This window comes from Punica granatum, chromosome 3 (genome assembly GCF_007655135.1).
Source record: "Punica granatum isolate Tunisia-2019 chromosome 3, ASM765513v2, whole genome shotgun sequence".
Taxonomy (NCBI): Eukaryota; Viridiplantae; Streptophyta; class Magnoliopsida; order Myrtales; family Lythraceae; genus Punica; species Punica granatum.
In genome coordinates this window covers 14,008,575-14,080,663 of record NC_045129.1, presented here as the reverse complement: position 1 = coordinate 14,080,663, position 72,089 = coordinate 14,008,575, and the positions used below count along the sequence as shown (strand labels likewise).

General features: G+C 39.0%; 4 protein-coding genes across 4 annotated transcripts in view; all 4 read right to left on the bottom strand.

Annotated features, from left to right (window-relative positions):
* Positions 1–23,535: 23,535 nt before the first annotated feature.
* Positions 23,536–30,219, bottom strand: LOC116199385 (ATP-dependent RNA helicase DEAH11, chloroplastic-like). Its single transcript, XM_031529717.1, has 3 exons — positions 29,234–30,219; positions 25,390–28,498; positions 23,536–25,201 (listed from the first exon to the last, which is right to left on the bottom strand). Exons 1-3 carry the CDS (start codon positions 30,119–30,121, stop codon positions 23,982–23,984), a joined length of 5,217 nt encoding a protein of 1,738 aa, XP_031385577.1. The 5' UTR covers positions 30,122–30,219; the 3' UTR covers positions 23,536–23,981.
* A 12,035-nt stretch (positions 30,220–42,254) lies between these two features.
* Positions 42,255–44,839, bottom strand: LOC116198604 (G-type lectin S-receptor-like serine/threonine-protein kinase SD2-5). The gene has a single exon (XM_031528787.1). It carries the CDS (start codon positions 44,709–44,711, stop codon positions 42,273–42,275), a length of 2,439 nt encoding a protein of 812 aa, XP_031384647.1. The 5' UTR covers positions 44,712–44,839; the 3' UTR covers positions 42,255–42,272.
* A 16,938-nt stretch (positions 44,840–61,777) lies between these two features.
* On the bottom strand, positions 61,778–64,436 carry LOC116201647 (G-type lectin S-receptor-like serine/threonine-protein kinase SD2-5). Its single transcript, XM_031532938.1, has one exon. The coding sequence runs from the start codon at positions 64,308–64,310 to the stop codon at positions 61,872–61,874; it is 2,439 nt and encodes an 812-aa protein (XP_031388798.1). The 5' UTR covers positions 64,311–64,436; the 3' UTR covers positions 61,778–61,871.
* Positions 64,437–69,445: 5,009 nt separating this feature from the next.
* LOC116200247 (G-type lectin S-receptor-like serine/threonine-protein kinase SD2-5) overlaps positions 69,446–72,089 on the bottom strand; it is a 3,320-nt gene continuing 676 nt past the window's right edge. The window contains exon 2 of the mRNA XM_031531059.1: positions 69,446–72,089. This exon is cut by the window's right edge and continues 405 nt beyond it. Coding sequence (XP_031386919.1) covers positions 69,832–72,089 — 2,258 coding nt within the window. The 3' untranslated portion in view covers positions 69,446–69,831.

Genomic DNA, 72,089 nt, shown 5'->3' with positions numbered 1-72,089 from the left:
GACGAGTTCTTCATCTCTCAGCGACCTCTCGGTGATCGAACCTAGTGTTGATGAGGTCGATCATGTTGTCCCGGAATATACCCCATTCGCGTTCTGTGGCGAGTCGGTGAGGTCCTCGTGTGATGGTGGACTTTGTCGAGGCGCGGACAGGAGGCCGAGCAAGGCGTCCCTTACCAAGACGATAGGAAAATCCGTTTAGGACTCGTCAACATGAATGACATCCTAATTTTTGAAAACCACATGATGCATGTGTACGAAGAGAGTAAATGCCCACGGCTTAATATAAATTACAAGGTACATGTACATCACTCTCGAAATAGAAGAGACTCAAAGTGGCACGCAGGCCGACCTGATGGACTATTTGTCGGAGTCGGGTTGAAGGCTTGCGTGGAGGCATAACACGATGCATGGTTTGGTGCTACAGGGACCGTGCTATCTATGGATGGGGGCTCCCGACTCAAGAGTGTGAATTCCTTGAAATCGAGCGAGGATCTTTGGGGGCCGGTTCGGTGGCATAGCCGATTCGATCCGTTCCCTTACTCGGAACCTCTGACTAACATAACTTCCTACTTTGGCGCCCGTGGGATTTCGGACGAGGTGCCTAAAGCTAGCATGATATGCAATGCATGCATGAAATAAATGTACGTAAGTAGATAAGCGGTAAACGACGGAAAGCAGTAAATAAACAAGCAAGCAAGCAAACGGGATTGAGCCCGAACCCTCTAGATGTCCCCAGTGGAGTCGCCAAGCTGTGCGCACCCGAATTTCATCTCGTCGGGGCACGCATGCGCGCGCCTAAGCAAACGCGGCTTGGGAGTGTCCACCTTCCCGGGGGGGACGCGTGACGGACACGCGTGAGAGAAGGAGTCGCCACTTATCATTTTACGACCCGAAGGTCGAGGGCGGATAAGTTACCCGGGTCTAGGGGTATGGAACACCTAGTTTGTTGTTAAGGCATTGATCTGTGCGGAATCGGAAAATCCGTGTTCGGGGGTTCATGTTACGTGCGGGCCTATATCCCGCACGCCCTTTCGGTACTCTGGTTTGCTGGGCTTGCATGTTTTATGATTTACCGCATGAATTAAGCTGTACTCGGCTCGCACGTTTTGACACTGGAAATTCGGTGAACCAAACGATATCGGTTGAGAAGCCGAGAGAGAAGTAAACCCGTATGTCGGGGAGTTGGTTCACAATCTTGCGTTACCGTTCATCGAACCATGGAGGTTGAATCCCTGCGTGAACCAGAACCTCGAGTTCTTGGATTTACTTGTATCTGGGCAAGCATTAGACCGATTCGATTAATTCGACTCTCGGACCGTTCGCTCACCGACTGGAATTCTTACATAATGAATGTACAAAATAAAATCCTTACAATGCTCTCGAAAACAATAAATATAAATTACAAAAGGGTCGAATTCCAGTCGTTTCGCGTTCGGTTATTATTCCACTCTAACTCACCGTGAGTTTAGGGAAAAGACCGAAGAACTGAAATTCAATGGACGCTCTCACTGAATAGACCGTTGGACCCTGTGAGTGATGATTAGGGTGTTGGACCCTGTGCTCGATGATTAGGGCGTTGAACCCTAATATTATTCGGCCTAAGGATCAGGTTCGACCCGCATGGCAAACAGGTGCAGAAAGATAACACGCAGCAGGTAGATAACAGACAAGGTGTTTGTTATTATCGAGTGTACGTGTTTTAACAAGTTGTTAATCCGGGGTATTTTGGCATGCAAATCCTACCCTAGACAAACAAGCACGTGCCGACGTTTTAGCATTCGGCTTTGTTTTGAGAACTTGACAAAGAGAGTCAAATCTTGTGTGTGTGGATTGCTTTTACAGTTGTTCTGTATTGTGACACTGAATTTCCACTGAATTAGCCAAACTCGTGTTTTGACTCTAGATTTGGAATCTAGAATTCCTCCTAACCATTATCTAGTGTTTGGTTAGGTCGAGTGAAAGGTTAATCAGCATTTTGTATGTTTTCTGACAGAGATAACCGTTCTAGTTACCCGAGTCTATGTTAGGATGACAGAAACTCATCAGTTAGATAAGAAAAGGCTATGCAGATGAACCTGCACCTGAACAGGTAGCCCGTTCTTATCCCGTACTGTAGTGTTTCTGTCATGCTAACCTTGAGAGTGTCGCTGAATTGTGAAAAGACGATTTTGCCCTTTATTTGAAAATTGTTTTCAGAAAAGGGGAAACATCGCAGTGCGGGCCACCTCGGCCTGTAGCCGGTGTCAACCAAATCCCTGGATCGTCCAGGGTTGTGCAAGAACCCCGAAAAAGCCAAAGAACCGGTCGATCTGCCCGGAAGTGATCTAGAAAGATCTTCTGTATCCTGACCTGAGCTACCTGGAATCAGGTAAACATTCAAGTTGAGACACAGAAACTCTTTTCAGACGTTCATGCTACATCGGACCGCGCGTTTCGGGTTTTGAAATTGATAAGTTTGAAAAGGGCACCAACGTCATTTGACAACTCATCGACCCGAGTTATCAGTTAATGGCCAATTCGTGTAAACTTTATCAGTGTGAAGTGGATTTAATCATGTGAGCGTCCCGATTAACCCGTTTGTGGAATTAATGCTTAAGGGTTGTGCCGAATGCATTAATTGTGAAAACGATTCGCGACTCGACGACCAAGACGATTCCATAAGGATCGAGGATAATTTGGTCCAATGACCGAAACTACCCTCGTAACCGAATGGACCCGAATGAGTTATCGATACCCGAATCCATGCATGCTTTGTTTTGAAAAGACATTTTCATGCGATATTACGACGATAATGTAAATTGCAAATTACACGAAAGCCGAAAACGGACTCAAAACGGGAAGAGGAAGCCTCATGCAACCCGTACGAGTCTAAGAGGCTCTCGGTTACTTCTCCTTGGAGATAGCCGAGAGGTCCCATGGCCCGAATGGGGTTCCACGAGGTTTTCCCGTCTCGTTTCGAATCATTTCTCGCATGCTTAAACGACAATCATTATAAATGACACGATTAAACGAAAGTCGGTATTGCCATGATTTGAATAACGCATTCGAACATGGAAACATGCACAAACAAGTTATTTAAGGAATCGATAAAACAATACCGACTTCATGCACATGAGAAAATACGATGAAACTCGGGAATCGAACTTGGATCGGGTCAAGAAGATCGTTCCTTGCCCGAAAGGAGCAAAGGGAGCATTTGGTCACCTCCCTTGGAGGGAAACCCGTGAGCTCTTTGCCTTTCCCGGGTCGGGATGTTCTTCTCGACTACGATCCAAATGTTTCCCGACATGCTAGCATATAAATCAAGGATAAATATGCATGATATAACATGGAAAGTGCATAAAGATTAAAACTTGGAAATAAAAAAATACATAAAACCCCTTATAACTCCATAAACGCAATGAGAATGTAAAAGTCCGAGCTCCTCTAAGTCGGGAATGGCCATACCTAGTCCCGAGATGCGTGATGGGACCTTCAAGAGTCGGGTTGGACCGTGGATGGGTCGGGTTTGGGCTGTTTTCCGTTGAACAGACCCGAATAGCATCAAACAGACCCGGCTGAAATACTGGACAGACCCGACTGGCACAAGTCGGATCAGACGTCGCTACGAAGGCTCCCGATGGAATTTTGAGGCAAGATCGGCGGCCTTGGGTAGCCAAGGGACCCCTCTAAGTGACCGTGGTGGTCGTTTGTTCCCAGAGTTGTCGGGTCGACCCGTACAGTCCTGCAAAAATCACCGAAAACAGAGCGCGTCTGGAAACTGGCCCGATTGGGCAGTTTTCGGGTCGGAATTCATAACGGTGGATTCCGATGGAATATTTGAGCAAGGTCGGTGGCTCCCGACTCCTAACTGACCCCTGGAGGTGGAAGAAGTGGTCGTTCGTCGAAAAGGGTCACGGATCGACCCGATCTGCAAGAAAACCGAACAGACAATCAGAAACGCCGGCCCAACTGAGCAGTTTTCGGGTCGGAATTCATAACGGTGGATTCCGATGGAATATTTGAGCAAGGTCGGTGGCTCCCGACTCCTAACGAACCCCCGGAGGTGTTTGATGGGTTTTGAAAGTTCAGACCGACTCGAAAAGGTGAGAAAACAGGGCTGGAAGTTTTGACCCGGCTGGGCCAAAACTGCGCTCGATTCTGTACTGAGCTGATTCTCTAACTTAGAGGTTTCAAAATTGAAATCTAAGCTCGGAAATGGATAGAGGGGGTCGAAAACATGTAGGATATGAAGTTTGGTGAAGTTTGGATTTAAGTCGGAATGGATTCCGACTTAAGTCTTGAGTGTTTTGCTTGGTTTTTGGGTGGTTCTTGCTTGCTGCGATTTTTGCTGAAGTTCTTGGGAGGTTGAGAGCATTTGTTTGAGTGAGAAATGCTAGAGAGAGAGTGCAAGAGGAGTTGTGATTAAGTTAATGACCAAATGGACTTATAAATGCAAGCTTAATGACAAGATTGAGTGAAGTTAAATGCAATTAAATGGTGCTTAGGGCATCCGAATTTCTTAAGAGGGATTAGGGAGGGGAAGTTGTCTTGAAAAGGTTGATGGGAAGTGATGGATGGAAGAGTGGAGTTGATGGATGGAAGAGTGGAGTTGATGGGTGTAAGAGATATTTGAAATGTGTGGTGGAGAGAGCTTCTTGAAGGATTGAGCCATCGAATTTGGGTTTTAGCCGCGGCTTGGAGTTTGAGCCGTGGCTTGGGGTTGAGCCGTGGCTTGGAGGCTTGGCTTGGCTAAGCTGTGGACCCCATTCGACTAAGAGAAAAGCCGGGAAAAGTTCGAGACTTGATTGAACGCGCGTCCGATCTCCGATGTCCAATTAATTTATGGATTTGGAATGCTTGAATGACGAGGATTTGAATGAGCCTAATATCGCCATGCGTCGTGTGGACGAACGTTCTGGCGACTCGGTGCCTCGAGAGTCGGTTTTGCCCTATATGGACGTTCGGAGCGGAGTTTAGTGTCCCCCGGTCCCCGATTGCTCTTTGTGCATCCTAACATTCGTTTCGGTGACCCTTTTACCCCGTAGGGATCGTCGGCTCGTCGTCCCCGGCCGAGGACCGTCAGCCCGGGGAGGCCTAGGGACTTGTGACCGGGATTTTCTCAGTGTTCCCTGAATGTCTTGAGGCGCTCGGGGATCGTCGTGGGGTGCTCGAAAATCGTTGTGATCTCTGTTTTCCGTGGAAATGCCCCGAAGGTTCGCCGGGAGACGTTCGTGCCCACTGAAACGTAGCTCGGGAGACCAAGTCGAGTTCCGGAAGGTTGTCTGAAGCTTGTTCCCCGGCCCTGGTGGTCCTTGGATGCCTGTAAGCCCGTTTTGAGGGGCCGTTTGCTTGTCAGTGGGGTGAACCCCGGGAGCTCTGTTAGAAAAGGCGTCCATGGGGGATTGGGGTGTCCCGGCTTAAGCAGGACGCCCCGGAAATGCGCCCGGACGTGTCATTGGTCACTTTGGCACTGAGAGGGATTTTTGGAGTCCCATATTTGGCACCTTTCGGTGCTTCGGTGACTCGGTGATGAATAGTGCCATAGTGTGAGCTCCGTCGTTTCGGGGATTCCTTGTTCGTTCGTTCTTCCGTTGGCTTTCCTCCGCTTTTCTCAGTAGACCGTGCTCTTCTCCTATTGCTCATGACCCCATGCTCGCCTATTTGTCTCTGATTGCCGGGTGATGAATAGTGTCCCGGGCCTCGGTCGGAAATTCTCGTGTGAGAAGCCGGTGGGCCAAAATGGGTGCTGACACTCCTGGTAAAAAACCTTAATCATAAGGTCATACTAGGAACCCCATTCATCCAGCTTTTAAAACCGTTTCTTGTCACTGCATCTGGCATTGAAACGCACAGGCTTGGAATCAAAATAAAATTCCATTTCATCTCCGATAAATGTGTTTACAAGATAGACTGATACATCTTATGCAGGAAATGGCCGTGGAATCTGCTCAAGAGTGGTTACACAATTGGCTATTTGAACTGTTGCAAGACGACAGTCTTGAGAAAATACAAAATGATATACAGGACGGGGAAACAGACTGTATGGATCGTATTTATACGTCATATATCCATAATATCTGTGCCCTCATCGATCATCTTGTATCCTCTGTGTTGTGTGCATATTTCGACAGGCATTGCAAGAGAGTTCCTCCTTGCGATAAAAAACCATGTTTTATGCATATAAACTCCACTTTAAAAACCCGGGGAGATTATGGGCTAGTCATTGGCCATTATCTCTACCAAGAACCAGTGATGGTCGATTTAAACATAAATTTGCCATAACCACTGTTTCATGTCTACATGCAGGAACATGGATTTCCCCTGGTTCGACCAGGTTGACAGTGGCTCCTCCTCCAGGAGCAAAAAACATAATCATCAGAATCTGCCTCCAAAAAAGCGATTCTGCATAAAGTCCAGCCTCATGGCTTGGCGGCCTGATCACAGGCAACAACTCATCTTGGACGATTTATGGGCTTCCATAAAGAATCCTCAAAAGGGTGAGGAATCCATGAATGCATTGGTCCTTCACATGGAGGAACAAGGCAACAGCAAAGCATCCTTGCAGCAGGAACTTTGCTTGAAAATCGATTCGCTGCAACAAGAGCTATCCCTCCAAAAAGCTCAGACTCAAGTTTTCCTCCAAGACAGGTTAGCTGAGTTCGATAATTTCACAGAGCACTTTGCAGAAATGCAGAGAGAAAATCATGCTCTATTGAAAAAATTGAAAAAGAGTGAAAAAAGGAGAGGTATTCTTGAAAAAGAAAATGAAGGCTTTAAAAAAGAAATCAAAAGCCTCTGTGCGGAAAGAATAGAAGTCTTAGAGTTTTCTGAGTCCTGCCTCAGAGAAAAAGACGCTCTTGATAATGAAAATAAAAAATTAAAGCAGGATTTGGAGTCCCTATCAACTCCATCGATAAATCAGTCGTCTATACTTCCCCTCATCGGAAGTATGACTGAAAAAATGTTTTCGAAAAAACCCATTGAGGTAACTCTCAGTGGCATTTTCCCTCGAGCAGGCGAGATCCTGTTCCTTTCAAAACTTCCTGATGATATTGTCTTAAAAATTTCTGAGACGAGTCTTCAGGAATTTACTACAACCATAATTTCCTTCTTTCAGAGACTCCTTCAGTTCTGTGCTTGCTCACAAAAAGGAATTGACGGATGGTTTTGGAATTGGGAAAGAAAAAACCATTTTCAAAATGATTTTCCACAACCCTGCAATCAACACAGTGAAGATGATGCTTTTGAAAGAGCTGACATCTTACTCATGGATGGTTGCAGACATGTCTTGGAATTCTCGATCCCCAGGATAAGTTTTTATGTTTTCCCTTTCAAAAATAAGTTTTTTAAACACCATTTCGATTTCTGTGATCTCCTGAAATACGGAGTTCTCAAATCCATAATTATGAGACCAGAGGATGAACATCGGCTAGAGTATCAGTCCCTTTTTAGGAACAAAGCTTGGGACCTCATCAAGCAAGTCCCTGCACCGTTCTTCTAGCCTCTTCATCAGCATTGAATCTTCTCCACCAGAGTGGATTTCCCCCATAAAAGTCCAGCCTGCTATACATTACATCTTTATCTCTCCGGTAAGTTCCAGAAGTGTTCTCACCCCAGAGGCGAAGTTTTGGCCAGCAGATGGACAAATTGTTACTCAAATCAGCAAGTGGCGAGCTTGGGTTCAGGTAAACGAATGGCACTGGCGTAAATACCCAGAGCATATTCTCCAGTTCTCAAGTACGTCCCAAAGGGTTTTCCTGCATATCTCCCTCATTGACATGCCGATCCAACCAAGGTTCAGCACTCGTCATGATTCGATTCTTGACAAGTTCAACGAGGAGTTTTTGTCGGATTCCCAAAGATACTATTGCTAGCCCCAGCAACCGAGAGCGTCCTCCTACTGTTTCAGACACGTGGATCATTACCGGACAAAAAACCTTTCTGCAAAAAAGGCTAAGCCCCGACATAATCAGCGCAATCTCCGGAAGCGTCCCACCACTACTCACAGTGGTATCATTACGGAGAATAGGTGGGGATAGGATGTCTATTCCGTTAATATCTTCCGATCCAGTAGAACTCGTAGGTCATATCATCTAGGACCGCCTTCATGGCTGGTAGAAACTCATGTAGTGTTCTTTCAATAGTGTATTCTTGCATATCCTATAAAATGAACTGAAGCTGGTAAACATAGTAATTAGGCAGCCATAGCGTAGGACTCTGTAGAAGTCTAGATCCAATATCACAATGAACTGATGCTAGCATAAGAAGTAATGCAATAGGCTCTAATGTCCATCCAGTCGCTCTAATGGACCCTACACATTCACCGTTCATAGGAACCCGGGGGGAAGTCCTAAGGTGTCCTCGTTTTGTAAGTCCCGACGGTTAGGGCAGTGTTCAGGGGAAAAATTGGATGCGATGGCCCGGTAGTGTTATGAACACCGTCTAAGTAGATGGAGGTTATCGGCTGGAGTAGAGTTATCCTTTGCATTATCGTTCGTCTAGGTACAGCAGTTGGGATAGGTGATAGATCGATAGAGAGTCTTGCTGAGTTTGTCTGTCTACTATTATTGTTAAAACCAGGTACAGCAGTTGGGCAAGGTATGTTTAAGGTATGCTGCAGGGAAACACTGTGTGAGGTGGGATTTCTTCCAATAAGGTACGTCTTAGATCCGATCTTGATCTTGAGAGAAGCTGGGTAGGAGTATCTGATACGATATAGCATCTTTGAACTACTTTCTAGGCTAATGGTTCTATAGATCTGTAGCGCTTTCGTCTAGGATAGGTATGGAATACCCTAAGGATAGGGAACTGATATGCAAAAGTATAGAAAGTCTTGATAAATGTTCGAAAGACTGGAAGGTTTATTGTTTTTGAAATATGGGTTTATTCAAAATGATTCCTCCATAAGCATGCGTAGGTTGCAACCATAAAATCGATAATAATTCTGTCTATAAAAGAGGATCTTTTCAGGATAGAATTAACCAAAAATTATCTGAATTAAATTCCCAGATAGCACTGTCTGTGTCGGTTGTCCCTAGGGTAGACACAGTAGTCGAGGAATTTAAAATAGATTACGATAAGCTAAGGAGTGACTTCCTAGCACTCCATAATGACCACAAAAGGAGATGGCTCCATGAGTCTTTCTCTGAAGAATATACCAAGTCTCATATTAGGGCAGATTGGACAGCATTCGTGCTAAAAAACTCCAATAATATCCTATTTTAGGAATGGTTTGAAAATCATTTCGCACCTAAAAGAATGGTATGTGTAACTCAGAAAACCATAAAATGGGATCTTGCGAACGCAGACCCGGTTGAGTCAACACACCCACCTTTAGGTACCATCCAAATAATCCATCAAAAAGCAGAGGTCAAGGCCTCTCCCTTCAAAGTAAAAGTGTACGATTCACTGGCCCCCAAAGATATTAAAAACATCTTTGAACAAAATAATTTCACAAACCAGTGTCTCCACACCATAGATTCCCAGTTGGATAGGATAGAACAAGAAGTCACCAAGCCTGTAGCCAACCAGGTAGGGACCTCTAGTCGTCCAAGCCAATCAAGACCTTCACCCACATTCTCATCCATAACTGATGCAACCAGAATCAATCCTAACCCTGAGATCTATGTGATTGAGAAATCATTTTCAATAGCCTCAGCCATCCTTAGGAATGAATTCTGCTCCAAAGAAAATGAAAAAAGGAAAAACTGGCTGCACGAAGTCTTTACCCAAAAATATGTAGAGACCATAATGCAAAACAGTTGGATCCATTGGATGAATGAAAATGAGAAAAACATCCTTTTCTGGGATTGGTTCTACCAATTTTTCATGGAAGAAAAGGCTCTCAAATTCACTGAAAATACCATAACTTGGAAACTACCCTTCAACAAAATAGTAGTCTCCTCAAAACCTCCTCCAAAACATGTTGAGCCAAAAGAACCTGAGCAAACCAAAAACCTTAGGTTACTCAACATGATGATCAGAAACACCCGCGCCATAGAGCATGAAAACCGGGAGAAAGAAAGAATGCAAACAGAGTTAAAACTTCGCCAAAAACTCAATGAGCTCCATAAAGAAGTGATAACTCTAAAAAACGATGAAAAGCTGGTTCAGACCTTGGACAATTCTGGACCCAAACCTGAGTGTAAAACCTTGGAATTCACCCATCAGAAATACCTCCTAAAACCTACAATCAAGGTGAACGACTTCCAAGTGGAAGTAACTGCCCTGTTGGATACAGGTACAGACGCCAATTGTGTGAGGGAGGGATTAATCCCTAAAAAATACTGCGAATTGACCCATGAATCTTTACGTTCTGCCAGCAATAATAAACTAAAAATCACTCATAAAATTGCAGAAGCAGAAGTTAAAAATGAAGATTCAACATACAAAACTGGTTTCCTAGTTGTCCAAGACTTAAAAAATGAAGTCATACTGGGAACCCCATTCATTCAGCTCATCAAACCCTTCCTTCTCACCAATTCTGGCATAAAAACGGTGTATTTAGGAAGCAAAACCCTTTTCCCTTTCATCACAAAACCTGTAACCAGTAATCTGGACATAATACAGGCAACTGAGAGGCAAATAGGTTGGGTAAAAGATGAGATCACTCACCATAATGTTGAAAATCTGCTCCAAAAACCAGATTGGAAACAAAAAATCGATAATCTCAACAGACTGATTCAGGAGTCAGTTTGCGGAGAAACCCCAAACGCTTTCTGGGATAGGAAGCAACACGTCATCGACCTACCTTATGAAAAGGATTTCGATGATAAAAATATCCCAACAAAAGCCAGACCCATTCAGATGAATCAAGAGTTGGAAAGACACTGCAAAGTAGAAATCCAAGACCTCTTAAACAAAAAATTGATTAGACCTAGTAAGTCTCCCTGGAGTTGTTCAGCCTTCTACGTGAACAAAAACGCTGAGCTTGAAAGAGGAGTCCCCAGGTTAGTAATCAATTACAAGCCCCTGAACCAAGCCTTAAGGTGGATTAGGTACCCAATACCTAACAAAAAAGATTTGCTCCAAAGACTTCATGATTCAAAAATATTTTCAAAATTCGACATGAAGTCGGGTTTTTGGCAAATTCAAATCACCGAAAAGGACAAATACAAAACCGCATTCACAGTTTCGTTTGGCCAATACGAGTGGAATGTGATGCCTTTTGGGCTCAAAAATGCCCCATCTGAATTTCAGAAAATCATGAATGACATCTTTGGTGAATACTCCGATTTCATAATTGTATACATCGATGATGTTCTCATATTTTCCAAAACCCCTGATTCTCATTTCAGACATCTGAAGCATTTTATGAGAGTCACCTCGATAAATGGTTTGACTGTGTCTCCGACCAAAGTCTGCCTCTTCCAAACCAAAATTCGATTTCTAGGGCACAACATCAGCAGGGGCACCATAATCCCCATTAACAGGTCCATCCAGTTTGCTGATAGGTTCCCTGATCAAATCCATGATAAAAAACAGCTACAAAGGTTCTTAGGAAGTTCAAACTACGTTGTAGATTTCTTCCCTGGCCTAAGTAAGCTCTGCAAACCCCTCCATAATAGGTTAAAGAATTCTCCTCCACCATGGACGGATGAACAAACCAACATTGTGAAGCAAATCAAGCTTCAAATCAAAACTCTGCCTTGTTTACACTTGGCAGACCCATCTGCAAAAAAGATTGTTGAAACAGACGCCTCTGATGAAGGATACGGAGGAATATTGAAACAATCCAAAAATGGACATGAACAGGTTGTTCAGTTCACATCAAAACATTGGAACCCTACCCAGAAGAATTACTCAACCATAAAAAAGGAAATTCTTTCTGTGGTCCTTTGCATTTCTAAATCTCAATCTGATCTTTTAAACCAAAGGTTTTTACTTCGGATTGATTGCAAATCTGCAAAAGATGTTCTTCAAAAGGATGTTCAAAACATTGCATCAAAACAGATTTTTGCCCGGTGGCAAGCTATCTTGAGTGTATTTGATTTTGACATCGAATTCATAAGGGGTGAGACTAACAGTCTCCCTGATTTCCTGACAAGAGAATTCCTGCAGGTACCACCATGAGCATGAGGACTCGTTCCTCGAAAAAAGAGGCTGCGACCTCAAAACAACTGGCTCCCAGCCAGTCGATAAAAAATGAGGAGCAATCCTCGCACCATAAGGCCTCTGGCCAACCCTCCATTGGGCAGATCACTGTTGATAGCCAGATAAAAACCTATCGACAGACTCTCCAACAGGAGATCGATAAGCAGAACTGCTTGCAGACTCTGCCAGGTAAAATTCCTAAACCCAAAAAGGAGAAACAAACTCTTGCAAAACAGAGTTCCTCTCCTCTTGATAATGATACCGTAGTCCAGCAATGGATTACAGTGTTAAAAGATAAACCAGAATTAGCACAAGTGCTATCTGGAATATCTCCTCCTCTGCTGGAGACTAGCAAGGGAGAGAGCTCTAGGCAAATCGCCAAAGGAGCAGAAAAAAGTCTCACAACATTTTCCGATAAGGAAACCAACTCTTCAAAAACAGCACCATGGTTTCCAAAATCATTATTTCAAACTGTTTTGATTATGGAAGAAGGTTTTTACCATGAAAACCCCTTCTTCGCTGCATCAAAATTGTTTCCCGAAAACTGGTATTTCCGGCCATTTGACATTTCAAAAACCCGGGAATATTATGAGAAAATTTTGAGTGATACAGGTTCAGTTGAGTTTAAACACCACCTTGTCCCTGGCTCCTCAAACACCATATCCCACTCTACAGCCAAAATACTGAGAGTGATCCACCCGAGAGAATGGAATGAGGGAAAATCATACCAAATCCATAAATTCCAAGCCCGGTTCTCGTCAGATCTCCCCCATAATGCTATGTATTCTTACTGGGATTACCAGCAAGCATGGTACAATGCATTTTTGTACCAAAACCATGAGTTCAGACACACTTGGCTGATCTTTTTCCATTCAAAAGATGTGGCCATATTTCCCTTTTGGTTCGCCCACTGGTGGTCTATCTGGGGTCCCATTCCATACATACTGCCTCCCATAATCCATGAAGCCTACACCATGTTCGCTTCCCGATTCAAACCTCAAGGGAATCAAACCATTTTCCCCGTGCTTCTCCAGTTCTACCAGATCTTTGGATTATCATGGGTTCATAATTGGTCTTTCGGATACAAGCCTGATCAACAGACAGGCCTGCAGACACTGGCCAGAATCTTCAAATGCAAATGGTGGGTTAAGCTGAAGGTAGATCATCTTGACTCCTAATTTGTTCTCAGTTGGTTCCGTAAAAATGCTCTTGTCTCAGACAAGGCACAAGTGGACCACCAAAGCTTTCTCCAGGTCAAAGCCCGCGCTTCGTCCTTCCTTTCAGCAGCAAAAACTGATGAGGATTACATAGGGCGACTCAGTCAGGTCCTCCTGGAGCTCAAAGAATTGAACACTGCTTCGTCTGCACCAGAGTCCCATAGGGAACAAGGCGACAGTGATTTCTCATCAGAATGATTGCTAGCCCCAGCAACCGAGAGCGTCCGCCCACTGTTTCAGACACGTGGATCATTACCGGACAAAAAACCTTTCGGCTCAAAAGGCTATGCCCCAACATAATCAGCGCAATCTCCGAAAGCGTCCCACCACTACTCACAGTGGTACCATAATGGACAAAAAACCTTTCGGCTAGAGTGCCCGACATAAAGCAGCCTCCTGTCACTATTTGCGACAAAAAAGGTCACTGTAGCTACAGTATATTCCCACTGGAGTCAACAGTAACCCCGCATGTGAGTGCACAGTGTAAAGCTGCACAGCGACAAGGCATCCACCACTGCCTATAAGAGGCCTCTTCCTTCAGCATCGAGGGGGGACTCACATCCGCAACACATAATTCCCTCTTCTTCTCTTCTTTCTTCTGATATGTAATCATCCGGCTCCCATAACCCGGATCCTCCAACCCCCTTTCTGTGTGTAAGTTTCAGTGTAAGTATGGATTGAGTCCTTTCAGACTCATTCCTTCTTTTCTTTTTCTTTTCATGTTTTCTTTTGTTTTCTTAAAACCGCATGTACTCCCTTCAGCCCATCATGGGCTAAGTGTTTGAATAAATCTTCCATGTTGATCTTATATTTATCTTGACAGTCTATGCATATCAGATCCTTGTTCTTCCTGTATTCCATGGTTATCCCCTACGTTGAGGTCTTGGGTGTAAATGGTATCAGAGCCAAGAATAGGTGGGGATAGGATGTCTATTCCGTTTAGATGGTATCAAATCCAGTAGAACTCGTAGGTCATATCATCTAGGACCGCCTTCATGGCTGGTAGAAACTCATGTAGTGTTCTTTCAATAGTGTATTCTTGTATATTCTATACAATGAACTGAAGCTGGTAAACATAGTAATTAGGCAGCCATAGCGTAGGACTCTGTAGAAGTCTAGATCCAATATCACAATGAACTGATGCTAGCATAAGAAGTAATGCAATAGGCTCTAATGTCCATCCAGTCGCTCTAATGGACCCTACACATTCACCGTTCATAGGAACCCGGGGGGAAGTCCTAAGGTGTCCCCGTTTTGTAAGTCCCGACGGTTAGGGCAGTGTTCAGGGGAAAAATTGGATGCGATGGCCCGGTAGTGTTATGAACACCGTCTAAGTAGATGGAGGTTATCGACTGGAGTAGAGTTATCCTTTGCATTATCGTTCGTCTAGGTACAGCAGTTGGGATAGGAGATAGATCGATAGAGAGTCTTGCTGAGTTTGTCTGTCTATTATTATTGTTAAAACCAGGTACAGCAGTTGGGCAAGGTATGTTTAAGGTATGCTGCAGGGAAACACTGTGTGAGGTGGGATTTCTGCCAATAAGGTACGTCTTAGATCTGATCTTGATCTTGAGAGAAGCTGGGTAGGAGTATCTGATACGGTATAGCATCTTTGAACTACTTTCTAGGCTATGGTTCTATAGATCTATAGAGCTTTCGTCTAGGATAGGTATGGAATACCCTAAGGATAGGGAACTGATATGCAAAAGTATAGAAAGTCTTGATAAATGTTCGAAAGACTGGAAGGTTTATTGTTTTTGAAATATGGGTTTATTCAAAATGACTCCTCCATATGCATGCGTAGGTTCCAACCATAAAATCGATAATAATTCTGTCTATAAAAGAGGATCTTTTCAGGATAGAATTAACCAAAAATTATCTGAATTAAATTCCCAGATAGCACTGTCTGTGTCGGTTGTCCCTAGGGTAGACACAGTAGTCGAGGAATTTAAGATAGATTACGATAAGCTAAGGAGTGACTTCCTAGCACCCCATAATGACCACAAAAGGAGATGGCTCCATGAGTCTTTCTCTAAAGAATATACCAAGTCTCATATTAGGGCAGATTGGACAACATTCATGCTAAAAAACTCCAATAATATCCTATTTGGGGAATGGTTTGAAAATCATTTCGCACCTAAAAGAATGGTATGTGTAACTCAGAAAACCATAAAATGGGATCTTGCGAACGCAGACCCGGTTGAGTCAACACACCCACCTTTAGGTACCATCCAAATAATCCATCAAAAAACAGAGGTCAAGGCCTCTCCCTTCAAAGTAAAAGTGGACGATTCACTGGCCCCCAAAGATATTAAAAACATCTTTGAACAAAATAATTTCACAAACCAGTGTCTCCACACCATAGGTTCCCAGTTGGATAGGATAGAACAAGAAGTCACCAAGCCTGCAGCCAACCAGGTAGGGACCTCTAGTCGTCCAAGCCAATCAAGACCTTCACCCATAGAGCCTCTCAGAAAACCTCCCTTTAAACCCCATGAGATCCCAATCTCTAGGAGACAAGAGTTTAATCAGGAGCTAGAGAGAAGAATAAAAAACATAAATCTCCATGAAAATTCCACATTCACAAGGTTGCCCAGAATGGTAATCCAGGACACTCCCCTTTCAGAGATAGAGCCAGGAACCCCATTAAGAGCAACAAAAATCAAGGCACAAGAGTCTCAGGGCTCGAATGTCAACACCATCGATAAAAATGGAGATTTAAATGCATTAGTGTGGAAGGAACCCCAAAAACCCTACTACACTACCATAAGTGCACCAGACCTAGTCTTGGAAGAAAAACCCAACATTGTCCAGAATAGGTACAGTGCCAATGCCATATATGAATGGAACATAGATGGGCAGTCTGAGTACAACATACTCAGCGTCTTGCAGCAAATGACAATGGTGTCAAATGCTTACAAAACCCAGACGCGACTGTCAGACCCAGCCATAGCACACATGCTTATAGCAGGGTTCACCGGCCAATTGAAGGGATGGTGGGATAACTACCTTTCTCTCTTCCAACAAAATGAAATCCTGACCAGCGTCAAGACAGATGAATCTGGTGAGATCATCTAGGATGCTAACAACGAAGACATCCCTGACGCCGTAGCAACTCTAGTCTTTGCCATCTCCCAACACTTCGTAGGAGACCCCTCTCACCTCAAAGACAAAAACCTAGAGCTACTGTCAAACCTAAAATGCAAAAGACTGTCTGATTTCAGACAGTACAAAGATACCTTCCTCACTAGGGTCATGTCTAGGGAGGATTGTAACCAGCCGTTTTGGAAAGAAAAATTCTTAGCAGGTCTGTCAACCTTGTTAGGAGAACAAGTCCGAAACGAAATCAAATCCATAAATCATGGCCAGATACCTTACAAAGAACTGAGTTATGGAGAGCTCATCAGCTTCATCCATAAAGAAGGTATCCGAATGTGTACTCAGCACAAACTCCAAAAACAATTGAAAATTGAAAAGGCCCAGACCAGGAAAGAGCTTGGCAGCTTTTGCCAGCAATTCGATCCCTCTTTTCAGGTCGACAAAAAGGTCGAAAAAACCATAACCTGCAGTGGGGACTGCAGCAGAAAACATAAGCCCAAACATTTCCATAAAAAGTCCAGAATTCCCTCAAAACCACAGACCACTGATAAGGATAAGGGAAAATCCAACTCCCCCTTTAAGTGTTTCAAGTGCGGGAAAACTGGCCATACCCAGAGGTATTGTTACCTCAACAAAAAGATTCATCAGCTCGGAATTGATGATGACATAAAAGGCCAAATCTGCAATCTGTTGATAGAGTCTTCTGACTCTGAGACGGACTTCTCAACTGCTAGCGAAGAAAGTCTGCAATTTGATGAACTAGATTGGTCGTCCGATGAAAAATCCATAAATGTCTTAACTAAGGATCAGGAATTACTGCTTGGAATAGCGGATGAAATCCAGAACCCTCTGTTGAGAAAATAATATCTTGAGAAGTTGCATCAGGGCAATCTCGAAAGCGAGACCAAAACCCCTAACTACAACCTCTCTGAAATCCTTAAAAGGCATGATCAAAAGCGAGCTCATAAAACCTCGTTTGATGCCCAAAAGGAAATCGATAATCTCAGGAGTGAGATTGTTTGCCTCAAGTTTGAGCAGCAGCGGCACTCCACCATAATTGGACGCTTGGAAGAGCTCTTTGCTGAAGCAGGAAGCTCTGGACAAGTCCTCATGGAACAGGATAAAAACCCAGAGGAGACTCTGGCCCTGGATCAGACAAAAAATGACCAGCAAAAAACCTTAACCATGATAGGGGAACTTTCTCCTAACAGATGGTTGATCAAAATCACGCTTGTCATAAACCATAATTTGTTTATTGATGCAACTGCTCTGTTTGACACAGGTGCAGATGAAAACTGCATTAATGAGCAACTCATTTCTGCCAGATTCTATGAAAGAACAACTGAATCACTTTCTTCGGTTAGTGGTACTAAGCTCGACATCCAGCATAAGTTGAGCGAGGTAGAAGTTGAACAAAATAGAGTCCGGTACAAAACATCATTCCTCCTGGTAAAAAACCTTAATCATAAGGTCATACTAGGAACCCCATTCATCCAGCTTTTAAAACCGTTTCTTGTCACTGCATCTGGCATTGAGACGCACAGGCTTGGAATCAAAATAAAATTCCATTTCATCTCCGATAAATGTGTTTACAAGATAGACTGATACATCTTATGCAAGAAATGGCCGTGGAATCTGCTCAAGAGTGGTTACACAATTGGCTATTTGAACTGTTGCAAGACGACAGTCTTGAGAAAATACAAAATGATATACAGGACGGGGAAACAGACTGTATGGATCGTATTTATACGTCATATATCCATAATATCTGTGCCCTCATCGATCATCATGTATCCTCTGTGTTGTGTGCATATTTCGACAGGCATTGCAAGAGAGTTCCTCCTTGCGATAAAAAACCATGTTTTATGCATATAAACTCCACTTTAAAAACCCGGGGAGATTATGGGCTAGTCATTGGCCATTATCTCTACCAAGAACCAGTGATGGTCGATTTAAACATAAATTTGCCATAACCACGGTTTCATGTCTACATACAGGAACATGGATTTCCCCTGGTTCGACCAGGTTGACAGTGGCTCCTCCTCCAGGAGCAAAAAACATAATCATCAGAATCTGCCTCCAAAAAAGCGATTCTGCATAAAGTCCAGCCTCACGGCTTGGCAGCCTGATCACAGGCAACAACTCATCTTGGACGATTTATGGGCTTCCATAAAGAATCCTCAAAAGGGTGAGGAATCCATGAATGCATTGGTCCTTCACATGGAGGAACAAGGCAAGAGCAAAGCATCCTTGCAGCAGGAACTTTGCCTGAAAATCGATTCGCTGCAACAAGAGCTATCCCTCCAAAAAGCTCAGACTCAAGTTTTCCTCCAAGACAGGTTAGCTGAGTTCGATAATTTCACAGAGCACTTTGCAGAAATGCAGAGAGAAAATCATGCTCTATTGAAAAAATTGAAAAAGAGTGAAAAAAGGAGAGGTATTCTTGAAAAAGAAAATGAAGGCTTTAAAAAAGAAATCAAAAGCCTCTGTGCGGAAAGAATAGAAGTCTTAGAGTTTTCTGAGTCCTGCCTCAGAGAAAAAGACGCTCTTGATAATGAAAATAAAAAATTAAAGCAGGATTTGGAGTCCCTATCAACTCCATCGATAAATCAGTCGTCTATACTTCCCCTCATCGGAAGTATGACTGAAAAAATGTTTTCGAAAAAACCCATTGAGGTAACTCTCAGTGGCATTTTCCCTCGAGCAGGAGAGATCCTGTTCCTTTCAAAACTTCCTGATGATATTGTCTTAAAAATTTCTGAGACGAGTCTTCAGGATTTTACTACAACCATAATTTCCTTCTTTCAAAGACTCCTTCAGTTCTGTGCTTGCTCACAAAAAGGAATTGACGGATGGTTTTGGAATTGGGAAAGAAAAAACCATTTTCAAAATGATTTTCCACAACCCTGCAATCAACCCAGTGAAGATGATGCTTTTGAAAGAGCTGACATCTTACTCATGGATGGTTGCAGACATGTCCTGGAATTCTCGATCCCCAGGATAAGTTTTTATGTTTTCCCTTTCAAAAATAAGTTTTTTAAACACCATTTCGATTTCTGTGATCTCCTGAAATACGGAGTTCTCAAATCCATAATTATGAGACCAGAGGATGAACATCGGCCAGAGTATCAGTCCCTTTTTGGGAACAAAGCTTGGGACCTCATCAAGCAAGTCCCTGCACCGATCTTCTAGCCTCTTCATCAGCATTGAATCTTCTCCACCAGAGTGGATTTCCCCCATAAAAGTCCAGCCTGCTATACATTACATCTTTATCTCTCCGGTAAGTTCCAGAAGTGTTCTCACCCCAGAGGCGAAGTTTTGGCCAGCAGATGGACAAATTGTTACTCAAATCAGCAAGTGGCGAGCTTGGGTTCAGGTAAACGAATGGCACTGGCGTAAATACCCAGAGCATATTCTCCAGTTCTCAGGTACGTCCCAAAGGGTTTTCCTGCATATCTCCCTCATTGACATGCCGATCCAACCAAGGTTCAGCACTCGTCATGATTCGATTCTTGACAAGTTCAACGAGGAGTTTTTGTCGGATTCCCAAAGATACTATTGTTAGCCCCAGCAACCGAGAGCGTCCGCCCACTGTTTCAGACACGTGGATCATTACCGGACAAAAAACCTTTCGGCAGAAAAGGCTAAGCCCCGACATAATCAGCGCAATCTCCGGAAGCTTCCCACCACTACTCACAGTGGTACCATAACGGACAAAAAACCTTTCGGCGAGCGTGCCCGACATAAAGCAGCCTCCTGTCACTATTTGCGACAAAAAAGGTCACTGTAGCTACAGTATATTCCCACTGGAGTCAACAGTAACCCCGCATGTGAGTGCACAGTGTAAAGCTGCACAGCGACAAGGCATCCACCACTGCCTATAAGAGGCCTCTTCCTCCAGCATCGAGGGGGGACTCACATCCGCAACACATAATTCTCTCTTCTTCTCTTCTTTCTTCTGATATGTAATCATCCGGCTCCCATAACCCGGATCCTCCAACCCCCTTTCTGTGTGTAAGTTTCAGTGTAAGCATGGATTGAGTCCTTTCAGACTCATTCCTTCTTTTCTTTTTCTTTTCATGTTTTCTTTTGTTTTCTTAAACCGCATGTACTCCCTTCAGCCCATCATGGGCTAAGTGTTTGAATAAATCTTCCATGTTGATCTTATATTTATCTTGACAGTCTATGCATATCAGATCCTTGTTCTTCCTGTATTCCATGGTTATCCCCTACGTTGAGGTCTTGGGTGTAAATGGTATCAAAGCATATTCCAAGACTAGGACTCACCTATATATATATAGAAAAAAGAAAAAGAATTTTTTTAAAAAAAATTACACACTTACCTAATGGTACATCATTTGTCTTTAATGTAACATCAATTAGATCCCGAAAGATTTTATGGCTATCTAACGCCGTTTCCCCTACGAACTGGCTCAATGTATGGGGACCCAACTGATGTAATCGAGGACCTAACTGATGTACTAAAGGACCTAATTGGTATAAAGGCATAATCTCGAGGACTAAATTGACGTATTCGACCCAACTGAGGGATCTAATTGATGTGTCAAGGAGCAAATTGATGTAACTTCCTAAATTAAGGGACTAAAATGATGCAAAAAAAACAGTCAAGGATCCAATTGATGTAGCACTCCAATATTTTTTTTTTAAAAGTAAATATGATCTCATGTTATATATATATATATAGATAATAGATCTATGGAAATACAAATATGAATTATATTACTTCAAAAATAAATGAAATTAGAAATTCGTTTTCGTAAAAAAACTCAAAAAATCTAGAAAATTTTAACTGATCCCACAAATCTATAGTTGTTTTTTTAAAATTAAATTTTTAAAATTATTTTTAAACAAAACCTTAAAAGATTGAGAAAATAATGAACAGACACACAATTATATATCTATATATTTTTAAAAAAAATAAAAAATGAGAAAAATGAGAAAATTTCATTAAGCAGTAGAGTGTTTTGAGGTCATTTGGCCGAGCCTACCATGTTTGTGCTTTCATATATGTATATATGCAAGTTATGGAGCTCGTACGTTGCACATAATAGACCCACCAATATGAAAAGAAATTATTGTGAACAAAAATTTAAAAATTCCGAGAGTGGCAAGATGAAAGTGAAAAAGTAATATAAGACTAAGGAACTATTAATCAACGGTTAGAAAAATAATTTGGGCAAGCAAAAACAAGGATATGATAAAGACTAATAATTTCCACAAAAACTCACGAATCAATGCAGAAGAAATGGAAAAAAAAAATTGAGATTGGTAGGTCTTAGTTTTCATATTGAGATTGAGAATCAAAAGTAAATGAAAATAAATAAATATATATATAGATATATATGCAACTCACCTTCACGTCTAAATAGGACGTTTTTTGTGTACCGATAACAATAATAATAATAATTAAATAACTGATCTTACATTTAGTGGTATACGTACTTTTTAGAAAGCTCTCATCTAGTGGTAGGTGTAGATTATTTGAGAGCTGAATATGCCACTGAATTATATGGGTGTTGATTCCTATTTATAACGTATTATATAATATCTAGAAAAAAAATATAATCTGATTTGTTTTTAAAAATAAAATATGATTTATATGTATCTATAAGATATACGATGTAATCTATTTTTTTAAAAAAGCAAATATCGTTTACTATGTAGACCGGGGATATATATTTATATAAAATAAAAATAATAGGTGAACGGACACCATGCACATGTACACGTAGATGTGAATATAAAATATATTTAAGGATAAAAAAAAGTAAATGCATAATACATATATTATATGGACATAATACAACATATATCTAATAGGTAAATGGGCGCCATGTACATGTGCATGTACACGCAGAAATATTATATATAAAAGGAGTTATTACCCAATATATCATATGATTTCACTGAATTCTCAAATCTATATACTTTAAAAATTACTAAAAGTATCTCATGATTTACATTTGGTTCCAAATATATCCCGCCATTATATCTTCCGTCAACATTTAACGGTGCTGTTGACGTGGAACGTAAATGGGCTCATTCTTGCTACTGTGACCCTTTATCCGTGATAAACTTGAGAAAAAAATTAAAATTATTGGATAGATTTGAGAAAAAATTTAAACCACGAGTTATATTAGAGAAAAAAATTAAAATTGTGGGATAAGTTCAGAGCTTACTTATGTTTCATTAACGGATAAATTGATGGCGTGATAGATTTAGAACCCAATATAAACCATGAGATATTTTGGATAATTTGTAAAGCATATGATGTATTTGAGAATCCGATGAAACCATAAGATATACGGGGTAATAATCTCTATATAAAATAGGGTAAGTACACTCCACTTTTTTAAGGTTATGCCTAATGATACTCCAACCCAGTCTTGATCAAAATAGACATTCTACCCACACCATTGTCCATGTTGACCTAATTGAAGAAAAATTTTTGGTTCTTAATTTTTACCTTATTTTTCAATTTTGTCCCAATTCATATTATTTTTCAAAATTGTTTCAAGATGATACAGTTAGTTCAAATTCGGGTCATATTATTTAAATCATCAGTAAATCTATTGACATGCAATTTTTTTTTTTGTAGAAACAAAGAAGTATTTTGACTATTGAACTTGTAAGAAGAGAATGAAAGCTATCCGGTTTTTATCAATTTCAGCTTCTTTCATTTTCGATTGTTCGGTTTCTTAGCACATATTATATGCTCAACGAAAATATATTCCATCAACTCACCAAACTCTTATGTTGACATGAGAAGAGAACTTGCAGATTTCTATCATCCCTCGCGTGCTATACAAATTCCGGAGAAAACTTTTGTGTCAAATGCTAACACAGTATTCCCCGATAACCTCAAGAAACAAAGGGAAGTATTCCATGGAAGTCCCACATGTGCTGCATAAATTTTGAAAGTCACTCCACTGAAATCGTGGCACTCCATAGCTCCTTCGCTAAACGCCCTGGCATCTCTATAACCCTGAAAAAATAAAGGAAAGAGTAATTCGGCAGGTTATCTATTTGACGAGTCAGTATCGCGTTTAAATGTCCTTCCATACGTGAATATCAACTCGGAGTATAAATACATCCCCTCGACTCAACCATGAGACACATAACGTTAGATCTTAATCGATCCAACAGTTGATTTTTCCCGATACTCATTATATCAAAGCATTCCTCATCTTGTAAACACTGCACACTCATAAACAAAAGCAGATATACATATATATCTTGAGCCTCGATAAGCATCGACTATATACAACTGCAGACTTCTGTACATGGCCAATAAAAGATCCAGCACTATTCGTTAGAACAATTCCTACTTCGGTGGCTAGAAATCAGGGGAGCTGCTTGCTTCTCGAAATCAGTTGATGGCGGCATGGACAGATCTCAAGTGCTCATAGCGGCATACACATAAGTAGATATATATCTTGAGCCTCTATAAGCATTAACTATATACAACTGTGGTCTTCTGTACGTGGCCAACAAAAGATCCAGCACTATTCGTTAAAACAATTCCTACTTCGGTGGTTAGAAATGAGGGGAGCTGCTTGCTTCTCGAACTCAGTTGATAGCGGCATGAACAGATCTCAAGTGCTCATAGCAGAGATCGCTGGTCGAGAAGAACTTCAAGCACACCCAACAGATGTGCCTTCCGCACCGGCATTCCATGTGATTGCAACCATCGACCTTCTCGATCGTGTACCCACAGACAGGACAGACCTTCACGTATTCCTTCCCCTGGCACCAGTCCTTCAGTGAAAGGTCCGGGTCTTCCTTGAACTGCTTGTACCTCTCACACGGCACGGATGGGTGGTACTCCAAATGGCAGCTCGTGCACGTCTCTACAAAGCATGCTCCGCAGATGAAGGGCTCGCGCAAGGTCCCTACCCGATAGATTGAGGGGCAGTCGGGGGAAGGGCAGAACCGCAAGAGGCCCCCACTTGTCGCGACGAATTTCCCAAGAGAAGCGCGGAAGAGCTCCTCCAGTCTCTCCGTTGGGAGTAGAGTTTTCAAGTCTGTGATGAGAACGGGCGCATTGCAGCCCTCGTGAGCACAGCATATTGGGAGGATATCAAGGTCCTTGATAGCAGACTCGCACTGCTCCACCAGACACGATCTGCAGAATAGGTGAGAGCAGCCCTCAAGGCGGTGACCATCTTCCACCGTACAAAGGCAGATAGGGCAGTCAGTGCTGGTCATAGAAGCTTCATTGTCCCTTCCCTTGAGGTCATCCTGCCTCCGTGCAACTATTTCAGAGATAATCTCCTCCACCTTCTGCTTTGCATCCTTCTCGCCCTGAATGGAGATGATGTGACGCCGGGCATTGAGGGTAAATTCTGCACCAGGGACCATCTCTTTTAGTCCACGGAGATCCGGCCCATACAAAGTCACCAGCTCCTTCATCAGATCAGAGGGCAGGAACCTCCTTCGGAGATGGATCTCAAGTTGCTTGCACTCGTGGAGCTCTAGCAAAGATCGGACAAGTCTCTCCTCAGCTTCTGCCACCTTATTAGAGGGGCCAAACATCTTTATGGTCCTCCTATATCGATCAAACAGGATATATGTTCTAGTATCCCTCTGTACCGATTTCATAAGGGCGACGCCTTCACGTGAGAAGAGGATCTGCAGAATTGACGGGGTGACGTCTGCATGATCTATAATCTTGCCTTGCATTAGAGCTTCGATTGGTCTTCTCAGTTCCGCCACAGTTCTCGTGGCATTCGCAGAGATCTTTACACGGAAGCCACCGGTATGAGTTCTCTCGTAACTATACGATGCACCTGCAAGGTAAGTTAACAATTGATGCAACGTCAGCACATGAGCAACACCTTATTGGTTTGCATGAAACTACGGATGTATCAATTTAATGCACCACTCAATGAGGAAACAAAATTACATTTCTTGCACATATGTATACATAAAAAAAAAAAAGGAAAAAGAATATTGGAAAAGACAAGAAGAGGATTACCTTTCCTATTATTGAAACTATATAATATCAAATCGAGCTCCTCCTTGATGACATAATACACATACGCAGGACAGGACAAGGTGCTGTGGAATTGCTGCTGGATTTGAATCTTCTGCCAGGGAAGAAACCCAGGCAGCACCTTCCCCCTAAGACTCTCCAGTGCTGCCGCAGCCTCCAAATGCAGTCTCGCATCGAAAGTAATGAAAGCCTTCATGTAGGCATCTTTGTCCTCAGGATCAATCACCTCGACAGAATTCAACCTTGGCATCAAGGGAGAGATCTCCCGTAATAGAGCCTCCTCGCACGCAGTGCAAGATGGGTTTCCAACCGGTTGCCCACGACGGAGGAAGCAATCAAGAATTCTTATATTTGTGGCATTAGCCAGCACATCGAGGATCTCAGGCTCTGAGAGCTCTTTCGGAATTGCCTTTATCGCAATGTTGAAATCTCGAAAGTTAATTGCATCACAATAGACACGTTGGCCTCCCATGACCAGATCCGAGAAGTGGCACAATACTGTAACAACATCAATGGGTTTGACCGCAACAAAAGCGACCCCTTTGCTCGGTCTCCGTGGCCAACAAATTTTTACTTTGACACCATGAGATGGAGCCTTGGTATCGCTCCCAAAAGCTGACCGGGAAGGCAGAAGCTTCAACTCTGCACCACTCAGCTTCACGTTGCTCAGTTCAACAGCTTGTCTGGCAGCTTCAGGGGTTGTAAAAGTTAACCTGCCCCAGCACTCCTTCCCTTCTTCGTCCAACCTGCTGCCTGAGAATTTATGGATTGAACAGATACTGCCACCCACAGATTCCTCAAGAAACATTAGCAGCTCCTTATCTTCAATTGAATTTGCAGCAGGATGATACACATCAACGGATAGGAAGTTCTTTTCAAGCTCGATATGCTTGATAACCGCACCAGCTCCAAGCAGAGCCACAGGTACAGACCCAGGCCCATGGTACAAGGGGTTCTCAATACATTCATTCTGAAGCAATTTCCTCTCATACTCAAGGCAATCATTCACAAGGGTGCATACCCTCTCCAAATCCTTTGAGGATGCGAAGAGCAAGACCTCATTTTGGTCCACGTCCACCTCTATGCTAGCCCGGTCATCAGAACATTCTGCACGAATGCGGGACACAAGAGAGTGCAGATTGCTGTTGAACTTTCCACAGAACTTTCTCAGGAGACAGCCACCAAAACCAGTGATCGACCTCCGTTGCAGCCTCCGGCACTCCATTTCTACAGAGTCAAATAGGGGGGGAGGGCAGAGCGTCGACAGACATTCAAAATCAAAGGCAGTAACACAGACCAAAAATGTACTGGAAACTGATAGGATTTCGCTGAAGACAACCCACGATGGTTTCTCACCAAACACAAGCAGCGAACATGAAGGATGAAGCTGAATTTGCTGACCAGTTATGGCCACTTCATAACCTAGCCTTTCATGTCCAGAGTACATCGCAACATTCTCTGCGAGGCATGAGAGTATCACCTTTTTTAGGTCTTTATCTGTCTGATTAGGTCTGTGAGGGTCCCACCTCCACAAAGATGGGATGTCTATGCCAAGCTCTCTCCAGAGGCAGTCCTTGAGTTCCTTGACCGTCTCATGGCACCTTCTCATAGTTTTCGCATTGATGCTATTCTCCCAGCACCAACTGTTCCGTTCCTTTCGAGCTGCCTCCCAATTTTTGTAGACTGAGAGCAGGGTGAAGAGATCGCCACTCTGATGGCAAAATTGAACCTTGAGAGAATCTGCTTTAAGCCTTTCAACATCGGATCCAACTCGACAAAAGATGCTGCTAGAGTTCGCCATCACCGCAGCGAGGACTACTCCCTCTATCCCCAAATTGTGATCTAAGCAGCTATATATCAGCTTTCCAAGCCGAGGTTCAATGCCAAGCTTAAGCAAGCACCTTCCATGACTAGTCAAATCATAAGAGTCATTATTTATGATGACAGCGCCTAATTGAACAAGATTCCGAATTGCCATATCAATGGCTCTGTCACTGGGAGCATCGATGAATTCAAACTCCTGCAATTTCTTAGTTCCAAAGGCGAGGATCCTCAGAACTGCAATACCAAGGTGCACTCTACGAATTTCGGGTTCTTGTGTGTTGTCCATAGACTCGAAGTCATGAGAAGAGTACAGCCTATAGCAGACCCCCGGTTCAGTTCTCCCAGCACGACCAGCTCTCTGATTGGCTGAGCTTTTGCTGATAGTGCAAACCCTGAGGATGTTCATTCCAGTCGTAGCTTCGAACTTGCTCTCCTTCACCATACCGGAGTCAATCGCGTACTTGACTCCTGGAATGGTCAGAGACGTCTCAGCAAGATTTGTGGCAAATATAACTTTCCTTATCCCAGAGAAGCTCTGGAACACTTTCTGCTGCTCTTCATGGGTGAGCTTTCCATGTAAGGGTAAAGCGACTGCAGAGGGAGCGAGGAAGTTCTTACAAGCCCATTCTACTTCAGCTTGGGAGGTCAAGAAGGCCAGAATAGTCCCCTCTCTATGCATCCTGTGGACCTCCTTTGCCATCCTTACTGCCTCTGAAACATACAAAGGCACAGTACTGGAAGGAGAACTTCCCTCTTGCAAGATCGGGGCATATCTAATCTCGACAGGGTAGTTTCTTCCCACCACATGCATAATTTTACACTCGTAGAAGTAGTCTGAGAGCTGTTTTGCATCAGCTGTAGCAGACATTATAATGAGCCTTAGGCAATCCCTCTCGGCAAGCAAAAACTTGAGCCGAGCCAAAAGCAGATCAGTGTTCAAGCTCCTCTCGTGGGCCTCATCAATGATAATACAAGAGATCCCTGACAACTTGTTGTCCGACATGTAGTGCTGCAACAGACAATGGTCGGTCATGTAGACAACGTTGGAGCAGAATGATTGGGAAGATGAGAATGTCGGATAACAGATGACAGAGTTGTCCTCGTAACAGCTACTGCTTTCCTCTCTGACACGTTGAGTCAGGGAGATTGCTGCAATCTTCCGAGGCTGAGTACACACTATGGATTTTTTTGCCATACCAGCATCAGCAATGAACTGCGCCAACTGTGTACTCTTGCCAGAACCGGTCTCTCCAATCAGAACCATTATCTGCACAGGCAATTTTCAGATCAATAAACTAGAGGCACTAAAAGAGCTATGAGTGACTTCATGTCAAAACAGCAGATGCTTTTACCGAATATGCTTGGAACAAAAGAAGTGAATGAAAAAGATCCAGATTTGATTAACCTCGATTACATTATAATTTTACTGTCCAATCCTTGAGCTCTCCAGTTTTCATCTCATCTAGGAATCAACATGTCACATTTCTCGATGTTTTTATACGACATTTATTCATTATATGAACTTTGATAGACCCAAGAATGTGAAGTGATAGCAGACACATAGGTACTTGAACGTGACATTACCTACTATAAAAATATCGACTGATCATTAAATGAGAATCGCTAACACAAGCAACTTAACCTAGAAACTTCCATTGACCATACAGGAGAACTTTTCGTTGAATGAATAATTACAAACAGAACATAGTAAAAACGACAATGACCATCAAGGAGAACAGGTAAAACAAAGAACCAGCAGCCTAACTCGATTTTACCCTCAACCGGAAAATGAAAAAGGAAAAACAAGAAAGAAAGAAAGCTTTCCCGATCAATAACGACAATCAACACCACGATAATGACGAATTCTTGGCTATCAAGAAAGCTAAATCTAGAGCACAAAACACAAAGGCTTCTTTGGCTAAGGAAATTAAAGAACCTTCTGATACTTCATCATCAAGACAAGAACTTGACACTGATCAAAGCAGAAGAGGAGACACCAAACCTGTTCAAGATATATGCTTTTAAGGATCTCCTGCCTGTGGGCATAAATCGGAAGCCCGTCATCCAGCCGCTTGCACTCCCTCAAGATCAAATGATGAATTCTGTTCCAAATGAAGTCCCCCGTCGCAAACTTAAACGTCGGAACGAAGGCCTCTGTAAGCTCCTCGGGTTTCCCCTCTAAGTGTGCCCTGATACAGTTCATAGCGGCCTTAAATTCCCGTATTCGCTTCGTGATCAGTTCACGCTCTGCCACCAGGCCCCTCTCCCTCTCGGAGAGCTCTGCCTGGGCCCCAAGACGATTGGGCCTTTTCAGCAACTTCCTCACTTTGGCGAGATCGTCCAGGACGCTGTCCAATTTCTTCTGCCAACCCCTCAGCTGCTCGCCCGCAAGCAAACCGTTGATTTTCTCGAGGAATAGGGCTTTCAAGGACTCATTTAGCTCCTGTTTGTCGGAGGGCAACAGCAGGGGAGAAACTAGCTCGAGCGACAGGGCGTGCTCACCGTTGAGGCGAGTGGACCAGAAGAGCAGCAGGGCGTCGCGCGCGTGGGTCCACTGCCTGTAGACCAGGGTGGCGATCGCCCTTCCCGGGCGGTACGGCAGGAATTCGACCGGCGGAGGGTCGCATTTATCAACAAGGGCCTGGATTTCGGAGCGGGGGTCGCGGTGGTCCCGGAGATGCGGCCACTGGCTGCTGGGACGGAGAAAGATGGAGAAGCTCGGCGGCGGGGGGCCGGAATTGGTGCCGGGTTGGAGGAATTGGTTGTGGGGGAAGGGGGAAGGGCCGTGGTAAGAGCGGGAGGTGCCCGAGGGGGGCATCGCGCGGCCGGGAGCCGGAGTGGTGCGGCGGCGGAAGCCGGGGCCGGGGAAAGGCGGGTGGAGGCCCGTCATGGCATCGGAAGTGGCGGAGAGAGCAGAGGTAGCGGTGGCAGAGTGAAAGCGTAGAGTGGGAGAGAGGGAAGGCTTTTGTGAGAAGAAACAAAAAGTTTCTGCCACCTCTTTATTCCTTTCTTTGATATAAAAAATAACATTTTTTTTTGTTGTCTTTGTTTTTTTTTCCAAATTCATTTATTTGTTTATATAATTCTTCGCTTTGTTTGTTACTGCTGTGTGGAAAATGTGTGACGACTGACGTGGATCCAGAATTAGGTTGCCCCTGAGAATTTACTTTGCCATCGATTCGATATTTATGTAAGATTATTTGATATTCTTTATTAAATATTTAAAATTTATATTTTTTTAACAGGAAACTGATTAGAAAAAACTTTGCAATTTCTTTAATTTGATAATTTGAAATAATACTTTTGTTTGGTTTTGAATTAAAATTTTGATTTACCCTTAACACTATTCTTTTCAAAATTCAACACTGTAATCATTATTATTTTACTTTTTTTTCATATAATAAGGATTTCTCACTTATATTTTTTTATAATTATTTTTATACTTAAATTTTTAATAATAAATTCATAATCTACTTTCTCATATATATATATATATATACAAATATATATATTCTCACATATTCATATATTCGTCAACATTTACCATAACTATTTTTTCGTCTTTTCTTATTTCCTAAAATAAAATTGAGTTGAATTGAATCATGATTCAAAAACCAATCCAAGCTTACAGATCATTAAAATAGATAGCACGTTCTTTAGTCGATTGGATTTTGAAAGGCATGATTGATCACATACTCGATGTAAAGCCCTTCTCTGAGTTTCAGTAACTTTTGCTCGGGCTCGACATCATGTAGTTTGAGATGTTAGGAGTTGGAAGGATAATTTGAATTTTTTTTTTTGTGGATAGGTAGGTTAAATGGACAGGTTTCCTTTCAAGGGCAAAGTCACTTAAAGCAGGTTTCACCTGAAGAAGGTTTGATCAATGTTCATTAGCATCTCGACTGGTTTTCACTATTTGTTTCAAGTGCATGGTGTGATGGGAATAAGCGACGCTATAGATTACACCAGCAATGATGGCATACATTTCGCTCGATATAAGTTATTGCATACATATATTTTTAAGTTTATATGAGAGTGAAACAAGAAATATAGAAGATCATAAAAGATGTATTTAATACTTTAATTAAACTAGATGAATACTTGCAAGTTGCACGAGAATTATTTAAATTTTTTAATAGTAAATAATATAAAATAATATATTTTATATAGAAACTGTTCACCAAAAAATGAAAAAGATTATGCTATATGATTATATTGATAGTAATCATATTGCATTGACATAATTTAGATTATGTTATTGTTATGGCGGTTTAGTGATTTCATTTAGCTAACGTAATAATAAATAAGTTAAATAGAGGTTGGTTGCCCTTCTAGAATCTCGTAATGAATTTAGAAAAGTAAGCAAGTGCAAAGTATATATATTTGAATTGAAAAAAATAATTTCGTAAAGGAAACACACAATCTAATATTAATTATCTTAAAAAATATAAAGCAACTGAAATATAGTTACTCAAGATAATTATCTTGGAAAAATTAGTTAATTTTTTAAAAAATAATATCATTAATAATTTATGATTAATATATATAGATACGGTTATAGATTATAAAAAAAAAAGAAATAGTATTTATATGTATTCATATATTTACTGAATAGTGCGGGTTAAGGCTTTATATATCATTAACTCCATTAGGTGGCGTTTGATGAATTAAGTGCTTAAAAATTAAATACTTAATTAGTTATGAAAAGAAATGTATAAGAAGTGGGGAATAATGATAATGATGAGAAGATATTTTGTTAGGGATTATGAATACCAATCAGTAGAAAATTGCCTATTTCATTAAATTAAATATTTTTCACTTACTCATTAAGTGATTTTTGGCTTAATGATTAAGTTAGCTTATACCATCAACTCTCATCTTTTTATTTTTCTCCTATTCATTTTTCCTTATAACTAACTTGTAACTAATTTTAACTACTTATTTGATTAAATTGAAACAAACACAAGTTATGTCTAGTGTAAAATAAAGTTCCAAAAGCCTAGACAATACAATACCTAGAATAGTTAATACCCTAAGTGATATCAACCTTTAAAATGAATATTATTTTAAACAAAATAAAAATTAAAATAAAATATTCAGACTCTCAATATCAAAGTAAATAATAATGCGACAATTCATCATAAAAGTAATTATTTTGGGTAAAATATAAAAGAATAATTAATACCCTAACAAACTCCAAACGAAAATTTAAACTAGCGACTCAAAACCCCTGATAAGTATATGATAGAAAAATTGAATCCTCTTTTATATAAGTTGTTCTTATGTAAAAAAAAACCATCTCATTATGAGGTAGCATCTATGGGTTGGCTCTTCTATCACTTAAATCTCAAGCAGGCGTTAGAGACCTTCGAATATAGTGGAGAGGATCCAATTGTGACATTCATCTAAAAAAGAATAAAAAAGGAGAATGGCTTTTATTTGAGAATTTATGGATCGTTGCTTATCATAGAATTCGAGCAACATTACACATATAGTCAACCAAAATGAGAGAATTCAAATTTAATAAGGGAAACATAATATTTAAAATTATATAGTAATATATACATAATAATGTAATAAAAATCCATCCATATACTATTATATATTTTGTTGTGATTTATTGCCTTTTATAAATGGACGACTTAAAGTATAAGATATATATACATATTTATATTATAGATATGTTAAACGACATATATATATATATATATTGATGAAAAAATAAAATTTCCTTAATAATTTTTTAAAATCAATGATTTTAAAATAATCATAAAATATATCAAATGTAAAAATTTACTATAATTAAGTCATATTGAAATAATATACATAATTTTGCTAGGCTATATATACATATAATTTATATATTCTACTACACGATTAAATAAGAAACTATTATGAATATATTCATTACAATTGCGACAATCTTTCTAAGTATATTTTGTTAATAAATATATAAAAATTTCCTCAATATAAATGACTGTGGCAATGAAAGAGAGCTCTGTTTATGTTTTGCAATATGTGGCGACATGAGAGTTCAATTTGGGCTATTCCTTTGTATAGAATCTATACATTGGGTCATGTACATATAGTCTATAGATTTTACAGCATATTCTTGCCCTGTGTATAATATATATATTCCATTGGGTTATATATTGATATAATCTATATATTCTACTATATATAAAATTAAATAAGAAAATATTATGAGTATATTCAATTAGGACAATCTATGTAAGAATATTTTCTTAAAAAAGAATATAAAAATTTCCTTATATTTTAGTGATGATGTGACAACGCGAAAAAAAACTCAATTTTATATTTTTAAGCACATGACGAGTGAGAATTCAACTCGGGACTTTGTTGTAAGAGAAAACTATCATTTGGGACCTTAATGTCTAACTCGGCCATCAACTGCATCCTTTAAGTTTCGAAGCCATCAATATCATCCTTAGAGATTGAATTTCCCCATCAATCTAGTCTCTCGTCTAAAAGGCTTAACAGCGTCCAAAAAAGGGTGTTAAATTTAAAAAAAAAAGAAAGGTGAACAAAAATATAACTAAAAAATTTGCTTTCTAGGTAATGGGGAGATGATGAGCTTAGTGGTGAGGGATTCAAGCCAGCCACCTCTCCCTCCAAGGCAAGGTCTAATGGAGGGTCTCGGTGCTTCATGTCTGGTCACAGGTAGGGTCCCAATCGATGGGCTTATGCTTCAAGGGTATGGTTCGGAATGGGATAGGGTGGTCATTGATGGCGGAGAGCTAGCGGGGTCAAGACGGTCAGGTAGTGGTCTACATCTATGTCGTGCCGATGATGGTGCTAAGATCTGAGGCGGCTGCCCCGTTGTCGTCATGATCGTCCATCTTCTCGGCCTGTTGTCGATCAAAACCTTGCAGAGGATCAGAGCTAGGGTTGAATAAAAGGGAGCTCTTCAACACTGTTAGAGATGCTTGAGCCCAAAAATTTACAAATTCGTTTCTTCTTTGGCCTCCGAGAAAATGAGCTAACAAAAATCGAAATACAAAGAAGAGAGAGAGAGGGGGGAGAGAAAGGAAAAGATATAACTTCAGATGAGGGAAGAGAAAGGCTGCTGCATACACACATATTGATGTTGGGGTTGGGGCTTGGTATATTTTGGATATGGGGGAAACAACGAGAGGGGAAAGGAAAGGGGAGGCAAGGGTTCGTAGGACTGTGACGGAGGGAGGTGGCCCGCTGGGACCCGCCACCACCACCGCTGTCGAACCCATCTGTAACTTCGTTCTCCTGTTACCAAGATACTTTGTTATTATTTTAGTTTTTTTAATTTAATTAAACATCATTTTTTGGACGTTGTTAAGTCTTTTTAAACGGTGGTTAGATGGAAGGAGTAGATTGATGGGAAAATTCAGTTTTTGAGGACGAAATTGATGGCTCTAAAACTTCAAGGATGAAGTTGATGGCTGGGTCAAACATTGGGGACCGAAATGATAGTTTACTCTTGTTATAATATAAATGTAGATGATTTAGATGTAAGAAAACTTGGGTCACATTACGCAAGGGCTAAAAGTGGTCGGATAAATGATATGATTGTTGATGAATGTTAAAATTGAAAATGTCGATTTTGGTCATCATTCATTAGCCTTTTTTTTTTTGTCATTTTCGTCCTAAATTTTAAATTAGGGTAAATTACACCATACATCATGATTTTTGAAATAATTTCACAACAGATCATATTTTTAAAAATTTTCACGACACATCATGAAATTTTTTAAATTTTTCACTGCACATCATATTGTTACTTTCCCGTCCAAAATTAGATTAAATGATAATGTTACGACATTTTCAGGGATCCCGCCACTGGGATTCCCCAAATTGGGGGGTCAAGGGTGCCCTCGCCGGCCGTTGACCCCTCAGTCGAGTTCGCCAACTTGATTTGAGCCGGCCGACGACCTCAATTAGGGGGTCGATTGCTGGCGGGGGTACCCCTGACCCCCACTCAATTTGGGAGATCCCGTTGTTGGGATCCCCAAAATTAGAGGGGTCGGGGGTGCCCTTGACGGCCGTCGACCCCTTAATCGAGATTGTTAGCTTGGTCTGAGCCGGCCGACGACCCCCATTGTGGGATCGACTGTCGGCGGGGGTGTTAGGTGGTTGGCGAGGTCCTCCAACCTCCCATCCTGATCAGCTCCTTCCTTTCCTTTTTTTTTTTAAAAAAATATTTTTCATTTTCCGTTTAAATCCCTCACATTTTCTTTTGTGCAAAATTGTCTCCAAAAATGTCATAATGTTACAATTCAATCCAATTTTGGACGGAAACGATATGACATGCGGTGAAAATTTTAAAAATTTTCATGATGTGTCGTGAAATTTTTTTAAAATATGATGTATAGTAAAATTATTTTAAAAATCATGATGTATGGTGTAATTTACTCTTTAAATTATATCTCGTCCTCGATCTCCTCCCGCAGTATCGAGTCTAGTCCTTCCATTAGTTTATCATAAAATCCGTTTATGTTTTTTGTTCGGTTTTAAATAAAAAATATTTTCAAAAACTAAAAATAGATAAATTTTAAAAAATGGAAACATAGTGCTATCGCCAGGGGTGCCCGCGATAAAATATGTGCAGGTAATCACATAGCCCCCCATGCCGGGGGGGCCTGCTCCTCCACCTGCAATCAACCCCACAGCGCCTGCCTGTCGGGGTCGCCTACGTCTGCCTTTCAGATGGCCTCATTCCCATCCAACCGTTTGTGCCCTTCCAATGAATCCTCCATTGTGCCCTTTCCCTTGCTGTTGCTGCTCCTAAATGATTTGTGCCTAAATGATTTTTGTTGTGTGCATACAGTCTTTATGTAATTTGTCCCCGCTTTTGATAATTTCTGTCCCATTATGTTTGTGCTATCTCCTTTGTGTTGTTGTTGTTGTTTTTTTTTTTTTGTGTCATTGTGCAATTATTCTTTCTTTAATGTGCTCTTTCCTCGAAATGGATTAATTGGAAAGTTTATGCCTTTTGGATCAAACGCACAATGCTCCACTTATGTAGTTCAAACGAATCATTTACTGATTCCTCCTATAATTTACATTTCTCACCAATTATCGTTTAGTTTGCTGAAGATTGGCGTCTGATTGTTCTTACTACATTGGTATCGAACTTAGCTTATTTTCATTTCACCTTTGCGCAAATTACTAGCTTATATAATACATTGAGAATCACAGACACCTGACTTTCAGAAACTTAATGTAAATGATATCTTTTAAATCTTATATTATATTGAAAGGAATCCTCGAACCTATTTTTGGCTTATATTTTATGAAGTAAATAGAGTTTATTCATGAAAAATATCATGATGATCCTTGTAAGTGTACGGGATTTTCCATTTTATTCATTTATATAATATTTTAAGCTACTCAAATCATTTTTTGCATCGAGATTTCTTGAAATCAGTACGAACCACAATCCTAGCACGTGCAACACACGTGTTGTTCCACTAGTAAATATAATAAGTTAAGATCAAAAGGGGTAGTCCATACACTCAATTCACGAGTGTTAATACACTTTGTTTAGTCAAGTAGAGGGGCCGACCAGAGAGCGAAATTCGACCAATTGCAGCCTACTCAAGGCTTGGTCTAGTATTCTCTTTATCCTTTTTTTTTTTTTGGCTTGGGACACCTTCTCAAACCTGGTTTGGGATTAGCCACCTCATAGATATGCTTGGCATGAGGACTTCCTACAACAAAGTCAACTCTCTAACCAACCTTCTACTACCACTTGTCACGGCCTTTCCGTTCTGCTGTCCAAGGAAACGAAAATGTTTGGGTTCCCACATGCAGATTGAAGAAGACTTCCACGCAAATTAGTTTAAATGATTTGATATTTATTATTTTTAATTAAAATTTTGATTTGAGTCTTATCTATGAAAGGATAAAATTCATGTCGGGTGAATATTATTTTCGAGGAGGCTAAAATTAAATTAGTTAAAATTTATTGAACTTTTGAATATCAAAGCGTACATCGAAAGAGAAGCTTAGGGGACGGGAACTCCAACCTCTTGATACCTCCGCTTTTGTTTGCGAGGTAAAGATCTTGTTTGTTTCCCATTCTTTCGGCGAAACTGGTCCTTAATTTATTATTATTATTTTTAATTTCATTGAGAATTTGAGAATTTTTTTGTTTTTTGTTTTTGGTTATTGCCGATGGTACGCCAAAGAATCAAAAAAGGGGTTTCATTTAGTACAAGGTCGCTCGCATTAGGACAGACCAGCACAAGTACGGTTTGATCGCACAAATACAGTGGCAGTATTTTCGAATAATAATATCTAAAACATGTATTTATATGACATAAATCTTTTCATCCACTTCTTCTTTTTTCTTTTTTCTTTTTTGTTAAGGCTTTTCGTCCGATTCTTAATATTTTTATCGGTGTGAACCCTACTATCCGCAAGTTTAATTGAATCCTAACTAATCCAATCGAACATGGTCGGCCCACTAAGGGATAAAGATCTCCCAATATGAATTTTCTGCATTCACAAGAATTTAAACTCGAGACCTTATTTAAGAGAAATAAGCGCCGAATCGCTTGAATCAATCCACGTTAGTATCCAATTCTTAATATTGTTAATGTAGGTAGGGCCTAACTTCCTAAAATAAGTGAACTCCACAGTTGTGTAGCTACGATAAGTTAGGCCATTAAAGAAAATTATACGCCGCATAAACAGAATCTACGCTAGATAAACTTACTGATTTTGAGATGACCCCTCAAAAGCTTTTATAAAATTTTGTCATATAAGGTTTCTAGAAAGATCTGAAACACCTCCAAACTCTATTCCCCTTCAAAAACCGTCAAACCCCTCAGTCCAAACATAATGTCATACTTTGAATATATGAGAATTTAGGTTTAGAAAGTACCAAAAAAGGGATCATCCTAGTGTTGTACTTATGGTGGTAACTTCATATCATTCAACCGAGATCCTTCATAATATCAGTAGTTTTCATACTCAATTTCGAGAAATTATTTTAGAAATCGTCTTAGTAGTTACCCAAATCAAATTTCGAACCGGAATTGAGTTGAACTGGATCTGAATGATGTTAGTATTTTTTAAATTAATTCTTGAACCGGCTCTGAATTTTTATCCAACAATGAATTGAAAGTTCAATTTTCATATTTTAAATTTCAAAATTTGAATAATATCATCATAGATATGATATTTATTAATTTGTATAAATAATTGGGTTTATCACTTCATTATAAATAAGATGGATTACCATTAGCTAGAGTTTTCTGGGTTGGAGATGGGCCAACCGCTTATAGAGCTAATGTAAATTTTACATGGTATCAGAGCAGGTTATGCTTCCGTATATCCGGTGAGCTCACACACTGCTAAGTCTATTATCTCCTTGTCGCCAAAGTATGCCCGTGTTAATCCGAGTGTGGAACTCAAGGCCTGCTTGTTTGGTTTAAGCTGAGTGTGGAACTTGCGGCCAATTTATCTTAAATCCAAGTGTGGAACTCGTGGTTAATCTGTCCCCCTCATTCATGGAAGAAAAATGTCCGGCTCATGGTCATTTCTTGAGAGTGATTTGTCCCACATCGAAGTATTGCATAGAAATCCAAGAGTTTGTAAGAGATTGGATACCATAACCTATCAGTTTGAACTTTTAGGTCGGAGATAGGCCCAATCATTATACACCCAACATGTAGGATTGCTATGGATGTGATTCTTCCCGTGGGATTGCTATGGATGTGACTCTTCCTAACAAAGAGGTAAAACATTCTCGAAATAATTTTTACTTTTTCTAATGAATAAATAAAATAAATCGTACTTTTACCTGGCGTATTACTATTATTATTTTTTAATTTAATGAACCAAAAGTATTCTTAAATTTTGATTTCTATAGAGCAATTCAATTATTGCAAATCTTATGAAAAAATTGACGTTTTAACAAGGATTATTTGTAAATTATCAATAAATCTCAAAGTTATGATTTTGTATATACATTTATAATTATTTAATATATTTCAAATTTTAAAATCCCTTCATTTTGAATAAATATTTCCTTAAGGAAATATGAATATTTACATGATATGTTTTTAATATTCCAACTTTTGCTGTTGTACATGTAGAGTTTCTCAAATTCATATAATATAATTTATTTTATAAGTTTGTCAATTTTTCCATCTAAATGTGTTTTGTTCTATTCGACACACCGACCAAGCTCTACGCCTAGTTATATTTATATTTCAGAGAAATTTATAGATGAACACTTGCTTAATTATTTGTTTAACAAGGTAAATTAAATTGATTTTGATAATATTGATGATAAGGTGTACCCTAAAAACTCAAAATATGAAATCTCAAATATCCATTTTCGGATATTTTATTTATTTTTTCATTTCAATATTACATTGAGATATTCAATTATTATTTTGATTTTTGATTTTTATATGTTAATGTGGAAGCATATAATATTTGATATCCGTTAGTAAGGTTGTACTAGAAGAGACTTCAGGTCCTAACTCCTAGATCTGCCCTCTCATTTTTATTTTTATTTTTGGAAAAAGTAGTGTTATTTCTCATCTCATTATTTAAAAAACATGTACAACAGTTTGGATAAACCACTAACCCGATGCCCAACGATGGGCGAAAACCATGGCAACAAAATATCAGAGCCCATCGAGCTAGCCTCAGTCCTAGACTTCCAGCGAGCTTCGAGTTCTGCAATTTGTATTGCACTCCTGACTGCTGAGATTGACAGAGTCTTCAACTTGACCGCAGCAACAATATGATGCACAATCTTAGAAACATGTTTAGTCCTCCCCTAAAATGTTCGACCATTCCTCTCCAACCAAACATAATAAATGTAATGACTCCAGTGAAGTTTTGTAATGATAACATCGAAGGATCTACCCTATAGAGAGACAACCGAAGTAGCTTCAGAACCAATCAATCACACATCTAGAAATCCTAGCTCTCCCAAGCACATTCAGCCATATGCACTTACTGATAGGAGGGGCAACGAAACTATGTTGCTTTGTCTCCTGCTGTTGTTTACAAAACTCACATTTATCGGATTGCAAGGTGATATCCCAATGCAGGACCCTATCCATGGCGGCAAGGTAATCTAGCCAAGCTAACCAACAAATAAAGGATAACTTGACCGGGAAACCACACATCTTCAGACCATTCTGCTTTGCACCCTCGACTTTTTATCTGCTCCCACGCACTCCTGGAAGAAAATGCACCTCTCTGATTAGGAACCCAGATTGCATAATGCTTCTCAGAAATGGGAAGAGCAAGCAGCCACATTTTTTAATCAAACGCACGTGCATATTGGAGCTTCTAGCTTCCTTTGATATCGAAGGAAAACAAGCTAGGCCTCTAGAGCAGAAAGAAATGAGTGGGCCTACTGTAAGCCTGGAATGGTACCAGAATGAAACGTTGCTTCCATTCCCAATCTTATGTCCGATTAGTAGCCTGAACATGCCCTGCAGCTCACATTTATCACATTTTCACTTTCTGGGGAATCTCTTTACTAACGTCAACCTCAATAGTAACTTTATCATAGTTGAGCCGCCTACATAGAGCTGCTGCTTTGTCCATGTATAGAGCTGTTGCCGTTGTTTAATATATTATAGATGTTTAAATTATATTTCACTATGTGTTTTTCCATTGCACGTAAACCAGAGTAATTCAAATTATGACGTAAGATAGTTAAGAAATGTTAGATCCTCCTATGGATATTCTTATAATCCTCAATCTTCACATGCAAGACATGAACTAGGGATCCTGGCAACCGACAACTTCTTTCATGTCAAACAGTTATCAATATCCCCATTGCCTCCATACATCGGGGCATAGCTAGAGTAATTGCTGTAAGATAATACAGGCCACAGGAGCCGGGAACTCCATCGACATTTCGCTCTAGGCTAGAACGATGGGATTAAACTTGAAAGGTTTCATGTATGGATTGATGTCGAGTCTAGATTCCAAACAACACTTGGGCTTGGGTGAGGCCAGGTATCCTGTACCTGGTCCAAGAGGACCAGGCAGAAAGAGTCTCCTAACCCGACAATAGGCTTTGGGAAGGAATCCGACTAATTTAACTCGTTGTTTCTGTTTGGTTATACCATCGTGTCCTTGGACCACAATAGATCATTCTCCAATTTCCGTAAGGGGACATTCATTATAAGCGCAATGCAGAGCTTATTGGTATTTGATCTTGGTCAGCAGCCGAAATGGTATATATGCAGATATTGGTGGGAACACCTGCGGCCTGCTAGCATAAAAAGCTTATGCACCGATAACTGGAACACTTATTCGAAATCAGGAATCTTTTACTATGGTTTGCCAAAACCCAACCAATAGGCCTCGTACCCAGAAGTGATTCACCAGATGAAGGAAGAGCTTTCAGCATGGATTCTGGACATTATGAGGAGCAATACTGATTCAATGGTAGTTCAGAAGTAGTTGAAACTGTACGAGAAAAATCCTCCCATAAAAAATAGATTTTCGTAGAAAAGTTGGCAGAAGTTGTCCAAATGACCTTGAATCTATGACGAAAATCATACCAGAGCATGAACAGTAAAAGCTGTTTGACCAAGTGAGGCAGTTAAAAGTTTCTTCGATATGCAAGCGCCTAGTTTTCAATACGTCCCAAATTTGGGACAAGGGGTTTTTAACGCGAGCAAGAGTCTCTAAGCTTACAAATACGTCCCAAATTTGGGACAAGGGGTTTTTAACACGAACAAGAGTCTCTAAGACAACTATATTTCTAGCAGCTGTGCCATAATTTATTACTGGTGACTCAGTTCGTCCCAGAACTTTCAAGTTCTTGCTAGAAAAACTCTGCATATTTAGTTAAGCTCAGAAAGAAAATTTAACAAGAAAAATTGTTGTTGTTATGCGATGAACCATTTCTCACTTCTTGCTTTTACCAACAAATTAATTCCTGAATGATGAAAGGATTTTAACTGTGCAAACATGGACTTAATTATCTTCGACTCAATTGTGGATATTTGGAAAGCGAAAGAGATCAAAGAGCAAGGTACAGAACAATTAATCAATTACCGAGGCCCCGAAAGATACACTGCCGACAAAAATGCAGTGCTATTTGTGTCAGAGTGTTCTACTAGAGTACATTCTCCACCACTCGATTTAGGACGAGAACTCGAAGGAATAGAGATCGGAGGCTCCGGGACGTCACAGAGCCCTTCCAGCATTTGCACTACTTTTGTCATGGAAGGTCTCAAGAACATCTCCTCTTGTATACACCATAGAGCGACTCTTATGGAAGTAATTACTCTCTTATCGTTCCCATCAAATTCCATGTCCGGGTCAACTATTTTGTTCGCTCTCCCTTGTTCCAGCATCTTGACGGCATAGGAAGCAAAATAGGCCTTCTCAGAACACTCCTCAGAGTCGTAATTCTTCCTTCCTCCAATGATCTCAAGCAGCACCATTCCATAGCTGTACACGTCACTCTTCTCTGATATTGGGTTATTCGTGATCCACTCAGGGGCCAAGTACCCTCTCGTACCCCTTAGGGTCGTGTATACAAGACTGTCTTGTCGGCTCATTAATTTTGCAAGGCCAAAATCACTTACTTTGGCCACGAAATTTTCATCTAGAAGGATATTTTGCGGCTTTATGTCGCAGTGCACGATCTTCCCTTCACACTCGTCGTGCAGATAAGCTAGTCCCTTTGCTATTCCCACTGCAATACTGAATCTCGTACTCCAATCCAGTACTGAAGTGCCTTCTCTGCCACCGTTTCTGAAGATCCATCGATCCAAAGACCCATTTGGCATGTATTCATATACAAGAAGTCGATGGGGCCCCTCAGCACAGAAGCCCTTCAGTTTCACCAGATGCAGGTGATGGATACTCCCTACTGTGCTGACTTCGACCCAGAATTCCTTCTTTCCCTGTCCGATTGATTCCAGCTTCTTAATAGCCAATACTATCCCGTTGGGCAGCATTCCAAGATAGACGGACCCAAATCCGCCCTGCCCAACCTTTGTCGAGAAGTTTTTAGTTACTTGGCAGATATCAACATATCTGAAACGCGTAAGCATGCCAGATAGATTCTCAAAGAAATCCTCGTCCTCCAAGTTCTCTTGAGAAGAGCTCTTCACTAATTTCTTCCTCTTATGGTGGCACCGAATTCCAATATATGTTAAAATCTCGAGGATTGCAATTGATGCAATAGTGATGGACACGGTCAGTACGGCCTCTTTCCTCTTTTTGCTGCCTCCTTTGCTTACAGATCCACTTACGATCTTTACATATGAAACAAATCCAGCAGACCCGGGAATAGGTGATCGGTAGCCACCTATCTCATCAAACAAAAAGCAGTTTCCAGAACTCCTCTCATAAAACAGAACATTGCAGGAGCAGTTGCTACGACAAGCTGCTGTACATACATTAAGATTCGACTTCAATGCGGGGGTGCTGTAAGGGAGCGCAAAATAATCAAGCTTCTCTCCAACAGATAATACGTCCACCCGATCATTGGACTGGCTGCACGACGACAGGGCAGGAGGTCTGCACGCTGGTTGAGAAATTAAAGTCTTGAGGCACTGGCAACGGCCCCCAAAATAGCACATACTATATGGGTTGCAGTGTTCGGGAACTTCGCAGGTGTGCTGCGGGATTCTCACACTATTAGCAGTTGACCCATTTACATGTAGATTATTGAATGTGATCGAACCGTCTTGGTCCAAAAAAGCGACCCACAAGTCACCAGGGCCAGAGCTTGCAGAAAAGATAAACTGCCATAGTAAGGACTCACTTTGATCGTAGAAGTTCCACGAATTGGACACTAAGGAAACGGAGTGAACCTGCCTGGTAGCTCTTGTGTTGGTCCTTCTGACATCGTTCTTGATGGACCAATAGGTTTGTGGTGTCTGAAAGCCCGCATACAGAACCAAATCCCCAGACTTGATCTCAAGATATAAGGACAGGTTATTGATGTTTGGGAAGCTCCTGAGCTTCATCCCTTCCTTGAACTCCTGACCTGGTAACAGGGTGTCGGTCGGGTGGCTAAAGCTCTGCCACAGAATTTTCTCCTCGTCCCCGATCAACACCAAATTCCCGGAATCCTGCAGCACCATCCGGGTCGCCTTCTTCCCTGTCGTGTTTGTGCACCACACCATGTTGCTGTTGTCTTCTAAGTACACATCACCGCTAGCATTGAAAACGAACTTGGCGGAATTTGAGATCAATCGGCCTCGGTTGGCAGTCCAAACTTTCGTGGAGCTATTGACATGGGTGACAATGAGTACAGAAGACGAGGGATCGATCTCAGCCATGTCAAATCCCAAAGCAAAACCCGAATTGTTCGATACCAAGAAACGGCCGCCTTGGTTGGCCCAGTCCATCTGAGAGGTCACAAACCCGGGACTGATGTGGCCCATGTATGGAGATCTCGCAGCACAAATTCCCAGCAAGGCGATGAGACAAAAACATTTGTCTCTGATGAAGATCATCACTGACCAGCTCATGATTCAAATCAAATCAATGGTTTCCACAGTGTACAAAAACTCTGATACAACTGTTGTATATGAAGAAGAGAAACAACAAGAATGTTCGTAGGATGAAACAGAAACACACATTGACGGAATAGTTCCCGCTATGTTCTTTTTTTAGGGGTAATAGATAGATTCCCCTTTCACCTAACAATCCTTGGACATTAGCAAAACGTGGGCTTTTTTCGGAATCAAACATTATTTAACTCTACTTATTTTTAACTAGCAAAAAACAAAATGGATTTGCTAATTTTTTTTCCAATATGAATTTGTGGGCTCCATATGTAGGAAAAAGTCATGGGCGACAACAAGGCTTCCTGATGCCTTTAATTAATTAATTTATTTTTCTCCATGCCTCCCTCAGTTCCTGCTCCCTTCCTGTTCCGCCACGGCACCTAAAGCTATTGTTGAAATTAAAGTATTTCCAGTATAACAGTTAAAAAATAAGTGTTAATTTTAGAATAAATAAAAATTATATCTATATATATAAATGAAAACAAAGAACAAATCAAATTTTCACCCATCACATCATCAAGAATAAAAACTGGAGCTTTCTCACATTGCCACGTTGTCGATTTACATTAAGAAAATTATTATATTCTTATAAAGGAAAGAAATAACTTATACTATGAAAATTTTTATATTCTTATTAAGGAAATTTAATAACTTAATTATGTAGTAAATATCTAAATTATATATATATATATTTATATATAAGGCACAACGAAATACATATAAGGGTTTAAAATATGACATAAGGCATAGGAAATATAAACAATGGAATAAAATATGCAATAGAATATATTTAGATTATATATATAAATCTCTCAATATTTGGATTATAATAGAATATAACTCAATAAGGGCATTACAATAATTTGCATTGCTATATATATAAAATATAATATAAAAGATATAGTTGCCGCAACAAAATATATATAGATGGCGTATATATATAGAGTTGCCGCTTCAATTAAATGTATATAGATCATAATGGTTAGTATATATAGATTAAAATATATTAAATATAGGAAAAAATACAAAAATTCCCTTGTGGTTTTAGCTTGAGAAAAATTGGATTCTATGTTTTTTCGAGGGACAAATAACACCTTGTGGTTTACAATGTGAAACATAATGAATCTCACCGTTAATTTTTTTTGTCACTTTGGTCCTTGATGTTTTCTTTTTGCCATTATTACCCTCAAAATTTTATTTTTTTCAATTTGGTCCTAAAATTAGAGAAAAAAAAGGAAAGGGACTAGGGCCGTCGATCAACGATCCTGATCCCATTATCGAGGTTGCATGCACCCACAGAGGATGCCTGCGACCATAGAGGTGGGGTTAGGGCCATAGATTGGCAGTCCATACTCCTGAGTCGATTGGGATCTTGAACTCGAGATCCTAGTTGATTTGGGGGCTAGAGCCACCAATCGGCGATTCTGACCCCACCCTCGAGGTTTCCGGCGTCCTCTATTGTGAGTGTCAGCAACTTCAATTGTGGGGTTGGGGTCGCCAACGGCAGCCCAAGCACCTTCCCCTTTTTCTCTAAATTTTAGGACCAAATTGCAAAAAAGTTGAAAGTTTAATCGTAATAATGACAAAAATAAAAGTTTGAGGACCAAAAGTGATAAAAAAAATTAACTGTGAGGTCCATTATATCTTACAAAGTGAACTACATGGTGTTATTTGTTCCTAAAAAAATCACATGGTCCAATTTGTCTCAAGCTCAAATCACATGGGGGATTTTTGTACTTTTCCCTTAAATATATAATTTTCGTTTTCTAACAATTCTACCTTTGTGTGTATGTAGTCCCCTGCCTAGCCGAGTATCGATTAAAGGAGAATAATATTCTATATATAATTTCAAATCTTTTTTTTTTACTTTTTTCTCCAAATTGTTCTTTTTTTTCATGGTTGAATTTTGATTCATAGATAGAATTTTTAATGCAAATTTCAAACTATTTGCTTTGATATTTTGATTGTTTTAATAATTTTCTCCAAAACTTTCTTTTTCTTGATTAAATTTTGATTTATTAAATGAACTTTATTGGAGATTGACTTTTCGATATTGATTGTTCTGACAAGATTTCTATTTGAGTTCCATTATGAACGTCGCTTCTGTAATGGTAAGAATTTTTTTATTTATATACCTTGCATATTTCTTTTTTATTCTTATTTCATGATTTAATAGCAATATTTTCTCATAAATTTTTAGTAGTTTTATTTATTCTTATTTTTTGGTTGAATTTTAATTTTTAGAATGAATTTTTTAAACTAATTTCTTTTTCAAACTAATTTTTACAATATTGATTTTTAATAAAACATTTATTCCAGTTTTAATTAACAATATGAATAAGTTTTGATATTTCAATAATTCTATAGTTAAATTCGTTAGTAATCGTTCGCGCAAGGCACAGATTTTTATCTAGTTAATACTTAAAATAAAGAATAAGTAGAATCAATTTTTATAAGCATATGTCAATGTATTGGAGAAAATCACGTTTCCAATCGCAAAAATTAGCCAAACTATAATTTTGAAAGAATTTACCAAATACTACTTGTGCTTAAAAATCAATAAAATAAACACTAATTTAGTCGATACTGTACTCCCAAACGAAGCCTTAACGTAATTTTCGATAAATTTTCTTGTTAAATAAACACGAAACTTGTAACTAAATACTTACTAAACAATAATAAACATAAGTTTTGATAAGGTGATGCATTACTTTGTAAAAAAATTGTTAATTTGATACAATGAAACTCTTAATACTTATTAAATGACAAATTTGCTCTCTCAACAAAATGTGCTCACTATAAGTATTTCTTAGTCAAGGTAATTCGCCCTCGAGCAAGGATTTCATGATTAATAAGAGGGAGACACCTTGTAATTTCTCATCATCAAAAGAAAAAGCTGAAAGAATGGGAAAATTTTATGGCATAATCAATAAACTTGATTGTACTATATTATCAAGTAAATTACTAAAATTTAAGTAAAAACTAAAAGTGTAAGTAAAAGGATAGTATAGTACAGTGGCCCATACTCTCTCCTAATAACCAAAATGTTCCAAGTTCGATATCTAGTGGGACTATTCGTACCCCATGATTAGCTATTAGTGCTTTTGTTTTATTGTACTAAGCTCACGAACCTCTCTTATAATCGAAAATATGTAAGTATAAGGGCAAATTACACAAAAAAACCTAAGTTTTGTAAAACGTCTCAGTTTTGTCCTAAATTTTATTTTATAAAAAAAACATGTTTTGAGAATCGTCTCAGATTTGACTTCTCGTTACCATTTTGTTAAGTTTGCCGTCTATTTGCCTACGCGGACTCCACGGAACCCACAAAGTTTATACATCATTTGATAAACCATATTGTTTTTTTTATTACATACTAAATTTATGATGAAATTGAGATTTTTTTGAAAATTTGAATTTTTTTATTTGACAAATCTTATTTGTTTATTAATTTGTATGTGAAATTAACAGTTCACGTATGCAAAATTGACAGAATTTATAACGAAGGTTATTTTTGAGATAATTTAGAAAACTTATGATTTGTTTTGTTACAAAACAATATTTAGGACAAAACTGAAACATTTTACAAAATTTAGGTTTTTTTTGTGTAATTTGCCCTATGTTTAAACTATTATTTTTTTTGGGTTGGATAAAAACTAAATATCTTACTAAAAGCTTCAGTAAAATTTTTCAAAACTTGTATATTTAATTTCAAAATTTGAATAATTTACTTTGATAATGTGTGCCATTTGCGTTGAAATTGTGCAACTTATTTTCTCTTTCTTTTTCGTGTTTTGGTGGAACTTGCTCTTCCTATTAGTAATATATGTTATTATATTATATAATTCAGACTACTCTAATGATAGTCTTCCATGTGAGAGAAGTTGTCACATAAGCCATTTCACGTGAGGATGAACTACCACGTAAACAACCTATCTCATTAATTTTATTCTCTCTTTTGTTAAGTCATCTTTGACTCTTTTCTTCCTTAGGCTCCTCTCCTGCTAATTCTTTCGATTCTGGAATATTCCTCTCCAATTTTTTCTCTTGCCATAAATTTATATGAGTTTTTAGCTTTTCTTATTATTCGAATAATTATCTTAAAAATCTAAATATATAATTTATTATATATAATGTGAATTTATCAATAAGTCCTTGCCAAAATAATATAAAATGAGCCGATGATATTTTAGTAAAATTGATGCTCGCACAACGCGTGGAATACGCGACTAGTTTATTAAAAAATTAAGTAATTTATCAGGAATTGTAATAATTTATTTTAATTGCATGATGCCATCAGCATAGACCTTCTCGAATGAAGGGGAAGTTAACCTTTCCCCTACCCTAAGTTCTGATTGGCTCGTCTTATTATAAACTGCTAATAAAGCGACATAAAGAGCGATCATGACAAGCCCAAATTAGTTAGCATTCAAACTTTGGGATTATGATGAGATAATTATATCTGAAGCCATCGTGGAAGACCTCACTCGCTGCTAAGTCTTCACGGAAGTTTTTAGGAACTTGCCTGGCAATTTCTTTTAAATGGTGTTCTTAAAATTACCCGGAAATTCTCAAATAATTTTTGAAAATCCTCTGGCAATCTTAAACGGTCATTTTTCATGGAAATATGATGATGATGAGCTAGTTTCTTCAAATTAGTTAAATTAAATGATAATCCGTGCTATGCACGGGATTTAAAAAAAATTCTAATATTTATTTTAAGAAATTGTATTTTTGAATTAGGTTGAGAAAATAATTCTTAAACAATGATAACAACAACAAAAACAATAATAATTAATATCGAGTAAATTATCTCATTATATTTAAAATTAAAACATGATATGTTAATCACCTAACAAAAGTTACAATAAAAGAAAGAATTTATACTAATAAAATAGTCATATAACTTATCTCCAGTAATGACTCTTTGAACACTAAATTGTTCCTCAAACAATATAAATCTAACCACACGAGTTTAGATTAAAAAATATATATCCAACTATTTTTTTTTGTAAACACGCAATTACTCATCAAAATAAAACGACAAATTGCGTGTATAAGCTTGACAATAATAGAGTATAAAGGGATAGAAGACCTAAAGAAAGATCTTGGAGGCAGAGTAAACAGAACGCGAAATTTATAATTATATATCGCACATTTAATAAGATTTTATCCTACAAGTTAAGAAAACGTAATAGGAATACCATATATGAATTATTTCATCCTTAACCTTAAATTAGTAAATAGTATTATATCGTGCATATTTCAAGATTTTCTTATAATATAATATTTTGGAGGTAAGATATATATGCAAATTACTTGCTTAAAAAAAAACTCCTTTCCTATTTATTAAAATGCTCTACTATACCTATATATACTGATATAACAAAACGACATCTATTTAAATAGAATGATATATTATATATTCCACTATACATACACTTCCATTAATATTATATAAGAGAATATTATGAATAAAAGACAATTTATATGAGAATATTTTCTTGATAAAAGAATAGAAAATTTTCCATAGTATAGACGATAATGACATAGTAACGCGAGAGAGCTCTGTTTTGTATTTTTAAAAATGAGAATTAATAAGAATATATATATATATATATGTGTGTGTGCGTGTGTGTGTGTGTATAGGGTCGTGGTTCACTTTCCATACTTTCATCAGCCTTTGGCTCCCTTTAACTTTATCGATGTTTCTAATATCAGATAAAGTTTTCCACCCAGAAAAGATCAGATAAAATCATCTATTATACGTGGGAAAGCATCAATAAGAATTGCACTAGCGGAGGGAACGGGGTTTATAAGAAAGTTTTGGACTGAAATGGTGAGATTCAGGTGAGCCACGACCTAACTTTAGAATCTTTTGACCTTTGTTGAACAGCAGGGCCATGCAAAAGTCGATGAAATTTCTAAAAGCAAGACGTGTGGAACATGAACTCGAACAGGACATCTGTGGTCCTAGATATACATTTTGACTGACCGATTCTTGCGTTGTCGGGGGAGAAATGATGCCAGTACGAACTTAAGTGCAACATATCACGTTGGGCTTCCCTGTACCCAAGAGAGTAATTAATATGCTGGTATGTCAATGTAAAATCTTCGTGCCGATCAATATTAGATATCATCGTCTTGCACTAGATATTAGGGCAAACATCTCCTAAGAACATATTTCAAATGCGACAAGACGCCAACTCTATTATGTAATTAACTCATTGGATTTACAGATCAAACTAGTCTCCGTATTATTAACTGCAATTTTGCTCTCTTGGCATGCTATGATGGACGCTGAATAAATAGTTAAATTTTTCGTTGCTGATGGGGTCATCCTGCTCGATTTTCTCTAGATTGGTTGCTGCTCTCATCTTACTGTCCCTTTTCCTTTTTCTCAGTAATTCTTTTGTTAAGTACACATTTGCTCCTTTGCTCTCTTCTGCGCGGAGTCACTAATTTCTTTTATATCACTATATAACTGTTTCTTTTGACAAAACATTTATTTGTGGCAAGAGATTTTGTCATAATAAATGAAATTTCTTGTAGTAAGACAAGTGATGGTATAAAACAGTACAGGAAATAAAAGAAACGGTTGAAAGCTTGCACATATCTTTGAATCTATTTCATCATCACACCTTATTCTCCGTATGAAGAACGGTTCCTTTCAATGAAACAACATATTTTTCAACAGAAATACCAGTATCTTCGTCTAGAATCTTCTGGAGTTTATATTTTATTATCAGTTCTGAAGTTACTTGAAATCTATGTTTGGAAACACATGCATCATTGAGAGATATCGATAGAATCATCAACATTTTCACTAATTGAAGGGCCTTTTAGTATAATCAAATGGTGTCCCCATTCTTGCACACTCAAACTGCTCCTTAAACAAATATGAATGTTTTTTTGTTGCAGCCCATGCTCAATTACGTAGTCACTGCGCAATAGGCTCAGTAGTGCATCATCTGACTTATGCCATCTGCGTTATCTCTTCCGATGCTGGATTCCAGTTTGCCCTTCTCTCCAGTTGTTCGTATAATAACTAGAGAATTCATTTTGGTTTTAGAACGCTTGTTTCATTTTTAGCATGGCTTGGAGCATGTGATCTCAAAAGCTCTTTCTTCTAAATCAACGCATTATAGAGAACTTACATCCTTTAGATCAGAAAAAGAACTAGAGGATTATACCCCCAATTCGTCCAAGTATCTGAATTTACTCAAAGAATAACCTAAGAACTCTATTCTCTCAGTGATCCCCCTTTTGATGTCTCCAGAGTAAATGATTTGTGCCTAAATGATTTTTGTTGTGTGCATACAGTCTTTATGTAATTCGTCCAAATATCTGAAAGATTATGATCCCATTCTTTGAGACGCAGACTGTTTGCACTTTGATTTTTAATTACACATTTGTCCCCGCTTTTGATAATTTCTGTCCCATTATGTTTGTGCCATCTCCTTTGAGTTGAACTGGATTTTAATGATCTTGGTATTTTTTTAAATTAATTCTTGAATCGGCTCTGAATTTTTACCCAACAACGAATTTAAAGTTCAATTTTCATATTTTAAATTTCAAAATTTGAATAATATTATCACAGATATGATATTTATTATTTTGTATAAATAATTGGGTTTATCACTTCATTATAACTAAGATGGATTACCACCTAATAGCGGGAAATTTTTGGGCTGGAGATGGGCCAACCGTTTATAGACTCAGTATAAATTTTGCATGGTGTCAAAGCAGGTTATGCTTCCACGTGTCCTCCGGTGAGCTCACACAGTGCCAAGTCTATTATCTCTTTGTCGAGGGCAGCCAAAGTGTGCCCGTGTTAACCAAAATATGGAACTTAGGGCCTGATTGTCTGGTTTAATCCCAAGTGTGGTACTCGTGGCCAATTTGTCTTAAACTAAAGTGTGGAACTCGTGGTTAGTCTGTCCCCCCTCATTCAAGCACAGAAGAAAAATGTCTGGCTCATAGTTAGTTCTTGAAAGTGAGTGTTCAAGTCCACATGACACATATAGTTGAAGTGTTAAAACTGCACATTGTTATGTACTAGCGGGTGTTGAGAATGATTTTGTCCCACATCGGAATATTGCATAGAAATCCAAGAATTTATAAGAGATTAAGTACCATAACCTATTAGCTTGAATTTTTGGATTGGAGATGGGCCCAATCTCTTATACAACCCAGCATGTGGGATTGCTATGGATGTGATTCCTCTCGTGGGATTGCTATGGATGTGACTCTTCCTAACAAAGAGGTAAAAAAATTCTCGAAATAACTTTTACTTTTTCTAATGAATAAATAAAATAAGTCGTACTTTTACCTTGCATATTACTATTATTTTTTTAATTTAATGAACCAAAAGTATTCTTAAATTTTGATTTATATAGACCAATTCAATTAATGCAAATGTTACTAAAAAATTGAAGTTTTAACACAGATTATTTGTTAATTATCAATAAATCTCAAATTTATGATTTTGTATATACATTTATAATTATTTAATAAATTTTAAATTTTAAAATACCTTCATTTTGAATAAATATTTTCTTAAGGAAATATGAATATTTACATGATATGTTTTTAATGTTCCAACTTTTGATGTTGTACATTTAGAGTTTGCCAAATTCAAAGAATATAATTTATTATATGAGTTTGTCAATTTTTCCATCTAAATGTATTTCGTTCTATTCCGCGCACCGACCACGCTCTATGCCTAGTTATATTTATATTTTAGAGAAATTTATTGATGAACAATTGCTTAATTATTTGTTTAACAAGGTAAATTAAATTGATTTTGATAATATTGACGATAATGTGTACACTAAAAACTCGAAATATGAAATCTTCAAAAGCCATTTTCAGATATTTTAATTATTTTTTCATTTCAATATTACATTGAGATATTCAATTATTATTTTGATTTTTATTATTTTTATATGTTAATGTGCAATCATATATTATTTGATATATGTTACTAAGGTTGTATTAGACAAGACTTTAGGTCCTATATCTGCCCTTTCTTTTTTCTTTTTCTTTTTGGGAAAAAGTAGTGTTATTTCTCATCTCATTATTTAAAAAATAGGGTAAATTATACTGATGGTCCAAAAAGTTTTACTAATGTATCAAGTTGGTCCAAAACGTTTTTTTTTTGCTATTTGATAGTACAAAATGTTTCAAAGTTGTAACATGATAGTACAAACCATCATTTAGCCATTGACGCCATCAAGCGACGCTGATGTGGCTCACCATGTGAGACGTGGCCGAAACAGTAGACTGATGTGGCTTGGGCGGGAAAACATGTGTAGCAAAGAGGACTAAAATTAAACAAAAAAATAAAAATAAAGGAGAACTTTAAATATCGAAGACGATAGAAGAGGAAGCAAAGAACTTACAGAGTCCTTTGCCCAGAAACCAGAAACCGTTCGTCTTTCTCACTATCTCTCACCAAGCTCTCTCTTTTACCGGTGAAAATCTGATTTTGAGTGCGAATCAAGCTCTTAGGGTGATCAAATACCAGTGTGAGGATCGTTTAAGTGAAATCGGTGAGTGTTGAGGGAGAACGAATAGAGAGCTGAGAATCGAGGTAGAGTATTGAGGGAGAAAGAAGAAAACCCATCGTCTCTCTGGCCAAGCTCTCTCTTTTGAGTGCAATCAGAGTTTGAGGGTGATCACAGACCATTGTGAGGGTTGTCAAGTGTAATGGCGTCCGTTCCCGAAGATGAAGGTCGATTTAGAAATGAACAGGATGCTGCTCCCTTGTATGGTAATTAATCTACTTTCGAGCTATGTGGATGATTTGTTATGTTTAAACTTTGGCTTTAGAAAGGACATGCAAAACCCTCGTCACATTTTTGAAGTGAAACTAAGAGTCTTACTTAATGTGGGGAAAAGTCCTGATCTTTTTTTTTTCCTACTAGTGTATATGAAAGGTAATGGTGACATTGTGCAGTATAATTGATTTGTTGCTTACTTGTTTTTGACAATTGAAGGTTCTCAATATTTTACAATCGAATATCATCATGGGGGCAAGTTTGAATGAGGCAGGATACATACTGTTTATGTTGGGGGTGAACTAGATTTTGTGGATTTTGTATATGTTGAATACATATCCCTGCTAGAGATTGATACTCATGTTAAGGAGTTAGGAGTAAGGGGATTTGCAAATTACTTTTGGATAACTGATGTAGAGAAGTTGGGTGATAGTCTAGAGAAGTTTCAAACTGATGATGATACATTGAAGATGGCAAACCAAGCTGTAAGGGAATGAAATTATGTGCATCTATACATTGTTACTAAATCAGTACAAGAGGTGCTAGAGGAGTATATGAAAGAGGAACAAGCAAGGAAAGTTCCCAGTAATGTTAGGATCGTGGAGTTGGAAGATGAAAACCCCTCATGCCAGTGCAAAGGCCTAAGGATATTAGAAGCAGAAGAAGATCCATTCTTATTGATTGGCATGCAGATGATGGGGGTTTGGTTGATGAAAATAGGGGTGAAGAGCATAGAATGGAAGCAAATAGAGATGCTGATGAGGCAGGTGATGCATCAGTTAGAGGTGGGAAAGATAGAGTGGAGTCATCAGGTGTTAATGTCACAATGAATGGTATTAACTTGGAATATATTGATTGGGATGATCTTAACTTGGAAGAGATTGATAAGTTTACATCTTCTGCAACAGTGATTGGCACTGTAACCTTTGCAACAGTCCATGCTATGGAAGGGCAAGAAAGAACTGGGAGAGAATCAATGGACGATATTGTTAGTGACTTCAATGATAGTGATTTTGATATTAATGATGATGTGGATCAAGTTGAAGCAAACGTTGCAATGGCAGAAGGAATTCAACATGAGGGAGAAAGAGAGGAAACAGATCATGAAGCACAAGGTGGAGAGGTACAACATGAAGAAGTAGAAGGTGGAGAGGCAGAACATGAAGAAACTGAAGGTACATGGGAGGCAGGTGACCATGGTGATGAATCTGATGGCTTCCAAAGCGTACATTCCGATGTTAAGGATGGGCCAGACAAAGGCTACCAAAATTTAGGCCAAAAATGGACATGGAAGATCCCAAATTTCAGAGAGGTATGTTATTTGCAACTACGAAAGTCCTTAAGCAAGCGGTGAGACATTATGCTATATTAAACAAGGTAAATGTGGTCTTTGATAAAAATCACAATGATAGAGTGAATGCGAAGTGCAAAAATTGTGAGTGGATTCTGAGGGCATCACTCAACAAAAAGCACCAGGTCATTCAAATAAAGAAGTTTCGGGGTGAGCATACATGTGGGAAGGAGGTGCCAACTCATTTTGTGTCATATAAGTGGATAAGTAAGCAATATTAGGACCACATTAGGGCTGACCCAACATGGTCACACAAGTCCTTTGCCCATCAGTTGGACCATGATTATAAGGTGAGATGCAACATAATGAAGTTGTGGAGGGCCAGAAAACATGCTCTAAACATATTAAGGACCTCAGATGTCAAACAATATGCTAAGTTGATGGACTATGCTGGAGAGCTTAGGAAGACCAATCTTGGAACCATTGTGAATATTGGGTGTGACTTGAATATTTTTCAGAACATGTATATGTCTTGATGCTTGCAAGAGGGGTTTCTTAAGTGGCTGCAGGCCATTAATTGGGTTGGATGGTTGTTGGTTGAAAGGCAGATATGGGGGGCAGCTTCTTGCAGCAGTTGGGATTGATGCAAACGATTGTATCTATCCTATAGCATATGGAGTGGTGGATATTTAATGCAGAGAAACATGGTCTTGGTTTTTAAGAAATCTAGCTTACGACTTGGAAATTCAGAATTCTAGACCTTGGACCTTCATGGGAGACGAGGAAAAGGTAAACTGTGAGTTCATTTATATGTAGATGAATACATAGTTATTATGCCAAATTGTTAGTTGCTTTAACTGATTTTTCTTCCTCTGTTATTTAGGGACTAGTACAATCCCTTGAGGAGTTGTTTCTTGAAGTTGAGAAAAGGTTTTGCATACGCCATTTATGGAAGAATTTATGCACCATATAAACTATCAAGAAGGGGAAAAAGCTTAAAGATCTTCTCTGGACAGCTGCTAGAGCTACTTACCAAGCTTAATTATTTAGAGCCATGGAAGTGCTCAAGAGAGAGGATGAAAAGGCTTAGCAGTGGCTCCAAGATAAGGACCCATCACAATGGTCTAATTCTCATTTTAGACCATACCCCAAGTGTGATGTCATGTTGAACAACCATTCTGAATGCTTCAACATGTAACAAATATAAGCATTTAAGTGAAAAAATATAACTTAAAAGTATGTGTTGATGCTTAATTCATTTCATTTCTTTTGTAGATGGATTTTAGAGGTAAGGGATAAGCCTATTCTTACCTTATTAGAAACTATCTGAACACAACTAATGAAGAGGATGGTCCTTAAAAGGAAAGTAGCTGAGAAGTGTACAGGTAAGTACTGTTCAAAGATCCTGAAAAAGCTTGAGAAATACAAGTCACTTGCTTCTTATTGTTGGGCAACAAAGTCTGAAGCTAAAAAGTATAGTGTATATGTTGGTGAGAAGCTGTATGTAGTAGATTTGGGAGAAAATTCTTGTAGTTATAGGAGGTGGCAGCTATCTAGTATCCCCTGTCAACGTGGCATTTCATGTATTTTGGAAGAAAGGAAAAGGCTTGAGGATTTCATTCACAACAGCTATACTGTTGATAAATTTAGATCATCATATGGGCCAATCATATATCCCTTAAGGGATATAGATGACTGTGACCCTACTTGTTTACGCCCCGTGAAACCTCCTCCCATTAATGCCAAAAGGGGTAGACCCAAGATTGTTAGGAAAAAGGGTGCTAATGAGTAGGCCATAAGAGTCGAGAAAAATGGTACTGAGATCGTCAAAAATAAAGGATGCATCATCAACAATTACAGTAACTGTGGTGGCCAGGTCACAACAAGCGAACTTGTAAGAAAAGAGGCAGTGCTACAAGTGCTGAAGCTGGTTCTTCTAGTAGAGTGAGTTTACGCTGTCCAATAGTTTGCGCTATACTGTTGGTGCTCCACATTTCTGTTAAACATTGAATTCTAAGTTGTAATTGCAAGCAAAGAGAATGAAAGCAACTGATAGTATTCCCTTACCCCCTGATAATAATGTACCCAGGCCAGGTGGTACTCCACCAGATACACAGGTATAGATATCAATATCAATTGCACATACTAAATTGAAGGATATTGTGTCGATCAATTGATGAGTTTTGTGGATATTAGGTTGCACCTGAAAGTTCTGCCCCAAATACAATGCCAGAATCAGAGTTCATCACAGGTTCTTAACCACTTGCTGCATCTGCTTCAACATCCATTGGAAGAGGCACGGGGACAGGGAGAAGGAGAGGAAAGGGAGGCACAATTGCTGCAGCTGCTCCAAGATCCATTGGGAGAACTATAAGATCTCTGAGCTAGCAGCCAACTACAAGAAGGAGATGGCGTTATTGAACATGGATCTGGGTCTAGATCTGGTCCTTCATTGGGTTGGACAGTTGGTTGGAACCAAATGTTTTCCTTTTGTTAGGTGGCCTGCCCTAAACACTATTGGCTGTTTATATATTCATTTTGGGTTGGGTTTGACCTCGAACATTGGATGTCACTAGCCTTATTGGCATGTTACCCTTTTTGCTCATAATGGATGTGTTCTTTATTAACCTCATTGGTTGTTGCCCTTTTTTGCTCGTATGTATTCATTTTGGGTTGTGAGCATACATACTGTTGTTTTTCCCTTTAATGGTTTACTGAAGCAATCAGCTCTCACAAATAGCGTTTAAGGGTTTACTGTGAACCCTTAAGTTATTTAAAAAAAAAACATTTTATACCATCATATAACTTATGAAAATATTTTGTGCTATTAAGTTACAATTTCAAAACATTTTGCACCTTTATGTATCTTACTTAAAACATTTTGTACTATTAAATTACAACTTTAAAACAGTTTGCACCGTCATGTAATGTCCCTCCATAACCGGTAACAGTCATCTTCTTCCCGTAACGTCTCTATGTATAAAGCTGTTCGTAACCATCAGTTTTCAGAGACCCAAATGGATGGACTCGAAGCCTGGCTTTCACAAAAAAAAACGACATTGCCATTTCCTTTATAAGATCTGTAAACACTTTCTCCAATACAACCATCTGAATTCATTTCCATTACAACACCTTCTCGATGATTTTCCCTCCTTCTTGGATCAATAGACGCGGAATTGTTGGCCTGAGTTTGCCTCCGTCCATGATGTCAGCAGGCGCCAACAATGCCATCTCCACGATTGCATACAAGCCGAAAGTTCTGTGATGTAAGCTCTGAGCTTGGATCTTGATTTCGCGGGTTTTGGGGTCCTTGAACGATTTCACGGGTTTTGGAGCCCTTGAACGATTTCAAGAGTATTCAAGCCACATCAGTCTACTGTTTCGGCCACGTGTCTACTGTTTCGGCCATGTCAGAAAAGGACCTGACACGTAGTAAGCCACGTCAACGTCGCTTGACGGCGTTAATGGCGAGATAACGGTTTGTACTATTATGTTATAACTTTGAAACATTTTGTACCATCAAGTAACAAAAAAAACTTTTTGGATCAACCTGATAAATTAGTAAAACTTTTTGGACTACCAGTGTAATTTACTCTAAAAAATATGTACAACTGTTTGGACACACCACTAATCCGATGCCCAACGATGGGCGAGAACCATATCAACAAAAGAATAGAACCTATCGAGCTAGCCTCAATCCCAGACTTCTAGCGAGCTTCGAGTTCTGCAATTTTTATTGCACTCCTGACTCCTCAGATTGACAAAGTCTTCAGCTTGAGCGCAGCAGCAATCTAATGCTCAGTCTCAGAAACATGTTTAGTCTTCCCTGAAATGTTCGACTATTCCTCTCCAACCAAACATAATAAATGTAATGACTCCAGAGAAGTTTTGTAATAACATCAAAGGATCTACCCTATAGAGAGACAACCGAAGTAGCTTCTGAACCAATCAATCACACATCTAGAAATCCCAGCTTTCCTAAGCACATTCATCTAAAACGCAGGCAACGAAACTGTGTTGCTCTGTCTCCTGCTATTGTTTACAAAACTCACATTTATTGGATTGCAAGGTGATTTTCCAATGCAGGACCCTATCCATAGCGGCAAGGTTATCTAGCCAAGCCAACCAACAAATAAAGGATAACATGACCAATAAACCCCACATCTTCAGACCATTCCGCTTTGCACCCTCGACTTCTTATCTGCTCCCACGCACTCCTGGAAGAAATGCACCTCTCTGATTAGGAATCCAGACTGCATAATCCTTCTCAGCAATGGGAAGAGCAAGCAACCATGTTTTTTAATCAAACGCACTTGCATAACGGAGCCTCTTGGCCAGTGCCATTGACCATCTTGCAGCATAGTTTTCACTTTAGCTTTCTTTGATATCGAAGGAAAACAAGCTAGGCCTCTAGAGCAGAAAAGAATGAGCGGGCCTACTGGAAACCAGTAATGGTACCAGAATGAAACGTTGCTTCCAGTCCCAATCTTATGTTTGATTAGTGGCCTAAACATGCCCAGCAGCTCACATTTATCACATTTTCACTATCTAAGGAATCTCTTTACTAACGTCAACCTCAACAATAACTTTATCATAGTCGAGCCGCGTGCATAGAGCTGCTGCTTTATCCATGTATAGAGCTGTTGCCGCAGTTTAATATATTATAGATATTTAAATTATATTTTACTAGGTGCATTTCCATTCCATGTATACCAGAGTAATACAAATTATGACATAAGATAGTTAAGAAATGTTAGATCCTCCTAAAGACATTCCTATAATTCTCAATTGAACAGTAAAACAGTTAGCAGTATCCCCATTGCCTCCATACAACAGGGCGTAGCTAGAGTAATTGCTATAAGATAATACAGGCCACAGGAGCCAGGAACTCCACCGACATTTCACTCTAGGCTAGAACAACGGGATTAAACTTGAAAGGTTTCATGTATGGATTCATGTCGAGTCTAGATTCCAAACAGGTCTTGGGCTTGGGTGAGGCCAGGTATCCTGTACCTGGTCCAAGAGGACCAGGAAGAAAGAGTCTCCCAACCCAACAATAGGCTTTGAGCAGGAATCCGACTGATTTAACTCGTTGTTTCTGTTTGGGTATACCATCGTGTCCTTGGACTACATTAGATCATTCTCCAATTTCCGTAAGGGGACATTCATTATAAACGCAATGCAGAGTTTAATGGTATTTGACCTTGGTCAGCAGCCCGAATGGTATATATACAGATATTGGTGGGAACACCTGCGGCCTGCTAGCATAAAAAGCTTATGCACCGATAACTGGAACAGTTATTCAAAATCAGGAATCTTTTACTATGGTTTGCCAAAACCCAACCAATAGGCCTCGTACCCAGAAGTGATTCACCAGATGAAGGAAGAGCTTTCAGCATGGATTCTGGACATTATGAGGAGCAATACTGATTCAATGGTAGTTCGGAAGTAGTTGAAACTGTACGAGAAAAATCCTCCCATAAAAAATAGATTTTCGTAGAAAAGTTGGCAGGAGTTGTCCAAATGACCTTGAATCTATGACGAAAATCATACCAGAGCATGAACAGAAAAAGCTGTTTGACCAAGTGAGGCAGTTAAAAGTTTCTTCGATATGCAAGCGCCTAGTTTTCAATACGTCCCAAATTTGGGACAAGGTGTTTTTAACCCGAACAAGAGTCTCTAAGCTTACAAATACGTCCCAAATTTGGGACAAGGGGTTTTTAACACGAACAAGTGTCTCTAAGACAACTATATTTCTAGCAGCTGTGCCATGATTTATTACTGGCGACTCAGTTCATCCCAGAACTTTCAAGTTCTTGCTAGAAAAACTCTGCATATTTAGTTAAGCTCAGAAAGAAAATTTAACAAGGAAAATTGTTGTTGTTATGCGATGAACCATTTCTCACTTCTTGCTTTCACCAACAAATTAATTCCTGAATGATGAAAGGATTTTAACTGTGCAAACATGGACTTAATTATCTTTGACTCAATTGTGGATATTTGGAAAGCGAAAGAGATCAAAGAGCAAGGTACAGAACAATTAATCAATTACCGAGGCCCCGAAAGATGCACTGCTGACAAAAATGCAGTGCTATTTGTGTCAGAGTGTTCTACTGGAGTACATTCTCCACCACTCGATTTAGGACGAGAACTGGAAGGAATAGAGATCGGAGGCTCCGGGACATCACAGAGCCCTTCCAGCATTTGCACTACTTTTATCATGGAAGGTCTCAAGAACATCTCCTCTTGTATACACCATATAGCGACTCCTATGGAAGTAATTACTCTCTTATCGTTCCCATCAAATTCCATGTCCGGGTCAACTATTTCGTTCGCTCTCCCTTGTTCCAGCATCTTGACGGCATAGGAAGCAAAATAGACTTTCTCTGAACACTCCTCCGAGTCATAATTCTTCCTTCCTCCAATGATCTCAAGCAGCACCATTCCATAGCTGTACACGTCGCTCTTCTCTGATATTGGGTTGTTCGTGATCCACTCAGGGGCCAAGTACCCTCGCGTACCCCTTAGGGTCGTGTATACAAGACTGTCTTTTCGGCTCATTAATTTTGCAAGGCCAAAATCACTTACTTTAGCCACGAAATTTTCATCTAGAAGGATATTTTGCGGCTTTATGTCGCAGTGCACGATCTTCCCTTCACACTCGTCATGCAGATAAGCTAGTCCCTTTGCTATTCCCACTGCAATACTGAATCTCGTATTCCAATCCAGCACTGAAGTGCCTTCTTTGCCACTGTTTCTGAAGATCCATCGATCCAAAGACCCATTTGGCAGGTATTCATATACAAGAAGTCGATGGGGACCCTCGGCGCAGAAGCCCTTCAGTTTCACCAGATGCACGTGATGGATACTCCCTATTGTGCTGACTTCGACCCAGAATTCCTTCTTCCCCTGTCCGATTGCCTCCAGCTTCTTAATAGCCAATACTGTCCCGTTGGGCAGCATTCCAAGATAGACAGACCCAAATCCACCCTGCCCAACCTTTGTCGAGAAGTTTTTAGTTACTTGGCAGAGATCAACATATCTGAAACGCGTAGGCAAGCCAGATAGATTCTCAAAGAAATCCTCGTCCTCCAAGTTCTCTTGAGAATAGCTCTTCACTAATTTCTTTCTCTTATGGTTGCACCGAATACCAATATATGTTAGAATCGCGAGGATTGCAATTGATGCAATAGTGATGGACACGGTCAGTACGGCCAGTTTCCTCTTTCTGCTGCCTCCTTTGCTTACAGATCCCCTTATGATCTTTACATATGAAACAAACCCAGCAGACCTGGGAATAGGTGATCGGTAGCCACCTATCTCATCAAACAAAAAGCAGTTTCCAGAACTCCTCTCATAAAACAGAACATTGCAGGAGCAGTTGCTACGACAAGCTGCTGTACACGCATTAAGATTCGACTTCAATGTGGGGGTGCTGTAAGGGAGCGCAAAATAATCGAGCTTCTCTCCAACAGATAATAGGTCCACGCGATCATTGGACTGGCTGCACGACGAGGGGGGAGGAGGTCTGCACCCTGGTTGAGAAATTAAAGTCGGAAGGCACTGGCACCGGCCCCCAAAATAGCACATACTATATGGGTTGCAGTATTCGGGAACTTCGCAGGTGTGCTGTGGAATTCTCACACTATTAGCAGGCGACCCATTCCCATGTAGATTATTGAATGTGATCGAACCGTCTTGGCCTAAAATAGCGGCCCAGAAGTCACCAGGGCTAGAGCTTGCAGAAAAGATAAACTGCCATAGTAAGGACTCACTTTGATCGTAAAAGTTCCACGAATTGGACAATAAGGAAACGGAGTGAACCTGCCCGGTAATGTTTTTGTTGGTCCTTCTGACATCGTTCTTGATGGACCAATAGGTTTGTGGTGTCTGAAAGCCCGCATATAGAACCAAGTCCCCAGATTTGATCTCAAGATATAAGGACAGGTTATTGCTGTTTGGGAAGCTCCTGAGCCTCATTCCTTCCTTGAACTCCTGACCTGGTAACAGGGTGTCGGTCGGGTGGCTAAAGCTCTGCCACAGAACTTTGTCCTCATCCCCGATCAACACCAAATTCCCGGAATCCTGCAGCATCATCCGGGTCGCCTTCTTCCCTTTCGTGTTCGTGCGCCACACCATGCTGCTCTTGTCTTCTAAGTACACATCGCCGCTAGCGTTGAAAACGAATTTGGCGGAATTTGAGATCAATCGGCCTCGGTTGGCAGTCCAAGCATTCGTGGAGCTATTGACATGGGTGACGATGAGTACAGAAGACGAGGCATCGACCTGAGCCGTGGCAAATCCCAAAGCAAAAGCCGAATTGTTCGATACCAAGAAACGGCCGCCTTGGTTGGCCCAGTCCATCTGAGAGGTCACAAACCCGGGACTGATGTGGCCGATGTAGGGAGGTCTCGCTGCACAAATTCCCAGCAAGGAGATGAGACAAAAACATTTGTCCCTGATGAAGATCATCACTGACCAGGTCATGATTCAAATCAAATCAATGGTTTCCACAGCGTACAAAAACTCTGATACAACTGCTGTATGAAGAAAAGAAACAAGAAGAATGTTCGTAGGACGAAAAAGAAACACACATTGACGGAATGGTTCCTGCTTTGTTCTTTTTGTAGGGGTAATAGATAGATTCCCCTTTCACCTAACAATCCGTGGAAATTAGCAAAACTTGGAATTTTCCTCTGTCTCTTTGTGTGTGGATTTAACTTTAGCTAGATAGCGAAGAAGGAAACGTCGTGCGAAATGCAAAGGCAACCGGAGCCGCCACGGCACTTAAAGCTATTGTTGAAATAAAATTACTTGAAAAGTATAACCATTGAAAAATAAGTGCTAATTTTAGAATAAGCAAAAATTATATTTACATCTATATATATATATATGAAAACAAAGCAAGAGTCAAATTTTCACGCCGCCATATTATCAAAAATAAAAACCAGAGCTCTCTCACGTTGTTACGTTATCGATTTACATTAAAGGAAGGAAATAATTCATATAAAGGAAATTATATATTCTTATTAAGGAAATTTAATAACTTAATTATGTGGTAAATATATAAATTTTATATATAAGGCACAATGAAATGCATATATGGGTTTAAAATATGACTTAAGGCATACGAAATATATACAACAGATTAAAATATGCAATAGAATATATAGATTATATATATAAATCTCTCAATGTTTAGATTATAATAGAATATAGCTCAATAAGGACATTACAATAATTTGTATCGTTATATATATATATATAATATAAAAGAAATAGTTGCCGCAACAAAATATATATAGATGGCATATATATAGTTGCCGCTTCAATTAAATATATATAGATTATAATGATTAGTATATATAGATTAAAATATATTAAATATATAATTGTCGTTTTCTGACAATTCAATCTCTGTGTCTATATGGTCCTCTACCTAGCCGAGTATCAATTAAAGGATAACAATAGTCCATATATAATTTCAAATCTCTTTTTTACTTTCTTCTCCAAATTGTTCTTTTTCATGGTTGAATTTTGATTCATAGATAAAAATTTTAATGCAAATTTAAACTATTTACTTTGATATTTTGATTGTTTTAATATTTTTCTCCAAAATTTCTTTTTCTTGATTGAATTTTGATTTATTGAATAAATTTTGATGTATTGAATGAACTTTATTCGAGATTGATTGTTTCGATATTGATTGTTCTGACATGATCTCTATTTGAGTTCCATTATGGACGTCGCTTTAGTAATGGTAAGATTTTTCTGATTTATATACCATGAATATTTCTTTGTTATTCTTATTTCACGGTTTAATAGAAATATTTTTTCATAAACTTTCAGTAGTTTATTTATTTATTCATATTCTTGGGTTCAATTTTAAATTTTAGAATGAACTTTTTAAACTAATTTCTTTTTCAAACTATTTTAACAATATTGATTTTTTAATAAAATATTTATTCCTACTTTAATTAACAATAAGAATAATTTTTTATATTTCAAGATTTCTATAGTTAAATTCCTTAGTACTCGTTCGCTCAACACACAGTTTTTTATCTAGTTAATACTTAAAATAGAGAATAAGTAGAAGCAGTTACAAGCATTTATTAATATATTGGAGAAAATTACGTTTCCAATTGCAAAAATTAGCCAAACTATTGTATGGAAAGAATTTACCAAACACTGCTTGTACTTAAAAATCAATAAAATAAGCACTTATCTAGTCGTTACTGTACTCTCAAAAGAAGCTTTAAAATAATTTTCGGTAAATTTTCTTGGTATATAAACAAGAAACTTGTAATTAAATACTTACTAAACAATAATAAACATAAGTTTTGATAAGATGATGCATTACTTTGTAAAAAAATTGTTAATTTGATACAAAGAAACTCTTATTAAATGAAAAATTTTCTCTCTCAACAAAATTTGCTTCGGTATTTCTTAGTCAACGTAATTCACACAGGAGCGAGGATTTCATGATTAATAAGCGGGAGACACCTTGTAATTTCCCATCGTCGAAAGAAAAAGCTAACAGAAGGGGAAAATTTTATGGCATAATCAATCAACTTGATTGTACTATATTATCAAGTAAATTACTAAAATTTAAGTAAAACTAAAAGGGTAATTACTAAAAATGTAAGTAAAAAGATGATGTAATACAATGGCCCACGCTCTCGCCTGATAATTAAAAGGTTCCCGGTTCGATACCTAATGAGATTACTCGTACCCCTTGATTAGCTATTAGTGTTTATGTTTTATTATACTAGACTCATCAACCTCTCTTATAATCAAAAACATGTAAGTTTAAACTTTTTTTTTTTGGGTTGGATAAAATCTAAATATCTTACGAAAAGATTAGTTAAAATTCTTCAAAAATTGTATATTTTATTTCAAAATTTGAATAATTAACTTTAATAATGTGTGCAATTTGCTTTGAAATTGTGCAACTTATTTTCTCTTTTTTTCTTGTTTTGGTGGAGCTTAATCTTCCTATTAGTAATCTATATTATTATATTATATAATTCGGACTACTCTAATGATAGTCTTCTGTGCGAGAAAAGCTGTCACATAAGTTGTTTCGCGTGAGGAGAAACTGCCACGTAAACAACCCATTCTATTAAATTTATTCTCTTTTCCATTAAGTATCTTTGACTCTTTTCTTCCTCAGGCTCCTCCCCCACTAATTCTTTCGATTCCAAAATATTCCTCTCCAATTTTTTCTCCCCTCATAAATTTATATGAGTTTTTAGCTTTTTTTATTATTCGAATAATTATCGTAAAAAATCTAAATATATAATTTATTATGTATATAAGGTGAATTTCATCGATAGACTCTTGCCAAAATTATATAAAACGAGCTGATGATATTTTAGTAAAATTGACGCTCGCATTACGCATGGGATACGAGACTAGTTTACTAAAAAATGAAGTAATATATCAGAAATTATAATAATCTATTTTGATTGTATGATGCAATCAGCATAGACCTTCTCGAATGAAGGGAAAGTTAGCCTCTCACCAACCCCAAGTTCTGATTGGCTCATCTTATTATAAACCTGCTAATAAAGCGACATAGAGAGGGATCATGTAGGACAAGCCCAAATTAGTTAGCTTTCAAACTTTGGGATTGTGATGAGATAATTATATCTGAAGCCGTCGTGGAAGACCTCACTCGCTGCTAAGACTTGACGGAATTTTTTACGAACTTGCATGGCAATTTCTTTTAAATGGTATTCTTGAAATTACCGGGAAATTCTCAAATAATTTTTGAAAATCCTCTGACAATCTTAAACGGTCATTCTTCATGGAAATATGGTGATGATGAGCAAGTTTTCAAATTGGATAAATTAAATGATAATCCGCGCGATGCATGGGATTTTAAAAAATAAAAATATTCTCGTATGTATTTTAAAAAAATTTTATTTTTGAATTAGGTTGAGAAAATAATTCTTAAACAATGATAAGAAGAAGAACAACAACAATAATAATTAATAACAAGTAAATTATCTCCTTATATTTAAAATTAAAAACATGATATAGTAATCACCTGACAAAAGTCACAATAAAAAAATAGAATTTATACTAATAAAAACAGTTGTATAACTTATCTCCGATATTGACTCTTCGAACACTGAATTGTTCCTCAAACAATATAAATCTGACCACACGAATTTAGATAAAAATAATAATAAAACTATCCAACTATTTTTTCTGTAAATGTGAGATTACTCGTCTAAATAAAATGATAAATTGCGTGTATAGGCTTGACAATAATAAAGTATAAAGGCAGAGAAGACCTAAAGAGAGATCTTGGAGGCAAAAGAAACAAAATACGAAATTTATAATTATATATCACACAATTAATAAGATTTTATCCTACAAGTTAAGAAAACATAATAGAAAAATACCATATATGAATTATTTCGTTCTTAACCTTAAATTAGTAAATAGTATTATATCGTGCATATTTCAAGATTTTCTTATAATCTAATATTTTCAATGTAAGATATATATGCAAATATTTCCTTAAAAAAAACTCCTTTCCTATTTATTAAAATGCTCTACTATATCTATATATACAGATATAACAAAGCGACATCTATTTAAATAGAATGATATATTGTATATTCCACTATAAATACACTTTCATTAATAGTATATAAGAGAATATTATGAATAAAGGACAATTTATATGAGAGTATTTTCTTGATAAAAGAATAGAAAATTTTCCTTAGTATGGATGATAATGACATGACAACGCGAGAGAGTTTTGTTTTGTATTTTTAAACACTTAACGGCTTGAGAATTAATAAGAATATATGTGTGTATATATATATATATGTATGTATATATATAGAGTCGTGGTTCACTTTCCATACTTTCATCAGCCTATGGCTCCCTTTAACATTATCGATGTTTCTAAGATCAGATACAATTTTCCACCCAGAAAAGATCAGATAAAATCATCTATTATACGTAGGAAAGCATTAATAAGAATTGCACGAGAGGAGGGAACGGGGTTCATAAGAAAGTTTTGGACTGAAATGGTGAGATTCACGTGAGCAACGACCTAACTTTAGATGAAGATAACAGAAGTCATAAGTATGGAGAGAATAAGAATCTTTTGACCTTTGTTGAACATCAGGGCCATGTAAAAGTCGATGAAATTTCTAAAAGCAAGATATACATTGGATCTACAGATGGAACAGATGGAACATGAACTCAAACAGGACATCTCTAGTCCTAGATATACATTTTGACTGACCGATTCTTGCGTTGTTGGGGGAGAAACGATGCTAGTATGAACTTAAGTGCAACATATCACGTTGGGCTTCCCCGTCTCCAGGAGAGTAATTAATATGCTGGTACGTCAATGGAAAATCTTCGTGCCGATGAATATTAGGTATCATCGTCTTGCACTAGATATTAGGGCGAACATCTCGTAAGAACATTTTTCAAATGCGACAAGACACTGACTCTATTACATAATTAACTCATTGGATCTACAGATCAAACTAGTCTCTGTATTATTAACTGCAATTTTGTTCTCTTGGCATGCTGTGATGGACTCTGAATAAATAGTAAAATTTTTCAGTAATCTGGACAACCAAGAGATGAAATCTACAGTAAAACAGTAACTTGGATCCCGTAAACATCTATTTAGGGGATCAATCGAATCGAAGATTTACATAAGAATATTTCCATTCACAAAACAAAATACACTTCATGGAAACAAAACAGTTCTACAGTGTACTATTGAAGAACCTCAAGTGTCCTGTCAAAAAACAAAACAAAATTCAATCAAAGGAATCATGCCATCAGAAGAATATGGTACTCCTCCACACAAAGACAAGCGAAAACCCAGGATTCCGAAACCACGACAGAGGAATGACATTGAGTCAGTCTTAAAGTACATAGACATTCTTTTCTCCAGGTTTGTACATGTTCAAGAACAAATCGATCTTCTCTCGGCTCATAACTTGTAACGAAGCTGTACATTTTATTACCTAGGCCCCGAGAGACGGACTCCAGACAAGAGAGCAGTGCTGCTCCAATCTATTAACGAGCTTGAAGTTCTGCTGCTCCACTTGATGGAGTTTGTCTGAGATCCCAGATGGGCAGACACCGGAGGCTGAGGCACATCACAGAGCCCTTCAAGCATCTGAACCACTCTAGTCATTGGCGGCCTCAGATACATCTCGTCCTGTATGCACCACAATGCAACCTTTATTGAAGCGATGACTCTCTCATCGCTCTCAGCAACTTCCATCCTTGGGTCTACTATTTCCGTTGCTTTCCCTTCTTCCAACATCTTGAAGGCATATGAAGGGAAATGGGCCTTTTCTGGGCTTTCCTTGGGATCGTAGTTCTTCCTCCCTCCGATGATCTCGAGAAGCACCATGCCATAGCTGTAAACATCACTCTTTTCTGATATGGGGTTGTTCGTGATCCATTCTGGGGCCAGGTAGCCCCTCGTCCCTCTTAGGGTCGTGTACACGAGGCTCTCTTCCCGGCTCATTAACTTTGCAAGGCCAAAGTCAGAGACTTTTGCCACAAAATTATCGTCGAGAAGGACATTCTCAGGTTTTATATCGCAATGCACAATCTTCCCCTCACACTCTTCATGGAGATACGCAAGCCCCTTTGCTGTGCCTAACGCAATACCGTACCTTGTGTCCCAATCCAAGGGAGCACCCTGTTCGTTGTTCTTGAAGATCCACCTATCCAAAGATCCATTTGACATGAACTCATAGACAAGAAGCCTGTGGGCCCTCTCGGCGCAGAAGCCCTTCAGCTTCACCAAATGCACATGATGAGTACTCCCGATGGTGCTAACTTCAGCTCTGAATTCTTTCTTCCCTTGGCCGATTCCCTCCAGCTTTTTGACAGCCAAACGAGTTCCATCAGGTAGGACGCCTTGGTAGACTGACCCAAACCCTCCTTGCCCAACCTTTGTCGAGAAATTCCTTGTGGCCTGGGAGAGATCACTGTAGCTGAAACGAACAGGCATACCTGAGAGACTGTCCAAGAAATTGTCGTCTTCCAAGTTTTCCGGAGAGTAATCCTCTAATTTCTGCTGTTTGCGGCGGTACCAGAATCCAATATAAACCAGGATAGCTATGCCTGCAATTGTTGCAAAAGTAAGGAGCACAATCAATAAGGCCTCCTTCTTCCTACTCCCACCTCCTTTGATCGAAATCTTCATGTACGACACATAACCGTTGGTTCCTGGATCGGACCTTAGATAATTGCCAATATCCTCAAACATAAAACACTTTCCCGTACTGTTATCAAAGAACAGAATATTGCAAGAGCAGTTGCCACGGCAAGCTTCCTTACAGACATCCAGATTGGTCTTCAAAACAGGAGCAACATACGGGATTGCAAAATAATCAAGCTTCTCTCCAACATAGAAAAGATCCACTTTGTCGGACTCACTGCATGCTGATAAAGTCTGGGGCTTACATCTGAATCGAGAGCTCAAAGGTGGAGGACACTGACACCGGTTATCGAAATAGCAGATGTTGTAAGGTTCACAATACTCGGGAACACTGCACGAGTTTTGTGGGATCTTGGTGGACTCAGCAGTTACCAGCTTTCCCCGACGAAGATTATTGAATGTTATCGACCCATCGGAGCCCAAAATCGCGGCCCAGAAATCATCTGGGTTTGAGCTTTCGGAAAAAATGAACTGCCAAAGAAAGGCCTTGTTTTGATCATAAAAGTTCCACGAATTAGATAACAAGGAAACAGAGTGAACCTTCCCTGAGACGCTCGCATTTGTCCTGCGGGAATCATTCCTGATTGACCAATAGATCTGCGGGGTCTTGTATCCACCATAGAGAACCAAATCCCCTGATTTAATCTCAAGATATACGGACAGGTCATTGGGATTCGGGAAGCTCTTCAGCATCATTCCTTCAGTAAACTCCTGCCCGGGTAAGAGGGTATCAGTCGGATGGCTAAAGCTCTGCCACAGAATTCCCTCACTGTCATCTCCAATCAAAGCCAAGTTCCCCGAATTTTGCAAGACCATGGCCTTGGCTTTCTTCCCCGCCGTGTCTGTGGACCAAGCAAGTCCGCTCTCTGTCTGCAAGTGGACGTTCCCATCATTGCCGAAAACGAACTTATCGGAGTCTGAGATCAGTTTGCCCCTGTTAGCAGTCCAGACGACTTTGGAGCTGTTGACGTGGATCACCACGAGCACGAAAGTCTTGACATCAACCGCGGTGTAGAAGCTCAGGGCGAAGGCCGAGTTGT

Excerpts from the sequence above, each read along its gene's own strand:
- LOC116199385 (XM_031529717.1), bottom strand. The coding sequence starts at position 30,121 with ATGACGGGCCTCCACCCGCCTTTCCCCGGCCCCGGCTTCCGCCGCCGC. Across the intron at positions 28,499-29,233 it reads AAAGCATATATCTTGAACAG|ATAATGGTTCTGATTGGAGA; the intron begins GTTTGGTGTCTC and ends TTGCCTGTGCAG. Across the intron at positions 25,202-25,389 it reads TAGTTTCAATAATAGGAAAG|GTGCATCGTATAGTTACGAG; the intron begins GTAATCCTCTTC and ends CTTACCTTGCAG.
- LOC116198604 (XM_031528787.1), bottom strand. The coding sequence starts at position 44,711 with ATGAGCTGGTCAGTGATGATCTTCATCAGAGACAAATGTTTTTGTCTC.
- LOC116201647 (XM_031532938.1), bottom strand. The coding sequence starts at position 64,310 with ATGACCTGGTCAGTGATGATCTTCATCAGGGACAAATGTTTTTGTCTC.